The 69,683-nt window shown below is 49.2% G+C and overlaps 4 protein-coding genes across 4 annotated transcripts in view; 1 reads left to right on the forward strand and 3 right to left on the reverse strand.

Moving 5' to 3' along the window:
* Positions 1–12,637: 12,637 nt before the first annotated feature.
* LOC102120983 (keratin, type II cuticular Hb5-like) lies at positions 12,638–25,987 on the forward strand. The gene is given in 9 exon segments (XM_065523506.1): positions 12,638–13,060; positions 15,661–15,869; positions 17,601–17,661; positions 18,710–18,805; positions 19,449–19,613; positions 19,834–19,959; positions 21,564–21,780; positions 24,562–24,597; positions 25,331–25,987. Coding segments are annotated over 9 exon segments (1,485 nt in total). The 3' UTR covers positions 25,483–25,987.
* A 5,468-nt stretch (positions 25,988–31,455) lies between these two features.
* Positions 31,456–38,898, reverse strand: LOC102120872 (keratin, type II cuticular Hb5). Its single transcript, XM_005570926.3, has 9 exons — positions 38,403–38,898; positions 36,376–36,584; positions 35,724–35,784; positions 35,485–35,580; positions 34,668–34,832; positions 34,276–34,401; positions 33,670–33,890; positions 32,888–32,919; positions 31,456–32,467 (listed from the first exon to the last, which is right to left on the reverse strand). The coding sequence occupies exons 1-9, from the start codon at positions 38,820–38,822 to the stop codon at positions 32,274–32,276; spliced, it is 1,524 nt and encodes a 507-aa protein (XP_005570983.1). The 5' UTR covers positions 38,823–38,898; the 3' UTR covers positions 31,456–32,273.
* Positions 38,899–50,041: 11,143 nt separating this feature from the next.
* KRT84 (keratin 84) lies at positions 50,042–57,709 on the reverse strand. The gene is made up of 9 exons (XM_005570927.5): positions 57,164–57,709; positions 55,706–55,914; positions 55,120–55,180; positions 54,558–54,653; positions 53,488–53,652; positions 53,205–53,330; positions 52,485–52,705; positions 51,995–52,026; positions 50,042–50,523 (listed from the first exon to the last, which is right to left on the reverse strand). The coding sequence occupies exons 1-9, from the start codon at positions 57,707–57,709 to the stop codon at positions 50,177–50,179; spliced, it is 1,803 nt and encodes a 600-aa protein (XP_005570984.3). The 3' UTR covers positions 50,042–50,176.
* An 8,323-nt stretch (positions 57,710–66,032) lies between these two features.
* KRT82 (keratin 82) overlaps positions 66,033–69,683 on the reverse strand; it is a 12,187-nt gene continuing 8,536 nt past the window's right edge. The window contains exons 6-9 of the mRNA XM_005570928.5: positions 68,969–69,094; positions 68,098–68,318; positions 67,853–67,884; positions 66,033–67,290 (exon numbers count right to left, since the gene is read on the reverse strand). Of these exons, the coding sequence (XP_005570985.3) occupies positions 67,070–67,290; positions 67,853–67,884; positions 68,098–68,318; positions 68,969–69,094 (600 nt within the window). The 3' untranslated portion in view covers positions 66,033–67,069. The remainder of the gene's footprint in view (positions 67,291–67,852; positions 67,885–68,097; positions 68,319–68,968; positions 69,095–69,683) is intronic.

A 69,683-nucleotide genomic window follows, 5' to 3' on the forward strand; every position in this document is an offset into this window, starting at 1 on the left:
ATCATCTTATTCCAGAAATTAAGAAAATTGAAATTCATTGTAAGGTTTCAGTTTTAAGCTCTATTTAAACTTCTTCTATCTGCCCACCTCCCCAACTAGGCCACCTCCCCACATGCCCAAACTAGCATATTTATGGCTCTCATGGCCTGGTGGGATGGGGGTCTTTTCATCACACATTTCCACCTTCCTTCTCTTTTGAGATTTGCAGCATGTATTGAGTCAGGGGAGGGACGGTCAGGCAGGGCTCCCTGCCTAGGAGATAGCTTGTTAGGGCAGCAGTCTCCGTGGCTGCCTCTAAATTTAGGTGGTGGCCCACAAGCCTGTTGGAGGGTTGATTTCACAAGGTCCCCTACCCTGGTGCTGCCTTGCAACATATGGCCACATCTTGCCCTCCATGCTGCTGGATGGCCTTCCATCTAAGTTGTCCTCGGAGACCATCTTTTGGGCCTGTGGCTAAGAGGGGTGGTGACCAGGTGTGTGCAACTGTCTTAGAAGAGGAGGGATGCTGACAACCTCTTGTGCTCAGCTTTAGGCCTTGGCTGCAAATCGGGGAACACAGGAAAAATGCATCTGCTCTGCCCTTCCTCACAGAGTACCACAGCAAATATCCTAGCTTATTGTACATAGCCCTCCATAGGATTTTAGGGCTACTTATTCACCCTAGAAATCAGAAGAGCCTGCGTCTCCCTTCCCCATCAGATGCAGGAGACTCTAAGCTGCTCCCTCAGATACCCACTTTCTTCAGCCTGGTAATGTACACCCTCTTCTCAGAACTCTGCACCCCAGAAACACTGCTTCTGCCTCCATGCTGCCTCAGGTGTAGCTGCGCCCTCCCCCTTCTTGTCCTGGGTCAAAGCTCTTATTCTGTCCTGAGCTCTCTGTCCTCTCCCTCAGCTATCAGTCTCACTTAGTTTGGAAGCATCTTAGAAGCAGGGTTCTAATTCACAGACAGGGACCTTCTGCTGATCTAGAATTATGAGAGAAACAGGTGTTACTTTGTAAGGTACTAAATACATGAAGTTTCACTTAGAACTCTTCTGTGGGGACAAAAATATTTCTAAAGTGAATTACTGGCTTTCAGGCTGCATTAAGTACATTGGATATAATGTGAAGTTTACTTGGAGGCTCAGGGTTGCAGGGACCACGGTGTAGCCCCCATGGGCTCTCAGGGACCATCTTGTGCAAGCTTTTCCTTTTATGGACTGGGAATGGCATTCTCTCCTTGCTATGTTGCTGCCTCATCTTTGCATCAGCCAGCAGGATGGCGACTGTGGTGCAGCGCTTCACTGATTATGACGTTTTGCATCTGGCCTGCACAATGACCCTGAGTTTGTCCTGCAAACCAGAGATGGGTAGAATAATTTGTAACTATGCTAAATTAGGACCCCATGGCGTGTGATATTTTCAGGTTCACATTGGCTTGAGATGCCTGTGAGACCGTAAGGTGGAGATAACAGTAGAAGTTACCATTTATTGAGCATGTAGTACAGTATATGTTACTCACTGTGCTAAATACATTGCACAATTATCTCATTTAATCCTCTCAACCAGCTCAGGAGGAGCTTGGTCAATCTTGATGCTTTTAATTGACTTATACTGTATACAGGGAGGGTATTGCCCAGAGAAGGGCACTTGGCTTGTGTTTGCCATTCTGTTGTCTTATCTGCTTATTCCTGACACAAAACTGTGCCTTGGATGGTGATACGGTTTGTCTGTGTCCCCACCCAAATCTCATCTTGAATTGCAGTTCCCATAATCCCCATGTGTTGTGGGAGGAACCTGGTGGGAGGAAATTGAATCGTGGGGGCAGTTTCCCCCATGCTGTTTTTGTGATAATGAGTTCTCATGAGATGTGATGGTTTTATAAGAGTCTGGCATTTCCCCTGCTTGCACTCATTCACTTTCCTGCCGCCCTGTGAAGAGGTGCCTCCTGCCATGATTGTAAATTTCCTGCGGCCTCCCTAGCCTTGTGGAACTGTGAGTCAACTAAACTGCTTTTCTTTGTAAATTACCCCGTGTCAGGTATTTCTTCATAGCAGCATGAGAATGGACTAACACAGATGGCAAGATGGCTTTACGTTCAACCTCCAGGAAAGCAGAGTTCACTTAATACCAAGCTCTCAGTTGAAAAGCATTTTGCAGAGGGGTTCCAAATGCCAACAACCATCATCCTTGTTGCAGGGGGACCTGTTGAGTGCTTGTCATTAAATGGGGAATAGTGGCAACTGAGGACTCCCCTCTGCCCAGGTGCTGTGCTGTCACATCCAGCTTCCTCTGGACAGTCAGCCAGAGTGATGTGGGGTTTAGGAGACTGGCCTTGGGCAAGCTGGCTCTTGTACTCACCTGCTGGTGACCAACCCATTTAGCTGAGCCTTAGTGACCTCTGGAGTGAGAATACTACATCTTCCGGAGACTGTTGTTAGCCTGGCCACCAGATAGTTCTAGGTCTCCCCATTTCCAGACAAGTGGCAGGATTGCCTTTCCCTGCCCTTTGGTGTGACTGGCTCCAGTCAGTGAAGTGTGAGCAAAAGTGATAAATAGCCTAGCTCGTCCTAGGCTATTCCAGTCCTGATGCTGCATTGTCAGTGTGATCCCCAGACCTCTCTGTCCCTCTGCCACAGCAACTGGAAAAATTCCGGGGAGTAGTTGCTCCGTCATGGCTGTTCCAGGGACCTGGAGTAAGTTTATTAAGAAGCAAAGCCCTTAGGCAACAATGGTGGATGTGGAGGATGAGTTAGAAGCAAAGCACTGTTGTTTTAAGCCACTGAGATTTTGGGGCTGTTTCTTGCCACTAAATAGCCTAGCTGATCCCAGCTGACACCCTCCCACATTGGGTTAGGGGAAGATTAAATGAACTGATGCCTGGAAAGCATTGAGCACATTCTGCCCATCACACATACTTGATACAAGTTAGTGTTTTCTATGTTTCTTCGTTTAATGTCACCTAGGCATTTCAACCTCGACATACCCAAAACTGAGCTCGGATACTCATCCACAAATACCATGCCTGCACTTCCTCCTGCTCTCCATGCAGTGAGATTGCACCACTTCCCAGTCTCTCTCACAAGCTGCCAACCTGAGAACCATCATCTGGACTACTTCTTTTCTCTCCCCTGACATCCAATAAATTGATGTGCCTTCTAGATACTTTGTGGTTCTTTCCATTTCCTCCAACACTGTCTTAGCTCAGGCCTATGTAATTTTTCATTTCATTTCATGTATTGGCTTGTTAGCTGGATTTCCTGCTTAATTTATTATGCTCCACAATCTGTTCTTCATCCCACTACTTAGTTGATCTGACCATGCATCCAGTCTCTCCCTCTTCTCACCCATCCATCAATTCATTCATCCTGATCCACCCACTTCTGTGTGTCACTACCAGTTGAAAATTCTTCACTGTTGACAGGAGAAAGTCCAAACTCCTAGGGGTGGTACACAGGTCTCTGTGTCCTGGCCTGGCCTATTTCCGACCTCACTTCTCATCACGCTGCCGGGGAACAACACCCAGTTCCAACTATGCTCAGCAGCACTTCTCTGAGGGTCATTCTTGATCATGCCTCTCTACCTTTGTACACGTTATCCCCTGGGTCTGGAAACTCAAGACTTGGTTCAGGGGGCCTTTCCTTTCAACAGAGCCAGGCATCTTTGCACATCTCTATTAAGATGTTACAGTACTCATCACAATGTACTGCAGATGTTTGATTTTCCATCTTGTCCAGTAACTGTGAGCCACATGAGGGCAGGGACTCACTGTGGTCCATTTTGGTGTCACCAGTGTCTAGTGTGGTGACAAATAGGTACTGGATAAGTAATATGGATGGAATGGATGGATAAGTGGATGAGGTTGGGCCAAGGACTCATGGATGAGGAGGAAGATAGGCACTCAGTGACCACTATGTCACCCCTATAGGCCACAGAGCACCAGCTTGCATGGCCATGATACCATCAACAGGAACATTCAGGTAGGTACTAAGTAAAGGCTGGCTGCCAAAGATGAACGCCAGGCAGGGCAGCTTGGGTGGGCCATGAATGGGGCTGCCTTTGTAGTTTTGTTCTCTGTTGACAGGGACCTCCAGTCCTGGTGGTTTCCCATCTGGGGAGTATGGCCAAAAATTGTCAGCTTTCCTTCAGGAGCTGAGCATATCAGAAGATCCAAACTGAGATCTACCCATCTGTGTTTTTTGTTTTTGTTTTTTTGGACACCCTTATAATGTTGCTGACGTTAGTAAAAAATCCAGCTATCCTTAAGCTGGAGGCAAAAGAGAAAGGCCATGTAGTGCATTCATCTCTCAGTCCCTAGAATAGAAGATTCTTAGCTTTTCTTTGGCAGTTTATCCAGCATCTTACAGCTCAAAGGCTTGCTCTATCTTGCAAGGTGAGGCAAAGAATCGCAACATCAGAACTTTGTTCCTCAACGACTATTTGGAAGAGAGTTGCCCTACGGACAAGTGTACACTCTCAGTAGTGTTAAGTGAGCAAACAATAAACTTTTATTGTGTTTGAGCCATTCAGTGGTGTATAGGACTGTGTGCAGGGGCAGTGGGATTGTTCCACCCTAGGTATAGACCATAAGAAGTAAGTTTTTTTGTACAGAACTTAACAACAATAATAAAATAGACTAAAAATTAGTCTTCATTATCACCAATCATCAGCAATTCTAAACAATGTCAATGATAATAAATTCTTCTCCATCAGAGCATACTGCTTCCATCCTCCATTCTCCTTTGATGATTTGTCATCTGGGCTATTACATTTTTTTTTTTTAAACAGCAGCGAGCTTTGTTTATACTACGTGAATACAATAATGCATTTGGTAATCCAGGACATTCTTCCTGCCCTGCACTTAGGTCCTTCTGGGGAAAGTGCTCTCGGATGCTTATCTCTATATAAAGCTGCCATGCTTTGTGCTGTGTGACCCTGGATACAAGATTAGCAAGATTAGGCCAGAAATTGGGCCAGAGGTAACCATGACCAGCATGGATATCAGGGAGAAAGCCAGTCTTGATGGGAGACTCTGCTTAACAGGGGTGTTACATATGAGATGCAGATCTACTAGCCCAACCCAGTTTTCTATCTTTGAGAATATACAAGCACAGCCCCCTCAAAGAAAGCAGGGGCAGCTGCTCCTGAGTTGACACCTCACGTGGGCTAGTGGAGATGCCATTGATACTGAACAATGATAAGCCTTCTTCCATTAGTCTTTGCACACCGTGGAGAAGAAACTTGATGCTACTGCTGAGATAGATGTCCTTTCTCCCTAATGTCCTCCGTTAGCCTCACCATATTCTCCCATCATCTAAATTGCTGAAACATGGGTCTTCCTTGAATCCTGAAAAAGCATGGCGAATATAGGGAATTAGCAGGTTAACATGGAATGTCAACAAAAAGAGATAATTGTAAATTCATAGGCTGTTGGGGTGGAACTCATGACTTAAGGACAGACTATGAAGAAGGCATTTGAAAATGTTATGAAATCAAGGAAGGAAGTATTTAAGTGATGATAAAGGAAAGAGAAAAAGAAACAAAACTGCACAGAAAATTACCTCACCAGAGAGTGGAGATGATGCTTTGGAAACTGCAGACTGTAAGACTTTAATATTGTTGAATGAAGAATTTCCTGTATCAGAATACATGCCAGATACAGATACCTGAACACGGATGTCAGGGACAGAGCACCTGCAATTATTGAGGTCCATTCCCAGCAGTTTTATCTCCCAGAGGGCAGAGGAATCCACGGGACTAAGTCCTTTCCTGGTCCAAAAAGGTCTAATTGCTGACATGACAATAAATAAACCTAAGAGAAAGATAGCTTGTTCCCTGCTTTTCCATCACAGCAATGGAATAGTGTTTTTGGACATATGAATATTTACCGTAACTCTAGAAAAGTGTGTTTTACAATTGAATTTCAAGAAATTACTGGTAAGACACAGAGACCCTAGGAAGAAATAGAAAATAAAATTCTGCAGGTACTTTCATAAATAATTTTAATGAAAAAGAGCTAGGCATGTAAAGAAATCAATGTTGCTAAAGAGAGATATTTGAATCCAGATTTTTTTTTTTTTTGATGGAGTTTTCCTTTTGTTGCCCAGGCTGGAGTGCAATGGTGCAATCTCGGCTCACCGCAACTTTCACCTCCTGGGTTCAAGCGATTCTTCTGCCTCAGCTTCCAGTAGCTGGGATTATAGGCTTGCACCACCACGCCCAGCTAAGTTTTTGTATTTTTAGTAGAGATAGGGTTTCTCCATGTTGGTCAGGCTGGTCTCAAACTCTTGACCTCAGGTGATCCACCCACCTCGGTCTCCCAAAGTGCTGGGATTACAGGTGTGAGCCACTGCACCTGGCCTAAATCCAGATTTTAAAAGGCTACCTTTATAACAGCCTGAAGGCAGGCTATGTAATATCAATTCCAAAGACAACAAAGTAAGTTGACTTTTATTTTCTGCAAGTAATTCTTGAAACCAGAAGCAGCTCAGGGATGCACAGGTAAGGAATGGAGCACAAGGTGAGGAGGAGGTCTATTGGTTGAGGAAAAGAGTGTGACATTAGCAAATAGAAGAAGCAAAGGAAAGCACTCAGGGCCTGATTTGCTTCTTTTTTCCTCATAAGAGTGAAAATAGTCGCTCTTGAAAAGCAGGAGAATGTCATGTGGTGAGCTAGAGGTCAAAGGCATGACATTGAGGCTTCATCTTGATGCCTTAGAGGCCTAGGGCTCAGATAATATCACATTCAAGGGGACCGAAAAAACATGCAGAAGTGATGGAGAACAACTACCAGAAATCTTGGGAGAGCGATGTCAGCAGGATAGTTCCAGCCCTTGACCTCCCCAGAGAAATACCAATTTAACAACCTTCTATGGACAAAAATATCTTTATGAGAGCTCTAGAACCCAGGTGAGAGGTTATAGCACCTGTGTAGAGCAAAGAAATAAGAAAAGATGTAAGGTGTATTGAAAAAGCGTAAGAAGGATAGCTTCACCGATGTCACCCTTCCCCCAAGCTTATATAGCACAGTGCAGAAAGAGAGAGCGGAGAGAGAGAGAGAGAGAAAAGAGAAAGATCCTCTCAGCCTGGGAGTTCTGCTGTGAAAGGGAGAATGAAGTGAACTTCCAGCTTTTCTACAAACCCTGGCATTAGGCCCATATACCCATAGATTCTGGCCCCTGGCATTAGGCCCATCTGTAGACCCTGGCACCAGGCCCAACTGAGCATCCTAGATCCTGGCACCAGGCCCACTCAGCTGCAGACCCTGGCACTAGGCCTATCTGCCCACAAACCCTGGCACTGGGCCTACCTATGGGCCTTGACACCAAACCTGCCAGTTTGTGGACCTCAGCACTAGCCCCACCTGAGGACCCCATCACTATGTCTGTTTATGGATTCCAGACCATAGCACCAGGCCCACTTGTCTGAGGACCTTGGCACTGAGCACACCCTCCTGTAGACTCTGGCACCAGGCCCACCCAGATTGCTGACTGGGGTGACTGCTGAAGGGCTTTCCCTGCCAAATCCAGCCTAAAAAGAATGGAAGAGGTGACTGCTTCTTCAAATGCACAGACATCAATGTAAAGCTACAAAGATAATGAAAAATCAGAGAAGCATGATGCCATCAAAGGAACAAAATAAAGCCCCAGGAACTGAGCCTCATGAAATGAAGATCTATGATCTGCTTGACAAATAATTCAAAATAATAGTGTTTGTTTATTTATTTATATATTGATTTGAGATGGAGTCTTGCTCTATTACGCAGGTTGGAGTGCAATGGCGCAATCTCAGCTCACTGCAAGCTCCACCTCCTGGGTTCAAGTGATTCTCCTGCCTCAGCCTCCTGAGTAGCTGGGATTACAGGTGCCCACGACCACACCCAGCTTATTTTTGTATTTTTAGCAGAGACAGGATTTCATCATGTTGGTCAGGCTGGTCTTGCAATCCTGACCTCAGGTGACCCACCTGCCTCAGCCTCCCAAAGTGCTGGGATTACAGGTATGAGCCACCATGCCTGGCCCAAAATAATAGTTTTAAATAATTTCAGTGAATGACAAGAGAACACAGATAGACAACTAAGCAAAATTAGGAAAGCAACACATGAATAAAATGAGAAGTTCGACAAAGAGATAGAAACCACAAAAAAGAACTGAACAGAATTTCTGGAGTTGAAGAACACAGTCACTGAACTGAAAAGTCAGTAGAGAGCTTCACCAACCTACCCAATCAAGCAGAAGAATGAATCAACAAGCTCAAAGACAGGTCATTTGAAGTTAGTGAGTCAGAGGAATGAAAGAAAAAGAAAAAAAAAGAGTAACAAAAACTGTGGGATTTTTACAGGACACCATAAGCAAACCAATATACGCATCATAGGAGTTTTAGAAGGAAAAACTCCTATGATGAAATATTTATTGAAAGATGAAATATTTATTATATGTATGAAATATTTATTGAAAGAAATAATGGCTGAAAATTTTCCAAATGTGGGGAGGAAAATGGACATCCAGCTTCATAAAACCCAAAGACCCTAAATAGTTGAAACTAGAGAGGTCTTCGCTGAGATACATTGTAATTAAATTGTCAAAAGTCAAAGACAAAAAGATAATTTTGAAAGTAGTAAGAGAAAAATGACTCATTACTGTCAAGGGAACTTTCCTCTTCACTGACCAAGACTAGTAACAGATTTCTCAGCAGAAACTTTGCAAGCTAGAAAGAGTGGGATGATACACTCCAAGTGTGCAAAGTTTTTACTTTGCTCCAAGCAAAAGTTTTTACTTTGCCACCAACCAAAAAGGTCTGTATTTGGCAAAATTGTCTTTTAAAAATAAAGGAAAGATAAATACTTTCTCAGACAAACAAAAGCTGAGGGAGTTTGTTACCACTAGCCCTGCCTTATAAATGCTAAAAGGAGTTCTTCAAAGTGAAACAAGAGGATGCGAAACAGCAACATGAAAGCATAGAAAAATATAAATCTTACTGGTAAAGATAAATATATAGACAAACACAGAATAATATATTGTATTGGTAATATGTAAATCACTTTTAACTCTAGTATAAAAGTTAAGAGACAAAAGTATGAGGAATAACCTATGATCATAAAATTGGTTAATGGATACACAGTATAAAAAGAAGTGAATCCTGACAAAGTTTTGGGGAGAGGGAGTACAAGTAAAGAGTTTTTGCATGTGATTGAAGTTATCAGCTCAAAATAGAACAGTATAACTCTAAAAAGTGTTGGTTATACAAGGTGAATAAGTCCAAGAGATCTACTGTACAGCATAGTGCCCATAGTTAAAAACATAGTATTGTATACTTAAAAACTTGCTCAGCTAGTAGATCATATGTTAAGTGTTCTTATCACATAATAAATAAATAAATAAATAATAAATCAAGAGGGTAGAAGGAAACCTTTGGAGATGATGGATAGGTTTATTGCATAGATTATAGTGACTGTTTCACTGGTGTGTACATATCTCCAAATTCATTAAGTTGTATAGATTAAATGTGTATAGCTTTTTGTATGACAATTATTCCTCAATTAGACTGGGTTAAAAATGTAAGCACACACATAAAACAAACAAACAAAACAAAAAGGAAATGTTGGTACTTAGGGAACAAGAGGGGGACTCTGAGTTTGGATAGATAGTGATCTCTTGATTCTTAAGCCTGGAAAGAGGACAAATGCCAAGGTGACTCTCAAGGATTTCCAACAAAAAGGAGACCACATGGTTTCCTTAGGAAATGTTGAAAGTCAGCCGGTCCAACCCTTGCTTGTACAGTTGAGAACACTGGGGACCAGAGAGGGTAGGTGACTTGTGCCAGGCTGCATGAGTCAGCAAAGCCACGATGAGCATTTGGGGCACCTGCCTTGGAACTTGTCTCACTGTGCTACTGCTTATCTTTGTTGCAGAGACAACTTTAACCTACCAGAAAATGTGGAGGCGTTCTTGACTCTTCCCCTTGTCTTACATCTCAAATCCAGTAAGTCAAGAAATCTAGTTGACTCTTTCCTCAAATTCTATCCATAGCTGGCCACCTCTCACGCCCTCCAGGGATTCTCATGCCCTCTTCCCTGGCAGGAGCCTCTGCCATCTCCTAGGATTGACCCTTCTCCCTCCTTTCACTGTCATGTCGCCTACAGTCTGTTTCCCAGGCAGCTGTCAAAGTGATCATTTAAACAAGTCAGGTCATGTCAGTCCTGTGTGCAAAACCTTCCAAGGCTCTACACGGCACTCTGTGTGGGAGCAGATGTCCTTACAACAGCTCACTGGCCTTCCATGACCTGTGTGGAGACCCCTTATCGCTGTATCTCTCTGACCATGCCCATACTCACTCCCTCACTCTCACTGCAAAAACCACACCAGCCTCCTTGCTCTTGGTGGGAACACCAGGCCTGTTTGTTCCCACTGTGGCTCTTTGCGCAAGCTCCTTCCTTGGCACATGTGGCTTGCCCTTACCCCCTTAAAACCTTTGTCCAAACGTCCCCTTCTCAGTGGAGCTTACTCTAACCACAGTTGAAATTGTACCCCCTCTTTCTCCCAGCTCTCCTGACTCCCCTTAACCTGTTTCTTTCTTCTTTCTGTAACACTTATCACCATCTAACATATAATTTATTTATCTAAGTTTACTATTCACCTCTCCCACTGTAATATGAACCCACAGAAATATGTGTTTTTTGTCTATTTTATTTTCTGGTATATTCCCAGCTCATCTAAAGGTGGCTGGCATATAGTGCGTGCTCAGTAAATGCTGGTTGACTGAAAGAAACAAATAGAGACCAGCACGAGACAGGCCCTTCCAGAACATCAGCTTTGAATTCCAGTTTCTGTTTTGCTTCCCTTGTTTAGTGTGTCCACCATGGAGAAGCCCTCTCACCTTCAGACACACTCAACTCTTCCCCATGGGTTAGGGTTAGTGTGGGAATTGTCCTTCCGTGGCCAGCAAGCGGTGAGGTAGCCACATGGCCAAAAGAACAAATGGATGGAGGACGTTGTTTCTTGACAGAGTTCAATTTATAGGGCGCCTCCCCAGGCCTCCTCTGCTGTCTTGGTTCCCCTTGGAGCTCTGTGCTGCAGATGCAGAAACAAGACCCCCATCTCAGACTGATGCTTCCCGGGGCTGGGCCGGAAGCTGCTCCCTCTGTGTCCATCCTTACACTCTACTCCTAGCATGTGACTCTGTCCTCTGTGTCTTTCTCTTGTGAGGAATGTGTGCATGCATGCATGTGTGTGTATGTGGATGTGTATGCGTGTGCACGTGTGTGAGAGAAAGGGACCAGGAAGACTCCTACTCTCTCCTGAGCTGTTTGGCTCTTTTCTTGTGCCCCTTCCCGAAGCCTGTTTCTCTGAGAGAGAGTTCCGGAAGATTATTTTTTATTCTTGTCTTCACGCACAGAGAGCTCTACTCAGGGGCCTGGGGCTGAGGCGGTTTGCCATAATTACCTCCAGACTGCTGCTGTGCTGTATAAAAAGGTAGGCACTTTCCCCATTAAGTCCCATTTCCATCCTGTTCTTGGTGTGACACAGAAAGTGCCCTATAGGAAGGGGTGGGAGGCAGGGGTGGGCAGTCCCTGGCCGAGGGCCCTGCTTTGTGAAGGATCTCATGCACTGCTTAATTTCTCTAGGAATTAGGGTTATGCTGTGCCTGGAGACTCTGCACCCCCGCCTCTGTTCTCCCTAAAGATGTTGCCATCCTCTGGGACGTGGCTTCGGTCTTGCCTCCTCGGTGACCCTCTGGCCAGCTATAAGTGACCTTCCTAGGAAGGCTAAGAACATGCTATCTGTGCCCCTTACCTGGTCACCTTTCCTTCTCTGGCTTTGACTCTTCCCTGCCTGTCTCTCCAGTGAGGTCAGGTTCTTCACAGGCAAACTGTCCACCTAGCTTTATTTCCCCCAGCCTGTAGTTGAGGGCCTGTTCTGGTGGGACCTTGTCTGCCAAATGAAGGCACCTGCTCCAGGCCAGCTCCTGAGGCCAGTGACTGGGCCTGGCACATAGTGGAGGGTCAGTTAGTGTTTGTGGACTAGATAAAGATGCTCTGCAGATATTGGCCACTCCCTCCTGAACATACCTGGTATGTACTAGTTGCTAGAGGGGATATAAAGGTGTATAGACATGACTTCTGCCTTCAAGGGGAGGCAACACAAAGTCCAAAGGCTACCCTATAAGACGAATTGTAGCTAACAGCAATCATAGGGAAAGGCTTGAAGGGTTTGCCCCACAAGTGCCTAACCTGAAAGGATGGGCTGGGTGGGACTTTCGTGGGACATAGGACCCTTGGAGTTTCAAGAATGTGCTGGCCCAAGCCTTGACTTGCCTGGTGGGATGAAGATTCCTGGTCCTCTCACAGGTTGGAGGGGAATTAGGGGCTTGATAGACGTGTCTAGGCCTGTGAGTTTGGAATGGCAGGGGCAGGTTTGTTGGGATGCAGGGTCTCTTTGATATGCCTATTAAAAGAGGCAGGTTTCAGTTTCCCTCACGGTCTGCCTAGCGGGAGATTCCCATGCTCATAAATGGCATTAATAACGTTCTCTGCCTTTTATGTTGTCAGGAGGCCTGTCCCCTGCCCAATAAAAGGCGGGAGCGATAACAGGCCTCCAGTGTGAGACCGTGTCATCCTTCAATCCTCAGACCAGGGGACTGTCCCGCAGAGCAGAGGCATGGCGAGCCAATCCTACCGCATCAGCTCTGGCTGCAGGGTCAAGAACTTTAGCTCCCGCTCTGCCATTGTGTCCAAGCCTGGGGATCGCAGCTGTGTCAGTGCCACGGCCCATCATGGGGGCAGTCCTGGGGGGCTAGGCTACAGGCGCCTGGGAGGCTTTGGCAGTCAGATCCTGTGTACGGTGTGGTCTCCCCGGATCACGGTGAGTTGTGGATGGGCCCTACACAGCAGAGGCAGGTTTGGCTACCCGGCAGGGGGCCTTTGTAAGCTCAGCCCGCCCCACATCACATCTGTCACCATCAATGAGAGCCTCCTCATACCCCTCAACCTAGAGATCGACCCCAATGCCCAGTGTGTGAAGCACGAGGAGAAGGAGCAGATCAAGTGTCTCAACAACAAGTTTACTGCCTTCATTGACAAGGTGGGTCTGTGTGTTGTTTCCTGGGACTGTGGCTTAGGAAGGGGAAAGGGACTTGGAACCTGATGATGGGGTGGTTCAAACTCTCCTGTCACTGACTAGCATGTGGCCTTGAGAACATGGCTGAATCAGGGTCTTTCAAGTGTTGCCATGTGAGTCAAATGCAGTAATGAATCTGAAACTACCAGACAGAACAGGAGGGTTTGCTGCTGCCGCTCATAGGCAAGCAGCAAGCATGATGTGTGTGCGCCGTCCATCTTCCTGATATCACCGGCACACAGTAGGAAGGTGTGGGCAGAGCAGGCAGCTCTGCTTAGGCATGTCTCACCTCCCCCTTAGAGAAGATGCTGCCATCCCTAGCATGGAGCAGGAGCCAGGATGCAGAGGGGTGAGAGGATCCTTTCCTGCTCCTCCTTGGAGGGGACGTGATAGGAAGGCTGTGAACCCTTAAAACTTCTGTCCGAGGCACTTTATACCCTGAAGCACATGGATAGATTAAAGGCAGTGAGTGAGAAACTTAAAGCATGGTCCGGAGAGAGGCTGTTGAATTGCACTTTTCTGATGCTGCAGTTTCAGAGTCCTCCTGGTTGAGTGTATAGCTCTGGTTTCCTTTAACCTAATGATGCCCTCCCGAGGAGCTCACAGTCTTTGGGGGAGGGCAGCCACCAAAGTTTAAAGGAGGAGAAGCTCATCTTCCAGGGCTGAATGGTGTGCATATCTACATCCTGGGACTGCATAAGAAGGCACAAACCAGGGCGATGGTGGTTGGAAGTTCTGCTCTCAGATCAATGCTACATCAGAAAAGGGCATATCTGCACACAGAGGTGCTGGGCGTCCATTGTTAACATACCGCTGGCTGTCCAGATTACTCTTCCCTTCCATCAGCACAAAGAAGCTGACCATAGAGTTAGGCAGGTTATTCATTGCACAAGGACATCTAGCAAGAGCAGGGGAGGTTGGAATCCAGCCCAGGCTTTGCTGGCAGAACCGTGCGCCCTGGCAAGGGGCTGGAGGCATCTTTTCCTAATTTGCTCAAAAGCACAGGGAGTGCCCTGAGAATGCAGGCTCAAAGGGGTCTCTGCATGTGGCCTTTTGGGCATAACCCATGAATGCTGCTCTCTCTATTGAGAGGCGTCAGTTCTGGGTCTGGAGAGAGGAACTTATACCACTGCACCAGGCTGGCTTTCCCCTCCCTTGGTGTTGCTGATGGCCACCCTCTTCCCTTCAGCCTTCTTCCCGCAGGTTCCAAACTGCATTGTGCTCCAGACTACAAAGTGCATTGATATGGTGGGTTTAATCCTGCCAGAGGGCTGTCCCATGACCTGGGTCTGCATGTTAAAACCCAAGGCAGATGCCTTTTGGATAATCAGAATTTTGGTTCCTTGTCCCACAAGCATGGACAGTCAGACAGTTGAGGGTTTGTACCAGGCTTGTACTCCCAAAAGGTTGGTGTTGGAGAAGAAATCACCTGCTTTAGGTCTGGTAACTGCAAACTTCAATGGGGGCGGTCACATGAATGATGCTAAACTTGAGAGGTGTGCCCACCTAGAAGGGCAGTAGCTGCTGCTCACTCCAGCCACAGGCCTACCCAGCCTTGCCAGAACTTCTGGTATGTCAAGAGGGTCAGAGAGATCCAGATTCTTACTTGAAACCACTCAGTTATTAAATGTTGGCAACTAATCAGGTCTCTATAAAACAGTGTGCAAGCCAAGTAAAACATACCTGTGGGCCTGATAGGGCCTGCAGCTTCCAGTGTATCACTGCTAATGTATTTCTCCTGTCTTGTTTTACAATGAAATTCAGGGAGAATGAGGCGAAGTGGTCTGGTTGGTAGCAGAGTTAGAGTGAGAGGTCTCCTAATTCCTGGCCTGGGATCCCCCATCCTGGGCTTCAGTGCCCCAGCATCAGAGTAAGGAAGGGCCATGGTGTGTACATTTTAAAATTGCTGTTGTACAAATGCCCATAAACGTATCAGCTTAAAACAACACAAATTTACTACCTCAAAGGCTGATGTTAAGGTGTCAGCAGGGCTGCATTTCTTTTTGGAGGCCCCAGGGAAGCATCTTTTTCCAGGGACATTTAGGTTTTTGGCAGAATTGAGGTCCTTGTGGTTGCAGGATTGAGGTCCCTGTTCTCTTGCTGGCTGGCTGCTGGAGGTTGTTCTCAGTTTCCAGAGGCTGTCCACATTCTTTGGCTTGTGGCCCCCTCTTCCTCCATCTTCAAAGCCAGTAATAGCGAGTTGAGTCCTTCTCATATTTCAGATCCTTCAGTGCAGGCACCTTTTGGGGGGAACATTATTTGCCTACTATGCATAGTATGAAATATTTCTGCAGGATCAGATGTTAATTTCATTCTGTGTAGAATAAATGAATGTTTATAAATAGTGTGCTCTTTCTGGGAGGGGGGATGGGTGAAGGGAAGTAACTTGGGGACTACTTGTGACCTGCACTTTCAGACTTGACCAATAATTTGGCCTCCTGGGGAAGGTCACAGGCTGCTGCAGGGCAGGGGCCATCTTCAAGGGCAGAAAGGGCTCTGGGGGACCAGGCAAACCCTACCCTCAGGCTTCCCCCTTAGTCTCTTTCCTCCTTCCTGAATGGCAGGTGCGCTTCCTGGAGCAGCAGAACAAATTGCTGGAGACCAAGCTGCAGTTCTACTAGAACCGCGAGTGCTGTGAGAGCAACCTGGAGCCCCTGTTCCAGGGCTACATTGCGACTCTGCAGCGGGAGGCCGAGTGCGTGGAGGCTGACAGCGGCAGGCTGGCCTCAGAGCTCAACTGCACACAGGAGGCTCTGGAGGGCTGCAAGAAGAAGTGAGCATGACAGGGCTGGGATGGTTCTAGGCAGTGGAATCGGTCTTAGCTGAGACCACGTAACTCCTCCAAAAGCCAAGATTGCTGAAGGCCAGGGTTGTCCTGATGAGCTATCAGACACTTCTGCTTTACCCATCTGCTTTGTCTCATGTCAGCTGCTAGCTCTTGCAGCCCTGTGCTGGGGGCTGGGAAAATATTTATAGAGAAGAGTTCCCAGTCTGGGAGGGATGGGACACACATCAGGGCACAGACTGATGCAGATGAAGAGACAGGAACAAATGAAACAGGAGGAGCAAGGCCAGCAGGGCTGGAGAGGAGGAGCCCGGAGCAGTCAGAGCTAGGACGGGAGAAAAGTGAAAGGCTCTGGAGAGATATCTGAAAATGAACTGGCTGAAGCCATTCCAAGTATCTGATGAACTTGGACTCTTCCTTTATTTATTCTGCAGATAAACCATCAGGTTCTTGTTCTGCAAGGCTCCACAATTCAAATACCAATATAAATCTGGGTTTTCCTGAGTTGTTTGGCTTGTCCATTACCTAGTCTAAACTCACTGGATCACTGTACTTACCTTGTAGATACAGACAGAGTGAAGGGTGATTTTGACCTCAATCAATCCTGGTAATTCTAACCCTCCTTGGGATTCTTGGAAGTTCAGGTTTTACCATCTGGCTGGACCCAGCAGTGGGTCCTCACCTCCTTTGGAGTGAAGCAAATGTAGACACAGTCCTCAGTGTGCAGGCATCAAAGTCTGCCTCCCACTCTGGTGGAGTGCAGGCTGGTAATTATAGAGCTGAGTGCTTACTGTAGCCCCAAATGACCGTGTAATTCAAAAGTTATGAGAACAGGCCGGGTGCAGTGGCTCACGCCTGTAATCCCAGCACTTTGGAAGGCCGAGGTAGGTGGATCACCTGAGGTCAGGAGTTCAAGACCAGCCCGGCCAACGTGATGAAACCCTGTCTCTACTAATAATACAAAAAAAATTTAGCTGGGTGTGGTGGTGGACGCCTGTAATCCCAGCTACTTGGGAGGCTGAGGCAGGAGAATTGCTTGAACCCGGGAGTTAGTGGTTGCAGTGAGCTGAGATTGCGCCATTGCACTCCAGCCTGGGCAACAAGAGTGAAACTCCATTTCAAAAAAAAAAAAAAAAAAAGTTATGAAAACCATGCTCTGGGAACTCTGGTCTTCCTTGTGGGGGCAGGGCTGCTCCGGGGCTGTAGTCTCACAGGTAAGAGAAAGAGGGCTGGCTGGTGGAGGAGGGTGGGGGAATGGCTTGAACAAGAAGTTGCTTCTAGGAATTCAAGTCCTTGGATATTGGGGCAGAGGGAATAAAACCTCATGCGGGTGGCTTCATAGAGCTCTATGTTTTGTACAGTGTAGAATTTAAAGGCTCTGTGGAACATCGGTCTGTTTTAAATAATTCCACAAATGTTTACTGAGTGCCTCACTGCACCTCTGGTGATTTAGACCAAGATACAAAGAGATTAAATGACTTGCCTCGGGTTTTGCAGCAACTTCAGTTAAGCTGGGACCAGATACCAGGGACCTGGACTTCAAGTCCAGTGTCCTTCCAATGGGTTCTTTGTGGCTAGGAAATAGAAGTCCAGAGAGGCCAAGCCTCTTCTGCAAAGGCACAGAGAAAGGAGAAAACCAGGGAGTTTGGCACACCTGGGCTCTGGCCTGGCCAGGTCCTCAGTCCCAGGGGCCTTTCCACCTGGCTTGTCTCTCCTCAGGTATGAAGAAGAGCTGGTCCTCAGGGCCACAGCTGAGAACGAGTTCATGATGCTGAAGAAGGTGAGTGACTGTTCTCACATGGGAAGAATTAAATCCTGGACACTGGATGCTCTGATGCTGTGGGCCCTGTCAGGTTCCCATCAGCCCAATTGTTGGTGGTAAGGCACTGGAGCCCCTGGCACAAGAAGGTGGGTTAGTTTGGCCGCAGAAGCCATCGTGGAGCCCATGCAGGAACCCAGACGGTGCCAATGGCGGCTTCATAAAAAGAAAACTTCACCACGCTCCTGCTTGGCTTTTTTTAACTCCCGGATTGGCTGCAATGTTCAATTTTAATTCTGTGTTGCTCTCTTGCGGGCATTGCGTCCCCCTGTTATCCCAGACTAGGGGTTGGTTCTCAGCTTGTTAATGATTTAAAAGTGTGGCCGTCATTCAGCGCAATTGGTGATGATGGAAAAGCCCAGAGAAATAAAACTGTGAATGATTTCCCTTTTGTTTCATGTTGCTGAGTGAAAGTGCATGCGAATGTTCTTTAACAAGCAATTGCTTGCTTGCCAGCCTCCTTATTTGTAAATATCACAGAGTGGAGAGGGGGCTGGTGACAGATCTGCCAATAAAGGCTTGGCCTTGGTCCCAGGCAGGAGACTCAGCTATTTGAGTGCTGGGTGTTTCCTGACCTGGGCTCTGAGGACAATCTACAGAGAGGCTCTGTGATTGTCACAGGCTTGTGCTCTGTGGGTCAGTCTGGCTGGGAGGCAGCAGCCTGACGTTCTGGGCCGTGGCATCAGGCTTCCTTCTTTGGCAAGGTCCTCAGCTCTGGAAGGGGTCAGACCTCTTTCCACTTCGTTTCCACAGGTGGTCTCTTTTATGCAATGGGAGGTAATGTCATTGGCAGATAACAAAGGATCTGTCCCTTCTAGGGGGTCCTTGAAGGTGAAGATGAGAAGTCTAGGTTAGACTTGTAAGTGCAGGGTGGCTGGGCAGGGGCAGGCCAGAGGCAGAGAGGTGGGCCAGGAGGTGGTCTCAGGGCCCAATGAGGAGTGCCGAGGCTCAGGGGTACAGCAAGGGGGACAAAGGTCACTTCCTATCCTCTCGTGTCTGTCTCCACCAGGATGTAGACTGTGCCTGTCTGCGCAAGGTGGACCTGGAGGCCAACGTGGAGCCGCTGAGGGAGGAGCCAGTCTTCCTGCAGTCCCTCTACGAGGAGGTAAATCTCTCCCCATCTCTGGAAGAGCAAGTGAGAGAGGTGGCAGGGGAGGATTTCCTTTGAGTGTGGCCTGTCCAGGTTCCTAGGTTCTAGGGAAAACTGTACATTCTTGACTTTCCTAGGCTCGGATATTTTTCCTTCTGTGACCAGAGGGGATTTTTATCTTGTTTGGGTGGAAGTGGGTGATGCTCTTCCTTTAAGATGATTTGAAAGAATGTGGTTAATTCCCACGTCGTGAAGTGGAGCTCTGACACTTAATTTGTTAATTCAGGTAGTGTAAAAACCCAAGCAGATAATCCAGGCCTCTACCTCTGGCCACGATCTGGCTGATTAGATTTGCGCACAGAGCTACAGCTGATCTGGATTATTCAGGCCCCAAGGCGGGGTGGCCCAGGGTGGCGGCATGCACATAAATCCAGCCCTGTTGATCCCTGTATTAGTAGAATTCCACGTTACATTGCTTCGAGGCCACGGTCCCAATTCCAGCTTCTACTCTTAGAACTACAATTTTAAAATTTTCCTGACTTGCTGGTAGTTTTCTAATTTCAGAGTTGGGACTTTTTTTTTTTTTTTTTAAATTTCCTGAGGAGATAGGATCAGAAGGGGATTTGGAGTTGAGGGCACTGGTTGCTGTCTCCTACAGGAAATCCACCTCCTTCAATCACAAATCTCTGACATGTCTGTGGTGGTGAAGATGGACAACAGCCGGGAGCTCAGCATGGACTTGGTTGTGGCTGAGATCAAGGCTCAGTATGATGATATTGCCAGTCGCAGCCGGGCGGAGGCCGAGACCTGGTACCAAACCAAGGTAGTCTGGAGGGCAGGACTGCCCCACTGAGACAGGAGGATAGCTGTGAGCCTCGAGTTTCTCTGGGAAACACACTCCTGCACTCTAGAGGGGCTGCCACTGAGGTCCCGGGTAGAGCAGGGCCAGAAGGCAGGAGAGCTGCGGAACAGCAGCCTGGCTGATTGGGTCGGGAACTGCAGCCTCTAGCCATTGTTTCTGCTGTTTGCCTCTCAACCCACAGTGTGAGGAGGTGAAGGCCACAGTCACCCAGCAGGGTGAGAACCTCCGCAGAACCAAGGATAAGCTCAACGAGCTGAACCGCGTGATCCAGAGGCTGACGGCAGAGGTGGAGAACGCCAAGCAGCAGGTTGGGGGACGCCGAGACCCCACTCCATACACCTACCGCTTCTTGTCTGGTTCCTGCTTCCCTCCTATCTTCAAGGACTGCTGTCATCTTTGGAGAGGCGTGTATTTGAACTGTGCCAGAGTACACTACTATCATCAGCATGCAAGGGCTCCTGTTCTAACACCTGCCATTACCAAACTTCCAAATTCTTGTGGATCTGATAGGTGTAAACTGGCACCTAATTATTATTCTAATTTTCATTTCTTTGGTTAACCAGTGATAGGAAATCTTTCTATCACTTACTAGTTATTTGTATTCCCCTTCTAAGAACTGTCTACTCATATATCTGCCCATTTTTCTATTGTGGCTCCCTTCTTTTTTCTTGGTGATTTGCAGTATTCCTTTGTCCATTCTATCTGGATTGTAAGCCTTTGTCAGTACACATGTTGCAATTAACTTTCCCTCAGTCTATCACTTGTCTGTTTGTCCTTTGTTGAACCCAAATCTTTAACCCGGATGTGCCCAAATCCATTTTAAGTTCTTCCTTTAATGGTTTAGACTTAGAAGGTTTTGAGATAATAGAGGTAGTCTCTTAAATTTCTCCCCCATATTAGTTTTATAGTTTTACCTCTGGCATTTAGGTCTGTGATCCATCTGAACTTTATTTTATTTTATTTTTTGTATACACAGTGAGTAGGGTTCTAAATTAACTTTTCTACATATTGTAAGAAAATAGGTTATGTAATCCATCCTTTCACCAGTGATTTGTAATACTACCTCCAGCATGACACTGAGCTCCCACACATGGCTGGCTCCGTCTCTGTCTTCTCCCTTCTAAGCTGCTGTTCTTCATCACTGTGCAGGATGTATCACTAGTAATTTGTTGTGGTTAAGAGCTGAGTAGTGAAATATGCAAATGGTTTACTTTTTAGATGTGAAATTAGAGAAGATTCGAAGTTGTCCCTGTAATAATAATGCTTTTGTTCATTTGATTCTGATATGCTTTCTTAAGTGGGGTGAAGGGAGGGGCTGCAGTTAGCGTGTTGGTAGTTGTTGCACGTGGGAGCTTCTTTCAGCAAGATGATCTCAGCAGGCCAAAGAGTGAGACCCTGCACAGTGGCCTTTGAATACCTGAGCTTGGCGCTAATTAATTGCATAGCTTAGGGCAAGTCACAGCCTTTTGGAGTCTTAATTTCTTCATTTGTATAATGGGAATAATAATGCCTGTTGTGGCAATCTTGCAGATTAACTTTGAAGGTCAAATAAGATAACATCTATGAAAGTACCTTGTAAATGAACGATGGTATATACAAATATAAGGTAATATCACTAATAATGATCATTCCTATTTCAGTGCTAACATTTCCTCCCTCTAATGGCTCACCTGCCAAACTCAAGTCAGTTTTATGATACAGTGTACAAAAATGAAGGAAAAAACATCCAAATGGGCCATGTCCCTGCCTAGTTAATTTTCCATTGATGTATTTCTTTTAAATAGTATTAAGTTCAAAAGTTAACCATTTTGAATGGAGATAAAATAGGATGACCAAGGCCACTTAAGACCCACCAGAGTCCCCACAACCTGCACCCTTTTCAAACTCCTTCCCTTCTGTCCATCTCCACAGCGCTGCAAGCTGGAGGCCACGGTGGCCCACTCTGAGCAGCAGGGTGAGGCAGCCCTCAGCAATGCCCACTGCAAGCTGGCCGAGCTGGAGGGCACCCTGCAGAAGGCCAAGCGGGACATGGCCTGCCTGCTCAAGGAGTACCAGGAGGTGATGAACTCCAAGCTGGGCCTGGACGTGGAGATCACCACTTATTGCAAACTGCTGGAGGGCGAGGGGATCCAATGAGGACGGGGGCTCCAGGGTCCCTTCACGTCCCTACTCAGAGCTGGACTGAAATCCTCCAGGAAGAGAATGTTCAAACTGAGAAAGACTCTAGAAATCATGGACTCCAACCATGTCCCCACTTTGCAGATAGGGAAACTGACACCAGAGAGGGGAAGGGGCTTGCCTAAGAGCAGAGCCAGTTAATGGCTCAGCTAAAATGTACCGGTCTCCGGGCTGGCCACCGATGCTCTTCTCCCTCCTGCACGGCCCCTCGGGCTGGAACCTGAAGCTCATTCCAAGGCCACTACTTTACCCTCTTGGCTGAAAGGACGTTTCTGTAATCGGCTTCCGTGGGTTCTTAAAGCTGGAATCATTTAGAAAATTAGTTGAAGGCCATTTGATTTGGGATGTGAAAAGAATCCTATCAGCCTAGATAGCCTGGTGTTCAGGACCAGAGAATAGAAATGAGCAGCACAAGTTCTGTCCTTGCAAAGGAAGACAAGACAGACATACATCAGTCCTCCAGGGCCTGGGGTTAGTGGCCCAGGGAAGCTGTTGGAGAAGGAGGCTGCCTTCTCAACAGCTGAGGAGAAGCTGTGCTAATTTGAGCCAAGAATTGAGGGCAGATGAAGCCAGTGTAGGGCAGAGTGATGTGTATTTACACCTGGGATGGTTGCATGGGCCTCTGGACTTGGGACGGCCACATCATTAGAGCTTCTAACTGGGTCCCTTCAGGGTGGGGAGGATAGACTGGGTAGTAGAGTATAGAGGTGGAGAGTACAGGCCATGAGCTCACTCTGGGTTCAAATCCCAGTTCCACCACTTATTAGTATGTGACCTCTTTATACCTCAGTGTCTTCAGCTGTAAAACAGAGATAATCACAAAATCCACCTCATAAGGCTGTTGCAGGATTAAGTGAGTGTTAATGGAACATAGCAAGCCCCAGTGGGAGGAGGTGATTGTCAAGAGATGATGGTCAGGCCAGGCTGCCCCCATGGAGAGGGAACTCATAGGCCTGGTCGGCTTTAGAAACCTTCCGTGAAGCGGCACTGAGGGCAGCCTGGCCACGCTGCTGGACTCGCTCCATGCTTGACTCAAGCACACACACTTTTCTGTCAGCTTCCTCGGGGCTCTGGGTGAAGTCACAGGAGATCTCTCTGCATTCGGACGCTTAAGGCCCCAACCCACTCACTAGCATTCAGTGAGCAGCTGGCACTTGCACTGATTTTCATTATGATACTAATAATGAACGGATTAATATATCAGAATTATTAGCACACATCCCCAATGCATGTGATTTTAAAGTTGATTTAGCATATTGTGCTATGTGTACTGTGGCCATGGACCTTTTAAGAGACTGCCTCCTCTTGGCATTTAAAACACTTAATTTAATTACATGAGGTAATGCTCATTGCTGCTAAGACAGAAAATAAGAAAACAAAAGCATCCAGAGCCACTCAACTCAGAGATAGCTGTCGCCAGCATTGTGGTTCGACAGGCACCACCACGGGCACTGTGGGTTCCTTGAAAGGGCACAGTCCTAAGGCTGTGGCAATGCCAGACTGAGTGGCAGGAAACTGAGCCAGATGCATACATCCTCACTCAAAAGATGAGTGAAGAAGTGTTTTGAGCTGGGCAGAATGAGGCAGGGTAGAGCTTTCCTGGGGAAAAAGGTTTGAAGTGGGAAGCTACAAAAAGGGAGACAGAACAGAAAGTGCAGAGGTGTGAGGGAGGAGGGAGTGTTTATAAAAAGCTCACTGCAGTGGCATAAATGTCTCATCATAAATGATACAGACATATTTCTTGAGACAGAGTCTCACTCTGTCGCCCAGGCTGGAGTGCAGTGGTGCAATCTTGGCTCACTGCAGCCTCCTCCTCCCGGATTCGAGTGATTCTCCTGCCTCAGCCTCCCAAGTAGCTGAGACTACAAGTACCTGCCACCATGCCCGGCTAATTTTTGTATTTTTAGTAGAAGCAGTGTTTCTCCATGTTGGCCAGGCTAGTCTCGAATTCCTGGGCTCAAGTGATCCACCTGCCTCCGTCTCCCAAGGTACTGGGATTACAGAAATGAGATGTTTATAATGTTGGTAGGAAACATATTGGATTTCCTTACTATGTGCCAGTCTGCATTTTAGGCACTTTCCATGTGGAACTCAATCAGACTTTACAATAATCCTTTCAGACGAGTATTATCATCCCCATTTTATGCCGGGGAAATTGAGGCACAGAAAGGTTAAGCGACCTGCCCAAGGTCACCCAGTTAGTAAGCGGCACAGCCAGATCTAAGTCCAGGTAGCCTGGCTGGAGAGTCCAGGCTCTTAACCACACCATACTCTTCTTCAGCCTCCCTCTGCATTGAATGAAATCAGGTAGATATCTGGGGTATCATTTAATATCCTGGGATAAAAATGAATCTGTTTGTGTAATAGGCAAGCTTTTTCCTGCTCAGAGACATCTAACTAGGTAGCAGCAGCTTCCATCACCACTTTGGCTTTGCTGGCATTTCCAGCCAAGGGACCAGGAGGATGCCCCCCTCATCTCTACTTCTCAGTTCACCAAATTCCATGGCCAAAAGCCAAACATGGCATAAACTGGCCTTTTGGATCCTGAAACCTAATATACCCCTGTCCTTTGGGGATCCCAGCAAGCAGGACCAACACTGATGCTGTCTGCAGCAGGTGGGTAGCCTACCCCTGCCTCTTAGGGCCCCTCCCCTCCTTCAGCATGGAGGAGAATAGGTTTGGTGCAAAAGCAGAGGAACTCAGCACTAACTGTACACTCTCTCCTCTCCCTGCAGGCTGTGTGAAGGCGTGGGCTCAGTCAATATCTGTAAGTTGGGTGTGTGTGGGCATGGCTCTCTGAGGTGTCAGTAATCTTAGTATTAGATTGCATCTAACTGATGACCAAGCCTCTGTCTATGGAGTGATAGACAAGGGACTCCTGAGCTGATGTCTCTGGGATCCAGACAAACTGATGACCTCAAATATTTGACCATACATGGATCCATCTGGAATATCCATGAAGTCTGAGTTAATGAATGGGGCAAATTCTGAACCCCTATTTGGTTCTGCAAAAGTAGCTTAAGCCTTTTTGTTACACACAGAATACTACTCAAGTGGTATCATGTTCTAGTAAGAAAAAAATGTTAGGTTTATATTCTGATCATGTGGGTCTCTGCAGGCAACTTGTAAATCTCTATCTAGTAATCCAATGTACACACAGCCCCTGGGCCAGGTGTCTGATTCCCATCCTTCCGTTCCCCTCACCTCTCTAGCAATCATATTTGTAGATGACTCCTCTACTGTGATCTATCAGTTTTTGCTCAAAGATTGTGTGAACACCTCTCAACATCAGCCTGGTCCAAGTAGAGTTTGGAGTGCAATTTGCTAACCACACTCCTGAAGAAGCAGATGGCAATGGGTTCAGGTTTGCCCATAGTTTAAAAAGACTCATGTTGCTGGTCCCTCAGAGAAGGAAGAGAATTAATCATTGGTTCTAAAGGATTCTGGGTCATAACGTGTCTGAGATGGAAGAGAATTCTGACCTGTGTCTCTGTCCGCAGGTGTAAGCCGTTCCCAGGGTGGTGTGGTCTGCGGGGACCTGGACTCTGCTGCCTCCCTTCGCTCAGAGGGTGTGGCCATCAGCAGTGGTGCACTGTGTTCCCCCTCTGTGGTGGGGGCCTGCTCCAGTGCCCGATCTGTGTGGTTTGCGTAGAGGGGGTGGGACTGTGGACTGACATGTTCTGATGGGGGCAGTGTGGGTTGGGGAGTGGAAATCTTTTCTCCTGCATGCCCAAATGTCAGTTCAGTAATTTCTCCTTACAGAGAACCCACAACTAACTCTCCTGTTTCCTTCTTATTGGAGTTAGCGATTTACTCTTTGGGTGTAAACCCTGGGTTTGACGTTATTTTCACTTCCATTTCTTCTCCCCCTCCCTGTGGTCCAGGAAAGAAATAGAAAGGTTTTTTTTGATATAAATTGTTCAGTCGTTGTCTTCCCCAATTAACTTCGGCTAACAGATGTTTGTTAAGTCCTGAGTGTGCCAGATCCTCTTGGAAAGGAGCCAGTTAGAGTGTGTGGAAACACCTCTGTGCTTTGCCCTCGGATGAGAGGGGCTCCAGATGCTGCCTCAGCATGGAGGGGCGGTGGGGGTGTGGAGCTGGGCTTCTCACTGGCTCTGAGAGATTGTATATTCCCAGAGTTCCCCAACTATTCATATGTCCAGATTGAAAGACTGACGGAGGCTAATCAGCTGGCTTTATACTGTTGGTTGCCTGGAAGTTCACTGTATTTGCATGATTCCTGTATGGCTCCTTCTTTCTTTTGGTGTGCTCGATTAAATATCAATGACAAAAGACTTTTTCTTAGGTGCCAAATTAATGCCTGCCTCCTTCATTGTCTTTCCAACCCACTCAAAGCCCTGACTGTCTTGGTGCATCTCACAATGTGGTCCACGGACCACCACCTGCATCAGAATCCCCGTGGGGTAGTTGCTAAACGTGCAGATCGTGGGCTCCATCTGGAACTCTCAATCAAAAGTTCTAGAGATGAACCCAGGAATCTGTATTTTAATAAACTTCCAGGTGATTCCTAGAAGAACTAAAGCTTGAGAACCACAGGTTTATGTTGGTAGAGGGAAGAGGAGGGTCAAATAATTCTGGCCATGGAAGTAACTGTCCCTCCGATTCTCACTGGATCGGTCTAGCCCCTTTGCATTTCTCCTTTGTCTATGCTAAAAGGTCAGAGCCACAGTCTGGGCCACACACACACCAGGGCAGGTTGTGGGCAAAGGTACAAAAGGGGTGAGGAAGGGAGCCTGTATTTGTTAAACACCTGCTAAGTGTCTGACACATTATATATGTATTTCATTAATTTCTCACAGCAACGAGAATATTATCCTCATTTTACATATAAATAAATTAAGGCTCAAAGAAGTAGCTTTACTAAGTTACCCAGCTAGTCCAGAATTCCAACTCAGGTCTGGGGAATGCCGCTGCTCATAAATGTTTCCACAGCATTTCCCTAATTGCTCCTCAGGCTAAAAATTCTGGCTCATCAGATGCTCCTGGAGGAGTTCTGCCTGATGCTCCTTCACCAGCTGTCTGACACTTTGGAGACGAGATGGAAGGTGACACATAGGACCTCCTAGAAGCATCTGTAGAAACATCTCCCCATACCCTCTGCTCTCCAAGGATCTCGGACAGATCGTGTTGTGGGGCGGTTAATACAAGCTTCTTGTATAGGAACCCAGGATCAAAGCTCAGACCCGTGGTTGGAAGGCATTTGCCCTTCCAACCTGGTCAGAGGCAATTGATTGGTGAACTCTGTGTCTGGCCTACTCTTGAACTGACAGTTCCCTAGAAGTCCTACCTAGGGCTGTCTCACCTGTATGTGATAAATGGAGACAGGGGTTTCTGAGGGTCAATTTTCTTTCACTTGTACAGGAAGAACTATTGCTCCCACCTTATTTTATTTGGAACTTTTATTTTTTAAAGTTTTTTTTTTTTTTTTTTTTTTTTTTTTTTGTTTAAAGCCTGACTGGGTAGGAAAAATTTTTGCCACAAGAATGCATATCTGATCTCATGACATGGAAAAGTCTTTAAATTTTTATTTTATTTTATTCCTTTTCTTCTCCAAGGTGCGCACGCACACTGCCAGACCTTCCGATACCAGCTCCAGACCCGCTAAGGCAATGGTGTGGCACCCTGGCCTAGGGGCGGAGTCTGGGGGAGCAGGGTCTGGCCTTTTGACTACCCGTGGGTTCACTCCCCACATCCCACTCACTGCCGACGGGCAACCCCCTAGGGTCTTTAAGAAACCTCTGCGCCAGGATGCACTAGGCACCTAGACTTCGGAGAGGAGGGCGCCGACCCTGGCCAAAGGGCTATGGGCGTGTCACGGGGCAGCCCTGAGCAGCCAACAACCCCCAAACACCCTGCCCACTACCCCAAAACGGCGGGCGGGTCGCGTCCAGCTCGCCCTCCTGTCCCTCCAGGCCCCTCACCACTGGGTGGGATTGGAGGTTACGGGCGGGACGCGGGGAGCTCTCGGGCAGGGGCGAAGCGGGGCCGCCAGGGCCCAGGTGTGGAGGGCGGGCGCATTTGAGGGAGGCGCGGGCGGCGGGATCCTGGCGGACCGCAGATGACTCGGGAACCGGTCCGGGGCCAGAGGCGCCAAGGCGGGAACCCCGCATGAGCCAAGGACGCAAGGCCCTTGAGGATCTGATCCCGGGGTTCCAGCAGAGGGTCGCCGCGCCGTGCATCTGGAGATGCGCCCAGGGTACCTGGTGGCCGGACGTGAGGTGGGCAGGCGGGCAGGGCAGGGCACGGGGCGACCGCGAGGAAAGCGAGGGTGGGGGTAGGAGGGTGGGGGTAGGGCGGCCCCTGATTCTCGTGGGTGGGGAGGTGGGGGACAATGGTGGCCTCAACGGGAGACAGGACCAAAGTGGGGACCGGCAGGGAGGACCTGCAGGTCCCTTGTTAGGCTGTAAACTGTTCCCACCCCAGTGACCTGCGAACCACCGAGGCTAGGGAAGTCCTGCTGGCCTGGACTGTGACTTGCCTTCCAATCCCGAGTCTGTCGCACCCAGAGGGCCAGCACTGCACGGGCGCCTTAACAGAGAAGAGCCTTAGAACGGTTCTCCTCGGCCACGCAGTTCTGATGCCTTCAGACTCTGTTTCAGGGACCACAATGGCCAGGCAGGGACTTGACCTGGGCTGACCGAGGTCTATCTTAGTAGGGTGGTGCTCCCCTTGTCTCTGTCTCCCGGACCAAAGGGTCTTGCAGCAGCCTGCCCATCACAGTGGGGATCCCACCGAGCAGCGGTAAAGCCAGGTTAAAAGGGTCGCCAGAGTGACTCTGACGACACTTTGGGGGTCTCAGGGGGACATTCACTGCCCTGGGGCATGGGACTGTCGAATGGGGAAGGGTCTGTGTTTCCTTTTTGTTGGTGGTGGAGGGTGGCTATTTATCTGAGTGTCTTGGGTATTTTCTTCATTTTTAATGCATAAGCTTATCCTATGAGTGCTGTGCTTCCCCGCCTCACTCCACTCCCTGGCTGCTCTCCTGCCAATATGAGGGAGCCCCCGGTTTTTGAACAAATCGGAAATGAGCAGGGATTTCCAGGCATACACAGGTTGGGGATTGGGGAAAGCAGGAAGGAGGCCTGAGGCTGTGTGAACTAAGCCTATCCCATTGCTTGTTCTGCCTGGCCCATCCCTACACCCAAGGAGAGTGGCGCTTAGTGCCCATGTCGTTGCTCTAATCTTCAATGAGCAAAGCACTTAGTACAGTCACCTCCTAATGCTTATGTTCCCAGAGAGAGGCAGGGGTGTGAATAACCCAGACAAGGGGACATGAATTCCCACATGGTCATGTCCGTGTCTACACAGAACACACTTGGTAATTTTCTTGATAATGTGGTTAATTTGTGTTCCTAACTATGCTTGTCTAAGGTGAGTAGTAACACAAAATTCTATTTTTCTGAGATCCCAAAGATTGAAGCAGGGAACAGTTAGAAACACGGGCTGGGGGAAGGAACTCTCTTGGGCATAGGTGTTTGTGAGGATGGGTTGAAGCAGAGTGGGTTGAGAATTGGTGGAGGAGTATTAGTGGTTTCAGGAGAAAGGAAAAGATGACAAATCCCAAGTGTATCTGTTTCTTTGAAAGGATTATTTTCCATTCTTCGAATCCTCTGGAAGTTTTGTGTGTTTGTGGGCAAGGATATCATTAATATTTACATAAGAACTGAATACAGACTGCAGGTCTAATTTTCTCTGATGCTGGTGTTAGCTTGGTTCGTGATGTTTCTAAGGAGGAGGGAGTCCAGGACAGAGATCTGGGATCACTCCCATGGCCCACTTTATTGTTTGGGCCTCTTGAACTTCTGGCTTTTCCTCGATCTCTCGATTTCAGGTCACTTGACGTCTTCAGAATTTTTTCTTTCTGTTAATCCCTAGTCACCTTTGGACTATACCCTTTGCATTCTGTGGGGAATAGTTCTTTGATCAGGAGAGAGCCACAGGAGCCCTAGCATCCTTTGAGCCAGAAGAGCTTGCTATGGGTTTTTGCTGTTGGCTGCAAGGAGGGCTGGGGCAGAGGCTTACCTCCCCATAAGCAAAAGGCACCTCTGGCCAGCTGAATCTGTTGAATGGTATTTGCGCACAAAGCACGGAAATGTATCAAAAAAAGTTATTCCTATCTCCCAGGTTCTGGCTGTTAGACTTTTCAATCCATGGTGCCATTATTTTTTGGGTATCAGATTTGGCATTTTAGTTTGCTCAGCCCAGATCCATGGGAGCATTAAGCTGTTTTCCCCAAGCATAGACTCACTGTGGCATCTCAGAACCACAGGAGACAGCAGACCTGGTAAGGACTCTACCCACTCATCTCACAGACCCCAGACTGACATGCAAAGCACAGAAGCCACTTTCTGTCCAAGGACTCGCCGAGACCTGGCAGTCTTGGCAGAATTGGGGCTCAAATTTCCATTTCCTGATGTTTCAGCCCCTGGGATTTGACATTTCCTGTGGGTGAATGATGTCCCTTAAGTTGAAAGTTGGCCTATTGTGATTGTCACCATGCTGTCAGGGCCCAAAGAGCTGGGAGAAAGGAGGCAGCAGGCAAGAGACTTGGAGGAGGCCCGCCAGGTGTCTGCTAGCAAACCTCAAACAGAGTAGCAGCCTGAGCACTCAGAAGCAGCCAGCAGCCTCCTGTGGGGCTACAGCCCTTTGGGCCTGAAGTGAGGATGCACAGGGCCTTAGCTTCTCCTTGCAGGGAAAGAGGCTGTGGGATGCAGCAGCAGGGAGGGGCTGGCAGACACCGGCCTGATGACTGACAGCTAATGGGACTGGATGTCTCTACCTCCGGCTGCACCAGCTGCCTGCATTCATCCAGCACATCCCAGGCCTGGCATATCTTGGAGCTCCATCCTGGGACTCAGTGGAAGGTCAGAGCCAGGAGGAGATACTTCCTGTCCTCATGGAACTTCCAGCTTGATCCAGGTCCAGACACACCCATTGACATCCTTGGCCCAGATCCGCAGAGACAGAACCAGAGATTCTCAGGGTTCCAAACACTATGTGATGGGGTAGGGGGGTGGGGTGGAGGGCGTGGGCATGAGGGTGGTAGCTATGGGGAGCAGAGGAGGGCCCTGAGCAAAGGCAAATGGGAGGAGGGATGTGGGATGAGCTATGTGTCCACAAGGGGTATGTAGGAGAGAGTGGCTCTGGGCTGCCTCAGAGGGTAGACTTGTCTTCTTGGGGTGGAGTCCATGATTGGGAGGATGAGCGCTGCGTGGAGGGGTTAGACAGGGCTGAGGAGTACCTGGGGAAGGAGATGATGGAGGGAGCCTGCATTTGGCATAAGAAGCACACACATGTGCGGGGAAGTGACTTGAGCCAGGCAGGAGCAGGTGAGAGCAGTGAGTTTGGGATGGAGTTCTGGCTGCTGGGAGTACGCAGGGTGGGTCGGGGAGAAAGAGGCCATCCGCGGGGAGCTGGGCTATGGTCCAGGCCTGAGGGGTCTGAGGGCGAACAAGTGGAATCAGACTGTGGAAGTGGACAGGAAGCTGCAGAGTTTCTGGGGGGTGACTGGGGAAACACTGCATGGGGAGGGGGCTGGGATTGGTCAGCTGCAGAAGAGGCAAGAAGGGAGTGGAGAAGTTGTTGTTCACAAGACCACACATCCTTGCATTGCAGTGGCGTTTATTGAAACACAGATTGAGACAACCCAGAAGGCAATGCACCCATAGACAGTCATAAGAGGGAGACCTAGGAAGTGGCTGGACTCTGTCCCACCAGCGCTGCATTGGACAGTCCCCACCCGCACCCAGCAAGGGGGCATCTGGAGCAGCCATGGGGTCTTCTTTGAAATGTACAAAGGTGCACTGAACAGCAAGACCCGTCCAAAGTTCCCTAACCAGGGGCTGTAGGCAAAAGAATGCCCCACAATAATGGGCCTCTTGACTGCGAGGTCACATGAGGAGCCTGGCTGGAACACGTTAGCCCAGAAGCAGGAAGGCAGTCCGAGAGAGAAGCAAAACATGAACGGGAATGAACAGGCAAGTGCTTGCTGGGGGACCGTTCTACCCAGCCAGGGGGAGGGGCTGCTGAAGAGGGACTTTCTCCCTGATTCTCGGGTTGTGGCTGGATGGTTAGGATGGTGCCTCCACCCAGGAGGTGGAGTTTCCCTGCTGACCACTACGCTGGGGCACTGGTCTTGTCCCTGAGAACTTGGGGAATAATGCAAATTGGCCACAGGTGTTTTGGAGCTAAGTAGGAGTTGAGTGAAGGGCTGGGAACGCCTCTGTAAATGCTGCTAGGAGGACAACTAGGACACATGTCCCTAGCATGAGAAGGTGCAGGGGAGCGGCCTGAGGGTCTTTCCCTCTGTAGGAACATCCGGAAGATTCTGGAAGCAAGCACACATTTTACATTCACATGCCATTCAGTGCAGTGATGCAGGAAGGTAGGCGGTTGGCAGGAAGCCCTGGCTCCATGACTCTACTAGGCAAAGCGGACAGACCGGCTACTCCCGCAGCTGAAGCTGGAGGAGCGAGGCTGGCAGGGGGCACAGGAGTCAGGGGCCATCACTGTGAAGCTGCCCCCTATGGCTGAGGGGCCAGAAGTGATCTGGCGCCCTGGGGTGGTGCTATAGGAGAGGCCCCCAGAGGAGACTCCGCCACGGGAGCTGCTGACACCTGTGGAGAGAGGAGACATGGAGGGGTGAGCAGCTCCCTGCGATCTCACCTACCCTACAACAAGCCCCAGGGCACTGCAGGAGCTGCCTCCCTCTGCAAGGAATTGGTGGTCAACAACGCAGGTCCTGTTCCTGAGACGCACAGTCCATCTAGGGGACTGTGGCAGGAAGGAAGTGAGGACCCCTGGACCCCGGGGAGCAAAGCTTCCAGGTCGCAGGTCCATGGCCTATAGCTCACTGTCAACACTAGTGAAGAGCACTCAGCTCTGCTTTCTCTAACACCCGTCATGGCCCCCACTGAGGAGCCAGGGGAGGGTGAAACAGTTGGGGGAACACTTGAGGCTCCATGGGTTAGGCCAATGAGTTCAGCTTTTCCATCAAAAAAGCCATTTTTCTAGGAGAATTTCAGGCAGATACTCACAGACATTCACGGAGCCCACACCTTCACACAGCCTAGGGAGAAGGAAAACTCTGTTAGTTGCAGACACTGAGTTGGATTCCTTGAGACTGATGGTTGCTTGGGGACAGAAAGGGTTATCCTGTGTACAGAGTCTACCCCTGAGAGGGAAGAAGGGCTCCCCCAAATCTGCATTACATGCTTGCTTTCTTTGCTGGTTTTAATCATGAGGACAAGGCTGTCTGATTTTCAGCAGCAGCAGGTAAGATTATGAACAGTGCCCCTAGTTTGAGTGATGGTGACCAGCCTGGATGGTGCCAATCAAGCTCACAGGAAGGAGAGTTGAATCAGATACAGCAGGGTATGAAAGGACTTTGTGGTTAATGAAGAGCTAAATGCATATAGAAGTGCATCATCATCATAACACACAGGCCTATGTGGCAGGCCACGCAGCAGCTTCAGTAGGAAGCTATTCAACAAGGACGGATTTGGGAGGCATGAGACTTGGATGCAGGTCCCAGCTCTTCTGCTTATTAACTGCGCAGCCATGATAAAGGCATTGAATTCTGAGCCTACTTCTTTATCTTTACATGGGAAAAATCATACCTATCTTATTGGATTGTGAAGATTATAAAATAAACACTTAGCACAGGTCGAGCACAGAAGCATTCAGTTAGCATTATTATTATTGGAGCTATTGTACTAGCCATGGCCAGAGTTGTAGCTCACACTCAGCTCAAGGAAATTCACTCCTGGAGGACCACAGCCTCCACCTCTGAAACCCCACAAAGTCCTCTTAGCCCCACCTGTGTTCCTCGCCCTCCAGCAGGCGCCTGTAGGTGGCGATCTCGATGTCCAGGCCCAGCTTGGAGTTCATCACCTCCTGGTACTCCTTGAGCAGGCAGGCCATGTCCTGCTTGGCCTTCTGCAGGGCACCCTCCAGCTCAGCCAGCTTGCAGCGGGCATCACTGAGGGCCGCCTCACCCTGCTGCTCTGCCTCGGCCACAGCAGCCTCCAGCTTGGCACGCTATCAGGGTGGAGATATGAGGGCCAGGATGAGAGAGAGAAGGCACAGCTTGGCTCGCCCAAGCTGATGGAGCTAGGGCAGGGAGAGGAGGGTCCTGGAGAGAAGGTTGGCCTATGGCCAGGTAGTTAATGGGCCTGTGAACACAAGGGAGGAGATGGGTGGGCTTTTCACCATCTCTCCTTGATGGCAGTCACAGGGTGGCCAAGGAAGGGGCTGGATCCTCCTTTTGGAAGTTAGTGACATGGCCTGAGTGCTGTGAAATATGATAGAGCCCTTGCCCTCCTTCTGGGTCCCTGCTTCCTCATGGGCACAATGTGAGGCCTGATTAAGGGCCAGGTGCTGCAGCCTGCCCGTGCTGGATATTTGAATCCTCCACAGACCCCACCTGGCACTTCGCATTCTCAATCTCGGCCGTCAGCCTCTGGATCATGCGGTTCAGCTCGTTGATCTCCTCCTTGGTGCGGCGCAGGGTCTCCCCATGCCTGATCACCGTGGCCTTCATCTCCTCACACTGGGGGAAGTAGAGATGCTCATGAGGCTCAGGGTGGGACCTCCCATCCATTCAGGGCGCCATGGATGATTGTGCAGGTTGTACAGTGCTCAGCCTGTGCAACCACACATGGCAGTCCTGCCCGGCCACCCTAACCTGAGAACTATTGGACTTTTTCGTACTGTCCTCATGGATCAGAATTCCCAGGCAAGAGAAGCCTTTTCTAATAGATGCCTCACATCCCTCCCACTGCCATGCTTAGCAGACAGGTGTCCTGTGCCACTCACCTTGCTACGGTACCAGGACTCAGCCTCGGCCCGGCTGCGGCTGGCAACATCGTCATACTGAGCCTTGATCTCAGCGACGATGCAGTCCATGTTCAGGTCTCGGCTGTTGTCCATCTTGACTATGACCGAGGTGTCTGAGATGTGGGCTTGGAGAACACGGATCTCCTGTGGGGCCAACAGCCAGTGCATTTGCTTCTGGTGCCTGATCTGGGCCATATGATCCACCCCAGGGGGCAATGTCCACTCCCTAGACCAGGCACTGGTCATGAAGGTTACATGACTTCTGTTCCTACCACCCTCGCTCATGCACAGGCTCCTTACAAACAACAAAGCTGAAAGGGGCTGTAGAGGCCATCTGGGAACAGTGTCTGCCTTAAAAGTGGGAAAACTGAGGCCCAGAGGGTGAAAAAGGTCTGATCCAAAGTCACCCAGCAGGGGAGTTGGGGTTTGGATGCCAGGATGAGTTATTAGTCCATTAATGAGGACCATGCCCTATGTGCAAAGTCATCCTGACCCCCACCACACATGCACACTCTGGTGCCCATCTCTAGACTGGCACTCACACAGGCAGCACACCAACACGCAGAGGTCACAGACACAGAGCAGCCCAAGAACATGTATACCCCATGCTCCTCACACACATGAACTTGGACATGGCCTCTGTATTGTGGGCCCGTGGCACGTATGTGCAAGCTCTTTTCACACTTACATTGCACATTGGCAAACATAGGCACACACATGCACCCTTGCCTCACTGCTCCTCTGTCTCCAAAACACCTCTCCACCTTCCCTGGCTGGGTGGCAGGTGCCCCCTTACCTCTTCATAGAGGCGCCTCAGGAAGCTAGACTCTTCCACCAGGGCCTCCACATTGGCCTCCAGGTCTGATTTCCGCAGGTAGGCGCAGTCCACGTCCTGGCAGTGGGACAAAGAGGAGGGGACATGCATGTGAGAGGAGACCAAAGGAAGGTGCCTTTGGTCAGTGTGGTGACACTGCCCCTCGCTGGAGTTTGCACTGATGGGCCCCCCTCCTCCTTGCCCCATGACCAGCCCCTCACCTTCTTTAGAACCACAAACTCATTCTCTGCCGTGGCTCTCAGGGCCACCTCCTCTTCATACCTGGGTGTGGGAAAAAGAGGGCTGGAGCTGAGAAATTGGACCTTGAATACCATCCCAACTCCTGGGCAAGTTCTTCAGGGGATTGAAAAGGGGTTAATCCCCTCCAGATGTTGTCTTGGCCCCTCCAGGATCGATTCTCTGTATTATTCATGGGCTAGCCCTTGTCCCAGCCTGGCTTCATTCCACCGCAGTGCCTCTGCCTCTGAGATGGGGTTAGGAATGCACATTCCTTCCCCCAAGTCTAAAATCATCTGTGCATCCTAGGTCCCAAGAGAGCTGGTTCCATTGGCAGGGAGATCACAGAGCCCATGTCATAAAGGTAAGCTGAGAAGGGTAGGGACATACAGTGTCAGAATTCCACTGGATTTCCTCTCTTCATTCCCCGGAAGTAGCTCTAAGGCTCACAGGGGTGGAGTCTTAGAGGTGAATCCCAGGAATCTGAAGACATCTAGGCCCCACTGAATATCTGCTCTGGGTTCTAGGCAGCCTGCTATTGGAATCTGAAAGAATCTGTGGCAAGAGGGCTATGGGCAGAGCCTCCCAGCATTCTCTCTGAGTTTCCCCTGAGTCTCCCCAGCTTGCTGCACTCACTTCTTCTTGTAGCCCTCCAGCACCTCCTGCACGTGGTTGAGTTCTGAGGCCAGCCTCCCGCTGTCGGCCTCCACACACTCGGCCTCCCGCCGCAGAGTCTCAATGTAGCCACTGAACAGTGGCTCCAGGTTGCTCTCGCAGCAGCGCTGGTTCTGGTAGAACTGCCATTTGGTCTCCAGCAGCTTGTTCTGCTGCTCCAGGAAGCGCACCTGCCATTCAGGTGGAGAGAAGAGGGTCAGAGGGAGCCTAGCGCAAGGCGCCTGGTTTCCCACAGCTCTCTCTGCCCTCAGGTGCTGGCTGAATGGGCTGAGCCATAAAGCTGAGTGTCTGCGGCTCCAGGGGCCCATTCCCAGGCCCCCAGGGAGGCAGTTGTGGGTGCGAGGGAAAGCAACCTGACTCAAAGCCAAAGATCTGTTTCAAGTCCCAGTTTTGATACTTTAAAGGGCAAGTTGTTTAACCTCCTGGGGCTCAGTTTTCTCCTTTCTAAAATGGAGCGAATAGTGCCTGTCTTAGCACTCTTGTGAAGATTGAACAAGTTAATGCGTATCAAGTGCTTAGAACAGTCCCTGACACGTAGTAAATGCTCAGTGTATTTAACTATTATTATAATTACCAGTTGTCCTTCACTTGTTCATATACGCAACAAACACTTATTAAATATTTACTACTTAGTGCCAAGGCCTGTGCTAAGATATACATATCCATGTCTAATATCTGTGTCTATGTCTATATCATCTAACAATTCCATCCAATTATCACAGCCCTGTGGGATGTAGATATTACTTAACCCATGTTGCACATGGGGAAATTGAGACTCCAAGGTATGAAATGCCCAGCTCATGGTAAGTGATAGTCTTACCATGAGATAGGCATGCTCTGCCTGCCCCTACAGCATGTCTGAGCTGCTCATATACACCCACTCAGCTCCAAGTTGCTGTCTGATAACTGGAGATGCTGATACCCACCCCAGACCATCACTGTGAGGATAGACTCAGATTACTAAAGAAAGAGTGAAAACGGGAAGGTCACTGCATCTACCCCCAAACCCTGATCCTAGACCCTCAAAGCTGGTCCTTCTGCTCTGCTAGAGGCCTGTGGACACAGGAGGAGCCTGTGAAGGAGGCTCCCAGCTTCCCCCTACAAACCTTTCTTGAGCAGCAGACTCACAGCTATGCAGAGTTCTCCACACTCTGGCTGCATTAGGGGGCCTCCTCCTGCCAGCCTGGCCACCTCCCCATCTGCATTTCGGCTCTCTCTCATGAAGGGGCTGCCAGGCCTGGGTTGGCTGTTACACCTCCTCACCTACCACTGTCCTTGGAAAATAATGATAATAGCAGCTAACATGTATTGAGTGCTATTTGCCATTATGTTTCATGCATGGACTCATTAATCCTCACAGGTGGATGAGGCAGGTCCTGTTATCCAGCAGAGTAACCTGCCTGGGGTCTCACATGCTGAGTGATGCAGGAAGGACTTGGGGGAGGCAGTGTGGCTCTGGGCATTACCTCAGCCCCTTCACGGGCTGCCTGGCTAGGAGCCACAAGGCCTTTTGGTCTCCCCGTTATCTCCCACTCTTCCAGCATCTGCTGCCCAGTCTGGTTTTTCAGACACAGTTCTGATAGTCCTATGTCATCTTGGCTCAAGAAACACACTCAAACACATATACACACTCACATGCATACACACACACATATGCTCACACGTGTACCCACACTCACACATATACACACACCACACACACACACATACACGCACACACACCGCTACACACACACACGCACACACACACATGCACACACACATACACACACTTTGGATCACAGGCTCAATTTCTAGACCACACCTGAACCTCATTAAATACTGCGGGAGTTAAGTGATGAAAACTGACCCTTCCACCTGTATGGGTCTGCACGTCATTCCCTCTGCTGCCTCAAACCGGCAGCCATCCTGTCTCCTCAGCAGACTGGGACCTCGCCAAGGGAGGGCAGGGCTGGAGGCTTCTCTGGACCATCTTAGGCCTCACCCACCTTGTCGATGAAGGCTGCGAATCTGCTGTTGAGGGACTTGATCTGCTCCTTCTCCTCCTGCTTCACACACTGCGCGTTGGGGTCAATCTCCAGGTTGAGGGGCGTGAGGAGGCTCTCATTGACAGACACGGTAGTGATGCATGGGGGGCTGGGCCCGCACACGCCCCCGGAGCGGTAGCCAAAGCTGCGTCCGCAGGAGCCGGCGCGGAAGCCACCCACAGCTATCCGGGGCCCGCAGGAGCCCAGGTTGCAGAGGCTGCGGCTGCCGAAGCCCGTCAGCCCCCGGTAGCAGGACACCCCTCGGTAGGGGGCGGCGCTGATGCAGCAGCGGTTGCCAGTTTTAGGGGCCACAGCTGAGCAGGAGCTGAAGTTCCTGGTGACCCCGCATCCTGAGCTGATCCTGTAGGAGCGGCACGACATCGTGTGAGGTTGAGCAGAGTCTGAGAGGCAGCGGAAGGCGGTGCGGGCGGCAGAGTGAGAGGCTCAGGATCCTTCTGGTCTCTCTGATCCTCCCTGGTCCTTTTATTGGTGGGGAGAGCTGGGGTTGGCTGCATAAAAGGAGTGAAAAGCCATTTTATGTTGTTTATGGGCTTGGGAAGTTTGCCAGCAACTCCCCACGGACTCATCTTAAAGGTGAGCTCAGCAGCGACTCTGGGGCTCCGTGAAGTCTTGAAGATGTTATTAAGGAGACTGCGTTTGCACTTTTCATCTTCAAAGCTCGTTTACATATATTAAGTAATTAATTTTCTCACAGTCTGTCTGTGAGATGGCCTCAACCCACACTTGGAGACGGATTTGAACTCCACAACAGCCTGGGGGTGGCTGGGTTTGGGATACAGGCCGGGGCCATTGTCTCAAGGGAGAGGTTGGAGGGTCCCGGGTTAGGTGAGACTTGGCGGATCATTGCATCCAACTATCTGGTTCCACAGAGGACACATTCTCAAGTAAATCATTGCATTTCAGGGGCCAATAGGTCAGGTGAACCCCCCCCCCCCCCCCCCCCCGCTCTAGGCAACATTGCTTGGAATGTGGTTCAGGACCAGAGCAGTCAGTTTGACTATGCCGGCGCCGGGATAGAGGGCTGGGGCAGATGATCTCTTGGAACCTTCTGGATTCCAGCCCAGAAGGCGCTGGTCGAGAGCTTTCATTTCTCACCCAGCAAAAGTGCAAACCACACAACTCTCAGTGGCCACAATAATGGCCACTTGCGGATTATGGGGAGACTCCCTCTTGCCACTTTCTTCCATTTGGTCGAAAGGATTGGAGAACTCAACCTTGGGATAACCTGGGGGCTATAAGTTTGCTGTGGGCACCTTTCCTTTGCTCTTTAAGAAAAAATGGGTCGTGTGAGTCTCGCTTCCCAGACCACCAGTTACAGGAGGTATTCCTTCTGTTGGCCAGCCCTTGAATTGTCATCCCTAGAGGAATGTTTAGAGACTGCATTGCACAAAGCTGGAAGTGGGATCGTGGTTTACTCTTGTCTAAGGTTGCTATGATTTCTGGCTCCTGGGGGTTCTGGGAGCCCCATCCTTCTAGTCTCTGCTTCCCTGCGTGTCCTTGGGCCACTTATTAGGATAATTAGTGTATTCTTTTAATGTTTATGGAGTACAAACCTTGGGGATGTGGGTCTGCCCCCGGGGAGGTTAGCCAGACACCCAAGTGTTAGGAACTTAAGGAAGAAGAGCCGTTGAGCTTCCTCAGAGGGTAATTCCTCCTCCAGGAAGCCTTCCATAACCAGACACTGCCATTGTGTTCCCGTAAGTCCTTCACGAAATGCCCTGCACTCTGTCCTGCATCTGCTCTAATCTCCACAGCCAGCTGACCTCACCCAGGACCTTCGTCCAGGATCAGGCTGATCGATTCCCACTTCACCTCCACACTGCACATTGTTCTTCAGGGCAGGGTAGAGAGACCTTGGCAGCTGGTGGGGGAAGAGCAGGTGGTCGCACCAGCTGACCCTAGAACATATGCAGATCATAATCATCCACGGAAAAGCAACTGGGTTTGGCAACCCGGGCAATGGAATCAAAACTGGAAGACCTGGTTCAAGGGCCAGTTTGGATCCTTCCTAGCTGTACAGCTTTGGGGGAAGTTCTTAACCTCTCTGAGCCTTTGTTTCCTTAACTGTAATGTGGATTCATCCTTATCTTCCCGGGCTGTTGGGAGGGTGAAGAGGATGATACGTGAGAAGGTGCTGTTGGGACGGGAAAGCTCTGTGTAAAGGAAAAGGCCTGTTCCTTCCCATGAGGAACACTCCCACCTGCCTCGCCCAGCAGAGAGGGCCTGCTCCTTGCCCTGCCATGGCCTTCACCTCCTCTGCACATTTATGACTCCTTCACCCTTTCGAGGCTGCTTTTAATGTTTTTTTAGTCTGATTTCACTTGTATAGCAATTTTGAGTGGAGTCTGGGGACAGAGAGAGGAGGCTGTATGGGGAGCTCAGTGTGGGGCCTGTTGCTGGGGTCCAGGGATGTTTGGACAGTGAGTTCACTGACTGAGTACTGTGTAGACCTGGAGCTGGTGTGCTATGGGCCAAGAGGGATTCCTGGAGGAGGGTGGGGACCGAGCATGGCAGGTGGAGGGGCCTGAAAGCCCATAAGCACCTCCCCCTCTCCACAACTCCCGTAAGCCTCTGCCCTCCTCCAGGTTCTTAAAGATGATGGGACCAGAGACATTTCTGTTCCTTCTTGTGGGCAGGAGGTTTTGTGCTGGAGGAAGGCTCCTATTTCAGCTGCTTTCCCTTGCACCCAACACACACCCCATCCAACCCTCCACCCTAAATCGGGAAGGGGAGGTGGGGCCAGGGGATTCAGGAGTCTGGGGGTAGTCCACTGTTTCCAGAGCTAAGATACCTCTCCAGGACCAGCAGGTCTGTCCAGCCCAAGGGTGTGAGCCCCTTCAAGGGTGTGCGGGAGTGAGACAGGCCCACCCTGCCCACAGGAAGGTGCTCGTGCATGCTGGGTGAAGCTTGCATCACTGCTGATGGCAGTGCTGAGCCCAGGGCTGGGGCTGGGGGCCGCCCAGGACGCTGTCCAGGTGGAGCTTCGGATTGGAGAAGCTGGGCTGAGGGCAAAGACTTGAGGGGAGCAGATTCCTTACAGGGCTGGTCCCAGGTGGTCCAGGGCCAGGGAGCAAGTCAGGTCAGGTGGATCTGGCACAGCTGCCCTGGAAGGGCCTGGGCCTTTGCTTATGGTTCTACCCAGGGAGGACACAGATAACACATAGCCTCGTGCCTGCCTCTAGCCATCACCCAACCACCCTGCTCAGTGGAACCCAAGTTGCTGCCCTGAGAGTCAGGATCTTTTGAGGGCTGGGAGCCCCATCTCCTTTCAGTGTCTCATCCTCATTTACTGTACCCTCATTCACCTGTGCCCTATTGCACCCCTCTCCCTTCCACCAACCTTCTCCCTGTCACACCTTGGCCTGGAATGTCTCAGAACAGCTGCCTCTCCCAGGAAAGTTTTGTGAGATCATCAGGGGGAGGCTGTGATTTCTCCTCCCTGCTGTCTCATAAATGCCCTCTCTGGGACTCCCCAGGTAACTCCATACTTCTACACCCTCTTGTCCTAAGGACTGTCACTCATCACCTCCTTTGGCCCTGTCCCCTCTTGCTCCCTGCACCTTTTGAAGGCCCCGTCTAGTTTCGGGAATCTGAAGAGTCCATAACCCTCCCATAATGTAAAGAGCTCCCAAGAGGCTGCTTCTTCCAGAAAGTCTTCAGGAACTACTTGGGCAGAGAAGTTCTTTACCCTGGAGGTCCAGGCAACCTCTGAGACCTCCTGTGAATCTGCTCTGCTCCAGAGTACATATTCTGGGGTTTTCTCAGAGGTCTCACTGCTCCCACCTCAGCCCCACCCTTAGGCGGTGCTTTTTACCTGAGCTGGGATGCTCCCTGGGGCAGCCGACTCTCCCCGACCCCAGAGGCCCACTACCTTCCTTCCCTTCTGCTTTTTCTACTGTGCTAAAATCCCCTCCTTCTAAGAAGAATTCCTGGATTTGTCCAAAGACAGTAGGGTGCTGACATCTTCCCCATCCTGCACTGTCTGTCCTTAGGACTGCCTGTCCATCCTCCCAGTTTTGTGTTTGTGTCTGCCTGGGCTCTTGTGGGCTGTCTTCCCATCCCTCCTAGTGGGCTGGTCCTCCTCAGTCAATCCTGATGGGCTCCCCATGGACAAGGCCTGCACAGCTGATTCAAGTTGGGTACTGCCCTTTGCCTCTGCTGGCCACAGTTTTATTATGCATCCAAGGCTGCGCCACTGCAGCTGCTGAGATGCAGCTCTTGGAGGGTCTTCTTAGCCCTCTTTCCCTCTCTTTGGCTTTCACAAGACTTGGGCATGATTCAGGGACTCTAAGTGAGAGAAGGGAGGGTCAGAGCAACTCTGCGCTCTCCAGTGTGTGGTGATAGGGTTCCGTGCCCAATTGACACGGCTACTCCCTGGCCTGCTCCACGGGAACTCCAAGAAACTCCCTTCTCCTCCTGAACTCTGTGCATGTGCCTTCCTATTGGCAGCATTCCCTGGTGCTTTGCTGTTTTCCATGGTTACTCAGCGTCAGAGCAGAGGCTCAGTCATTACAGAGCCTCTGATTTCAGGAATGGACTGCATGAATAGTTTTGAAATTTTTTTTATTTCTTTTCTTTCTTTTAGGCAGTTGAGCCATCTTCCAAATCCTAGGAGGAAAACAGCTATGTAAAGCCGTGTATCTACTTATGTAGTTGTAGAATAGATAAGATTGACATGCTGGTCTCCCTGTTTGCCCCTGGCCCTCCAACTCCATTCTCAACACAGGAGAGTCAGCCCCGTAAAACATAAGTTGGATCATGTCACTCCCCTGCTCAAACACCTAACTCCCCATTTTGCTTGGAGTCCTAATGATGGCCAACAAGGCCCTGCACTGCCTGTCTGTGTTGTGGCCTTTGTCACCGGTCTCCCTGTGCTCAGCAACCACAGTGATCTCCCACTGCTCCTGGAGCACCAGGACAGGGTGCACTCCTGACTCAGGGCCTGTGCCCTGCTGTCCCTTCCACCCAAATGCTCCCCTCTCATGCACGTGGCTTGCCCATCACCTCCTGCGGGGCTTTGCCCCAGCACTATCTCTCTGACCCTTAAAAAAATGGCAACCTGCCCTCCACCCTGGGGCACTCTCCGTCCGGCGTATCTTGCTCTGATCTATTTATTTTTCCATCACACCTAACACATTCCAGAATTTACTTATTTATTCTATTTATGGATTTTGTCTGTTTTTCCCATCATCCCAAAGTAAACTCCATAGAAGCAGAGATTTTGTCTGTTTTGTTCATTTTGTTCACCTAGAACAGTGCTGGGAATACAGTAAGTGCTCAGTAACTATTGCTGCCTGATGAATGTGTAAATGAATGGATATCTCGGATACTTTAGACATTTGAGATTTGGCAGAAAATGACAGCTTGTGGGAAGCCTTGGCCCTTGAGCCCCGAGGAACACATGCAGTTTGAAAGCCATGGGACTAAGACCGCTCCCCGGTTCTTTCCTGCTTCAAGGTTGTGGTTTTCTGAACACCCATGGAGACAAAGAACACAGAACAGTGAAAACGGTTGTGTTGGGCTGGTGAGAAAGGAGATAGATTTCTTTTTAAAAGCTGTTACTTACTGTTTTTATGTTTGTGTCCTAATTACAAATTTGGAAAACAACAAAATGGTTTCACAAGACTCTAAGCTCCCTCCTCCCCTTGCTATATTGCACAAGCCAATCCTGCTGGTATCCTGCTTTGAAATTCTCCTATGCCTTCTTGTCCGAAGCTGGTGGCCATAAGAGGGCAGCAAATTCCCACAACTGGCCTGGCAGCAGTTCAGTTGTGGCAGAAGCAGAGAAGGCCAGGGATCTGCCTGCAGCTGGCTCTGGTTTCCAGAGCTTTGGAAGCTGGAGACAGTCCCTGATGCTTCTGCATCCACCTGTGGTTGGTACTGGAGTGGCTGAGCTGCTGACAAAGCTATTGTTCATTGATAAAAGAGAAAAGCCACCACCACCACCACCACTGCTGAAGCAATTGCGTACCCGCTGTGTGCCAGGTTGAGTGCCAAGCACCTTGGATTATCATTGTGTGTCATCCCCACATCTCTTTGAGGTAGGACGTATTTTTTCCATTTTACAAATGAGGCAAGAGGCATATTGAGATTACATGATAGGCAGAACAGCACAGTGGTGGTGAGCCTGGGCTCAGGAGCCAGAGCTCCTGTGCTTCACCACGTATTTAACCTCTCTGGGCCTCAGTTTTGTCATCTGTCAAATGGCAAATAATCAAAGCACCTACCACCTAAGGATATTGAAAGAATAAAATGAGCTAACCTGTGAGAATTATTTGGAACACTACTCAGTTCAACATATGTTAGATATTATTGTTACCTCTCGTTACCTTTTGTCATGCAGCCAGTAAATGGAAGACCTGGGATTGAACTCAGGTCTGCCTGTGCCCTTGTCCATGGGTTTGACCCCTATGTCATCTTTGGGAGATAACTGACATATTAATAATATTGAGTCTTCCAGTTCATGAACACAGTATACCTCTCCATTTATTTAAGTTTTCTTTGATTTCTTTCATTAATGTTTTGTAGTTTTCAGCATACAGATCCTCACATACTTTTTAAAGGTTTATGCCTAAGTATTCATCCTTTGGAATTAAGTGGTACTATTGGAAATGATACTTCAACAATTTTTTAAATTTCCATTGCTGGGGTATAGAAATACAATTGATTTCTGTATATTGACCTTGCATCCTGCAACCTTCCTAAAGTCACTTATTAGCTCTAGTAGATTTTTAAGAAAAGATTTCTTAGAATTTTCTGTACAGAAACTGATGACTTCTGAGCTGTATTTCTTGCTTTCCAACCTCTCTCTATATATTTTTTCCTCTGAGGAAAATAATAAAACTTTATTGAAAAATTTAGCCAAAAGGAGTACTAGTCTATGTCCTCAGATTGGAAGAGTCAATTTATTTTTTTAAATTATACTTTATGTTCTAGGGTACATGGGCACAACCTGCAGGTTTGTTACATATGTATACATGTGCCATGTTGGTGTGCTGCACCCATTAACTCGTCATTTACATTAGGTATATCTCCTAATAACTAGGTATATCTCCCTTCCCCCTACCTCACAACAGGCCCCAGTGTGTGATGTTCCCCTTCCTGTGTCCAAGTGTTCTCATTGTTTAGTTCCCACCTATAAGTGAGAACATGTGGTGTTTGGTTTTCTGTTCTTGTGATAGTTTTCTCAGAATGATGGTTTCCAGCTGCATCCATGTCCCTACAAAGGACATGAACTCATCCTTTTTTATGGCTGCATAGTATTCCATGGTGTATATGTACCACATTTTCTTAATCCAGTCTATCATTGATGGACATTTGGGTTGGTTCCAAGTTTTTGCTATTGTGAATAGTGCCACAATAAACATACATGTGCATGTGTCTTTATAGCAGCATGATTTATAATCCTTTGGGTATGTACCCAGTAATGGAATGGCTGGGTCAAATGGTATTTCTAGTTTTAGATTCTTGAGAAATCGCCACACTGTCTTCCACAATGTCCAACCTGTATATTTTTGCCTTAGTTCAATGGCCGGGACAGCTTTTACAATACTAAGAGTGGTGTAAGCAGACTTCTTTATCTTGTATCTAATCTTAGAGAGAAAGCATTCAGTCTTTTACCATTAAGTATGCTGTCAGCTGTAGGTTTTTTTTTTTTTTTTTTTTCAGATTCCATTTGCCAAGCTAAGGAAGTCCCCTTCAATTTCTAGTTTGCTGAGAGTTCTCTCTCTTTTAAGCCAAGAATGGATGTTAAATTTTGTCAAATGCTTTTTCTGCATCTATCAAGATAATTATATTGTTTCTTCTATTTAGTCTGTTGATATCATGAATTACATTAATAGACTTCTGAAAGTTGAAACAGCCTTGCATTCCCAGGCTAAACTCTCATTGGTTATGATATACTATCCTTTCATTTGTTACTGTGCTTACTTTACTAATGCCTTGCTGAAGATTTTTTCATTTCTGTTCATTAAAGATACTAGTTTATAACTTTCTTTTCTTATAATGTTACTTGGTTTTGGTATCAGGGTAATGCTAGTCTCAAGAGGAATTGAGATGTTTTCCCTCCTCTTACATTTTCTGGAAGAGTCTGGGTTGAATTCTTCCTTAAATGTTGGTAGAATTCACAAGTGAAAATGCTTAGGTCTGAACTCTTCTTTGTGGGAAGGTTTAAAACTGTACATTCACTGCACACATACTAGATGTAGAGTTATTCAGGCAGGACTGGCTACATAATTTACAATGTCTATCTTGGTGAATGTTCCCTGTTGTCACTTGAAAAGAATGTGTATTTTTCTGTTTGAGGTGGTGTGCTCTATAAATGTCAATTAAATGAGGTTGATTGATAGTGACACAAATTACCAAAGACAGTGACAGTAGCCATTAAACTTTCCTTCTGTTAATCTGTCTTTTGTCATTTTAATTCACAGACTCCAAGCACTAAAACTAAGTGGGTAAAGGAAAGCTTTTTCTCCCTGACAGTGTGTTTCGACCATTTATGCTATATGTAATTATTAATATTGTTTTATTTGAGTTCTGTGATCTTATTATTTGTTTTCTTTTTGGCCCTTCTGATGTATGTTTCTCTATTTCTTCTTTTTTATCTTCTTTGGATTATTTAGATATTAAGTTTTTTTCTTTTGATCTATGACTTTAAAAACTCATTTATTATTATTATTATTATTATTATTATTATTGCAGAGATAGGGTCTTCTGATATTACCCAGGCTGGTCTCGAACTTCTGTGCTCAAGTGATGCTCCTGCCTCAGTCTCCTACGGTGTTGAGATTGCAGGCGTGAGCCACCACGCCTGACCTCTATTGATTTTTGAGTATATCTCTATGTATTATTTTTTAGTGGCTACTCTAGAGATACAATGTATGTAATCTACTTTTTCACAATCTACTTAGAGGTAATATGTTATCACTTACATTTACCTTCCCCCATTTATGTGATAGTCATCATAGATATTGCATCTACATAAATTAAAACCCCACCAATAGTTATCATTTTTATTTTCAATAGTCATATATTTTAAAGAACATAAAAGAAGCAAAAATAAATTTTATATTTACCCAGATATTTACCGTTTCTGTTGTTCTTCCTTCATTCCTGAAATTATGTTTTCCTCTGACATTGTTTCCTTTTAGAGCAAGTCTGCAGAAGGCAAATTCTCTTAGTTTTCCTTCATCTGAGAATGTCTTTTTGTTTCATTGTTGGTTTTGTTTTCTTTTTGCCTTGGCTTCTGAAGGAGGCTTTTGCTGGCTGTAGAATTCTGTGTTTACAGTCCTTCCCTGCCTCCACCGCCCTCGGCACTTTAAATGTGATGTGCCACCGTCGTCTATCTTTCATGGTTTCTAATGAGAAATCTATGATAATTTGAACTGTTATTCTCCTATATGTAATGTGTTATTTTTCTCTAGCTTAAAAAAAAACTTTTTAAAGATCTTATTTTCTCTTTATTCTTCAGATTGGATAATTTCTATTGATCTATCTTCAAGTTATTGACTCTCCTTTGTTTACTTCTTTTTGTTATGGGCCCATCAATGACTTTTAAAATGACAAATACTAAAATTGCCCCCAAGGGGTGTGTGTGACTTTGCACATAGAAGATGAAGTGGGAAGTCATGAGCTCCTGGAAGCAGGAGGGCTAGTGGCTGGTGACCCCACCATCAGGCAGGGCCTGAGGCTGTGAGCAAGGCAACCTCTACATCCTCAGAGTGCTGGCTGGGGTCTTGGCAATGCAGAACACACAAAAATGCGAGACGTGCTTCCTGCTCCCTCAGAAGAACTGTCTTGGAGTGAGGCTGACCAGAAAACCATTCCTACTATGAGACATGCACCCCAATGGAGCTGTGCTGTTCATGACTGTGCCTTGGCTGACTCCTGTCACCACCTGATGCTATGTCTTGCACTCTATGCTATAGTCATGGTCAATTTCAACTCCAGGCAAATTGTCAAGCTTCTGCTGTCTCCAGCGTCTGGGTTTTTGCACATGCTGTTGTTGCCTCTGCTTGGGACACTTCTTCCTTCTTAGTATGGCTAATTCATCATCCTTCACATCTCTGCTGGGACATTATATCCTTCAGGAAGTGTTTAATGATGCCCCAAGTCTGGGCTGGGCCTCTTGTTTGGGTAGTACAGCATGAGTTCTACTCATAATATAGTACTTAACATATTGAGTCAAGTGCTTGTGCACTTGTCCATCTATCAGACAGGACTGTAAGCTCTTCGAGGGTTGGGATTGAATCTTGTCCATTACCATTTTCCCAGCATCATGCCTGGTACGTGGTAGACACTTCTCAAATGTTTATTGGATGAACAGACAAAAGATGAGAGGTGGGCAGTGGGTTGTGTGGAGGGGATGGCTGGGGGTGGAAGTCTATGGGCAGATCACATAGGGCTTGTATGCCATGTTAAGGAGCTTGGGCTATTTCTGGGAGGCAGTGGGGAGCTACTGAGGGATATGAGCTGGAGGGAACCACAGTCAGTTTTTTATGTGAGAAAGGCCTTTCGAGCAGCATTGTGATGAATGAGTTGGATGGAGACACGAGTGGAAACAGAAAGACCAGGAAGGACCTATAATGAACTGGGGGAACTGAGGGTGGGTGAGACCTAGGAAACTACAGATGGAAGGGTTCACTTTGGTCATGGGAGGGTCCCTCTGGGCACAAGGCTATTCCCGGTGGTGGGGGTAAGTGGGCAGTGGGCTGGCTGGCACTTGTTTTTGGAGCCTTTGCTACCTCTCCTATGCCCTGCAGAACTGTGAGTCCCTCCAGGGAAGGGCCTGGGCCCTCTTTCCTCAGTGTCTTCCCTGTGCCCAGGACACCAGTCTTTGCCCCACCTCAGCTTGGCGGGCTGTGATCTGGTGGGGTCTAGGAGGCAACTCCCCCAACCCCAGTGTGATCCAGAAGGAGAGGCCAGAGTCCCTATGAGATGAGCTTGGCAAGTTTATTGAAAACCCAGGAACACAAAGAGCAGCGCACACAGGCAGCCCACCCCACCCAGCCCTCAGGCCTCCTTGGAGCTTGCAGACACAACCCTGCAGTGGACAGGGCTGGGCCTCACACCATGTGCAGGGGCAGGAGTACAGGGAGCATTGCAGAGCCCGCCTGTCCACCTGCACCCCACCTCGTGGACTTGCATGCTGGAGTTACACCAACAACACAGGAAGAGAAACAGCAGGACAGAAGCCACTGGGAGAAGAGCCATCTCGGGGCTTAGGGAGCCTGGGGCCACCAAAGACTGGGATCCCCTGGATCAGGGAGAGAAGGAAAGAACCTTTTCCTACCAGGGAAAGGAAGAGGAAGGAAGTGAAGGATGTGGACTTAAGGATGCCTGCAGTGTGAACAGTCAACTCCAAATTAACCCTAAGCCACGGGTGGTGAGGGCACTGGGTGGATTGTTGTTATGGCACTGAATGTGCCTTTCTCCAGGCTGTCGCTGACAGGGAGAGAAGTGATCCAAAGGAAAGAAACTGGGAAGCAGAGAGAAGCCAGCTTGGCTGGAACTGCTAATGGAGCATCTACATGGCAGAAAAATCCTCCAAGAGGACATGGGGCCAGGCAGAACAGCCGGGGGAGAGCTAAGGGGTGGCTTCCTGGCAGGAAAGAGAGCTGGAGACCCTCAAGCCCAGAGCCCATGAACCCTGGGGGCAGAAGCGGGAGCCGTGGAGCTGCTGCTTCTCTGGGCAGCAGCTGTCTGGGGCTGGGCTCTCAGTACTTGGTCCGGCGGGAGGTGGTGGTGGATATGAAGTGGACGCTGGAGCTGCGGCCGCCACTGCAGCTGCTGAAGCCCCCCTGGGTGGGCAGGGGGCAGGGGACGCTGGGGACGCAGGCCTCGCTGATGAGCACGGAGCCACTCCTGGTACCAGTGCTCAGCAGGTCCCCAGTGGCCGGGGCGACCTGGGCTCCACCCAGGTTCGGGCCGCAGGAAGCCAGGACACCACTGGTGGCACAGACGCTGCTGCTGCCTGAGAAGGTGACCCCGCTGCGGGAGAGGGTGGAGCTGGCAACCAAAGGCTCAGGCCCGCACACCAGGCCTCCCCGGGAGCTGCTGACGGCTGTGGAGAAAGAAAGCATCAGGCAAGCTGCCAACACCAGGGCCCTCCACCTCCATGCTACCCCTGGGCTGCACCTCCAGGTCTGGTGGGGAGGGAGTTGGGGCAGGGTTGTGGCATCTGGAGAAGTGGTCCCTATTGTCTACACAGTCCGTATACACTTTTTCCCTCTCTTGTCTGGATGGCTCAAAGACTGTGACTACATTAAAATCAAACATCCAGATTAAAATGATGAATTCGTCCAATTCCCCAGATGTTTGCATACATCCTTAAGTTGACTCATTTATATATGGCTAACGTCAAATTGGGTTGTGAGATGTAGGTAGTGAGCTGGATTATCCAGACAGCTGGAGCAATAGCTTCCATAAAGCCATGGGCCTTTTATCTTCCGGTTGTATTATGCCGCTTGGTGGTCTCCACATTTCCCCTAGCCCAGCACACAGGAAACTCCTCCAACACTAGTCCCTTGTCACTTCTCTCCTGACCCGCTGGTGTCTGTGCTCTGTAGCCCTCTGCTCTCCTCTGGACACACCTCCATACCTCAGGACTCAAATCCAACGAAACCTTGCTAGACCAGCCCCATCCAGGGAGGGGCACACTCTTTCCTGTCCTTTCTTCTTTCCCAGAATCCTTCCTGCCATCCACGAAGTTCACTCAGGCTTGACCTCCTGCAGAAAGCCATTGCCTGCAGCTTCCCCTGCTCACTCCCCGCCTCTGTGGGAGTGGGAAGGGACACTCTCTTCCAAGTACATGTAGCTCTGACTGTCTGACCCACCCAGTTTAGCACTTGGTTCCACTACACGTCAGTGTTCATTTGTGTTTTTGGAGTCAGAAATCTGGGTTTGAAATCTGGTTCGCCTTATGAGTTCTGGCAAATCATGTACTTTCTCTGAGTGGGCAAAACAGGGATGCCAATATCTGCTCTTCTCCCCAGGGATCCTTCCAGGGTTAGGTTGACCACCATCAACCTAGGTGATGAGCTAGGACTCATCTTCTCAAGAAGATTCTATTTCTAGAGAGCAGGGGCTGGGTCTTGCCTTGCCAGTGTCCCCAGCCTGCCGTGCCCAAAGCATGCAGGGCATCGATGGTGGGGAGATTTCCATTCGGCCTTGTTGCATTCCTTGCCATCAGGGGATGAGAGTCTCCTTTGGCAGAGGCCTTCCCATTCCTTCTAAGTCCCCTAGATATTTCCCTTGAAGGACAAGGCCACTCAAGCAAAAATGCTGGCTGTCCTCCACTTTGGAGGCCTTGCAAACCTTTGTGAATGTTTCGCTCTGGAGAAGGCAGGCTCTGGGGAGATCTCAGACCTCACCTAAGAAGGTGCTCCCTGTCCAGGGCTGGATGGTCCCAGCTCCCCTGACTGTCGTGGTTAGACCGGCCATCTAGGATGCCTCCTGACCCCAGTGTGGGCCTGAGTTTAAAGGAAGTTTGTAGAGGAGAGAAATGTGTGAAGAGGAAAAAACAAGTTTCTTACATATGTTTACCGGTCCAACACCTTCACAGAGCCTGGAAAGGGAAAGAAACAAATCATTTAACATGCACTATTGTTTACTGAAAACCCCTTTGCCATAAAAAGGGCTTTCTTGTCTGAGCAGATCTGTGGAGCAGTGGTTCTCACCCCTGGTTATACACACATCTGGGGAGTGCTGAAAAACTGCACGTTCTTAGACCCTATCCCAAAACCATTAAATTAAAATATTTAAGGAAATTTATCATTAGTAGTAATTTTAGCAAAATTTCTAATGATTCTAGTGAAGCTTGTCTAGACTTGCATTTGAGAGTCACAGATCTAGAGCCTTCTTCTAACTCCCTGACAAGGGCAATGCAACTAATGTTTGCAGAGAAGGTATTGTTATCTTTAAAGACTAAGTATGTCTGCAGTTCTTCACTGTCCCCTTCTCTTCCTTAATCTTTCTAGATGCCTAAGTCTGACTTCACTCTCCTGCTGGACTGAGAGCACTCACCGGCTCTCCTCGCCCTCCAGCAGGCGCCTGTAGGTGGCGATCTCGATGTCCAGGCCCAGCTTGGCATTCATCAGCTCCTGGTACTCGCGCAGCTGCCGCGCCATGTCCTGCTTGGCCTGCTGCAGGGCACACTCCAGGTCTGCCAGCTTGCATTTGGCGTCATTGAGGGTCGCCTCACCCTGCCGCTCGGCCTCGGCCACTGCAGCCTCCAACTTGGCACGCTGCAGGAAAGGCAGTTTGCAGGTAGGCTTCGGCAGTGCCAGGGCATCCCCAGGTTGGGTTAGAAACACTGCCCCTCTTAGTAGGAACATAGCCTGGGGCCAAGGCAGGGAGGGACCCCGTGGTGGCTGCTTTCCAGGGCACTGGAGATCCTGTAGTTTGATGTCACTATGGGGTAGGGCATTGCTCTTTTGTTTCCATCCCCACTGACTTTGTCCCTCCTGATTTCAGCTGCTCCAGAGCCATGGCATCTAGAGGGTAATCTTATTCTTTCTGTACCACCTTCCCTGCTGGGGTCTGCCCTAGGCCTTTACTTCTGTGTGGGAAGCTCTCCTTCCCTTCCATATTTTTATCCTCCAGAAAGCCTTCCTGAACTGGTCCCTCCATTCCTTGGTTTCTGGATCTTGATGGTCTCCCTTACCTCATTAGACTTGGGGGTTCCCAAAACCTGAGGCCCTGGTTCTCCCTCATCTGAGGCTTTCCCTCCTTTCCTTTGCCCACCTGAGCCTTGGTGTGCTCAATCTCTGCCTTCAGCCTCTGGATCAGGCGGGTCAGTTCGTTGATCTCGTTCCGTGTGTTGCGCAGGTTGTCACAGTGTTGGCCAGCTGTCACCTGCATCTCTTCATACTGGGGAGAGGGGAAGGTATTTTGAGGGTTCAAAGGTCAGGTCAAGATCACAGCCCCCACTGAGTTGGGGGCCTCAAACCTCCCTGGGCCCGCTCTATTATATATGAGTCTTATCCCCAGAGCTGCCTCCATCCCTTCCCCAGCCTCCACTGCCCACCTTGGTCTGGTACCAGGCCTCAGCATCAGCCCGGCTGCGCCTGGCCACCTCCTCATACTGGGCCTTGACCTCAGCGATGATCCCGTCAAGGTCCAGGTCACGGCTGTTGTCCATCTTCACAATGACCGATGTCTCTGAGATGTGTGACTGCAGCAACTGGATTTCCTGTGTTGGAGGATTGGGGAGATAGATGTGCTTAGAGTCTCATTTAGTAGCTGGGACTTTGCCACAGGGTGCCCAGGAAGTGGTGTCATGGGCAGAGAGCATCACTTATTGGTTCGTAAAAAGGCAAGACCATCTAAATTGATGATAAAGAAAAAGACATGCCTGAGAACCATCTCAGGCTGACTTTAGAACTCTTGTGATCTACTCAGAGATATCCCTTTAACACACTACTTTGCTCAGTGAGTATTAAAGCCATGGGGACCTAAAAACATGGTGGAAGAAAGTGGGAGCTTTTCTAGGGCTTAGATTTTCTTAGATTATCTGCAAAGTGCCTGGGCTGGTCACAGACCATTGAGACCTGACAATATTTTAGCACATGGTGGTCTAGGAATTCCTATATCCCAAGCCCTTAATAGAAGAACCAAGGGGCTTGGGACTGGCCTGCAAATAGAATTCCAGAGGAGGCTTTCCTCTTCACTTAGAGCTAGCAATTCAGCTCTGGCTGGGCCTATACCAGACTGGACAGATTGCTTATGAAGCAAAAGACAGCTGGTTTTGCTAATTAGGTCAAACACATTTTTTTCTCACTTCTCCTGGCAAATCAATTTTTCAGTCTTCTGGTCAGTACACAGGAAGTGACATTTCTAGATCTCAGTCTTTAAATTGGCAAATAAGGAGTTGGATCATAGATCCAAGGAGTTTGACCTGCATCCGACTGCTGAAAAGCCTGCTCACCTTCCCTTCCCCATTTGAGGATATATTGGCATATACAGCATACAGATTTGAGTGAGAGGAAAGCTATATTATGGTAAATGTTTGAAAATATGCTAGCCCAGACTAAGCCCTCAGGGAGTCTGGGCCAAGCATTGATCTCCTTGGGTGCCCTAGAGAAGATGAGCCCTCACCTCCATGTAAAGGGTTTTTAGAAAGTCAATTTCCTGAGTTAGGGTATCCACGTTGGCCTCGAGATCAGACTTATTCATGAAAGCTGCATCCACATCCTGTATAAAACAGAGAAGGATAAATACTCATCGCCTGGCCACTGTTTCACCTTCCCACCCGGGTCTGGAGATGGGGGCAAAGAGGCAGCCACTTCCCACAGATGGTAAGGTCGCTGCATAGAAGTGAAGCTCAGTGACTTTTACTCTTTTCCCTATTATAATGCCAACATTTCCCCAAGGGCTGCTGGACATTTTCTGATGTTCAGTTAGAGGCAAAGAAAATCTAGACAATCCAAGATACTTAGGTCATCTTTTCATACCTCTGCTCGCACGTGACCCAATCCTAAAGAATCTGAGGCTGAACCTGAACTTTGTAGGAAATCTCTTGTTATCTCTGAGGTTCCACTGTCTTGGTGGTGTGAGTAGTCCCAGACTCCACAGGGCTGCCTTGGCAGTTTCCTGGGGAGTCTTGAGAACATTTGCTAGTCCAGAGGAGAAGTTGGGCAGGGCTGTGGTTACCCCTTACCTTCTTCAGAGCCACAAACTCATTCTCAGCATTGGCCCGACATACCACTTCCTCTTCATACCTGATGACAAAAGTTAAGAGGGCGAGTTCTTGCTCTGAACTGAGAGGCAGTTACTCCCAACTCCCCAGTGAACCTCTCAAGACCTCTCAGTTCATGCAGGAGCATGGTTCCCTACTGCTATCTGAATGCTATAACATCGTCTCCTCTGTCTCATCTTCATGACCTTTCATAAGCCAGTGCCTCTCAGTTTCTCCAAAGCCATTCCACGTTCTTAACGTGGGTTTGGGATCTGAAAACTTGGTGTATTGCTTTGTTTCTCTGATAGAAATGATGTAGGATCATTGCACTTGACTATAGAGCAAGTAGGGCCCAACTGAAAAAGATGCTAAACATGGGCACCGTTTTCCTCAGCAGGGCCTCCTCCTCTCTGTTCACATATCACTACCCCCTACCCCTGTCCCCAGGCTTGATGTGGTAACCAGCATTCAACCCTGATCCTTCCAGCTGCTCTCATCTGAGCTTGGCAGCTGATTCTGGGGCCAGCCCAGGCCTGTCATTGGTCTGTGCAGCTCAGATGTCACTCACTTCTTCTTGAAGCCCTCAAGGACATCCTGCAGGTGGTTCCTCTCAGCCTGGAGCCGGGCCTGGTCGCTGACCAGCGCCTCCAACTGCCTCCGCAGGTTGGTGATGTAGCTCTCAAAGAGTGGCTCCAGGTTGCTCCTGACACATTTCTGCTCTTGGAGGAAGCTCCACTTGGTCTCCAGGAGCTTATTCTGCTGCTCTAGGAACTGCACCTAAATCCACAGGGCACAGAAGTGGCATTTGAAGTGCTTGGTAGGGTTCATGCCTTGACCAAGCTCTTGAGATGGCCAGCGATGACTTGACCACGTGTCGACAGGGTTCTCTCCTCTGCTGACTTTCATTCCTCCACTAACTCAGCACAAGCTGGAAGGGCAGGTTGTGACTCCCTCCTTGTGCTCAGTTAGGCCTAGTTACCAATATGGGGTTTTGAACCGTAGCACTTCAGTACCATTCCCCTATCTAGCCTCTAAGAAAGGGATACACCTGTACATCAGGAAGTTGGAAGAGTTGGTTCTATTTAAGCTGGGGTTTTCCTATATCTGAAAACTGATGCCAGGCATCCCTGGCAGAGAATGAGGAGCAGAGTAAACTACATTTGGGGTGGGATATGGTACTAGAAGGTGGGAATTCTCAGATTGTAAGTCCTATCCAACATCTCAGATACTCCACTGGCTGAGATGTGTAAAGCTGGAAGATAACTTATAGATCCTTTACCCCAGCCTCTCATTTTAGAGAGGAAGAACCCAAAACTCACAGAGGTTCTCCTCCATTCTCAGACATAACCATTCCATCTCCACATAGACACGGTGTGTGGGCTGTCAGTTCCTCTGGGTTATCCTCATCACTGTTCCCACTTATCTCCCTGGAGACCAGGGACTACCAGTGGTCATTCCCTACAATTTCCCTGAATCTAGGCAACTTGGCCAAATTTTGATACCCCATGAGGGGGTATGAATTCTTCTTCTTTTTTTTTAGTTAATCAACTCCATTCTCTGCTTTTCTAAGCCTGAACAGATGAGGCCACTCAGCCTCAGAAACTATGAAAACTTCATAAGGAACAAAAGAATCTCAAAGAATAAAACCTCTTAAACATATACCAGCCAACACCTGGCTAAAGTCCCAGTGTTTCCAGTCCGTTTCAGAGACATTTCTAAGTGACCAGATGGAACATCTTAGTTTGTCGAGATGCCCTCGAGTTTGGCTGGATGCTCCTCTGTCCTCCAGAAGATGTCACCACTGTCTGAGTCTATCCCACCATGCAGCACGTCCTCTGGCTTGGCCTTGCTCTGCAGCAGAGCAACCCAGAAAGCGCACCACAATGCCTGAGGTAGGCACTTGAAAGATCTGAGGTCAAGGTCAAGTCCCCAGAACTGGGCCAGTAGTTCTTTTTAAAGGAAAGGGCACTCTAGTGCATTTTGCCTGTCATATTCCTAGACCCAGAGATTCAGCTATCATAGGTACCTTGTCAATGAAGGAGGCAAACTTGTTGTTAAGGGTCTTGATTTGCTCCTTCTCATCCTTCTTCACCCTCTGGGCATTGGGGTCAATCTCCAGGTTGAGGGGGGTCAGCAGGCTCTTGTTCACAGTCACAGCTGTGATAGATGGGGCTGCTGGGACTCCAACTCCTCCAACTCTGTAGCCAAAGCCAGGGCCACCAAAGCCATAGCCAATGCCACTGCCAGCTCCAAAGCCCAGACCAACACAGCTGCCAGCCCCAGGCCCCAGACCAATACCTCTCCCATCACCAAAACCCATCCCACAGCCAGCACCAAAGCCGACTCCACAGCGGCCAGGCCGAGGGCCAACAGCTGCTCTCCGGGGTGAGTACGATCCAAAGGTGATGACGCTCCGACTACCAAAGCTGCCAAGGCCCCGGAAGCCGGGCCCACTCCAGCAGGAGACAGAGTTGGCCCGGAAGCGGTTCAGGTTCTGCGGTGTCATTGCTGAGCAAGAGCTGAAGTTGCCCACCCGGTGACCAGAGCTGACTCGGTAGGAGCGGCAAGACATGGTGGCTTCCTGGTTGGGAGCGAAAGAGCGAGTGTAGAATGGGCAAGCTGGAGCTGGGAGTCCCTCTGAGGCCAGTGGATCCCTTGCACCGCTTTTATGCGTATGGTGATCTGAGGCTTGGCCCCATAAAAACGAAAAAATCCATTTGCAGGCATTTATGAGCTTGGGTAGTTAGCAGAAACTCTTCATGCCTATAACCTCCTTGACAATGAGTTAACTCAGACACACCTAGTCTCATCGGGATGAGGACTGTAACAGCAAACCAATAAACATTAAAAACACATAAACACATAAACATTAAAGTCCTATTTTTCCCTATAAGTCCACCACAATTGCCATTATGGGGACATTAATTTGCTTTGGTCATAAATGCAATAAGTTTTTTCACTGTAAGTGTGGCTAACCACCAGAAAGTTAGGATGGCAACAGCTCCAGCAAGAGGCTCACAAAGGATGCATCCATGAAGATATAACCCCCTAAAGAGGTGGGGGTGTGTGCACATCTCCAAGTAAGAAGTGATATGGAGAAAATACAGTTTGTTGCATTTCTGTAAATCAATTAAATCATCAAAAAACCTTCTGCCATGTTTTATCTGATATGGCTGTTTATACAAGAGTTGAATCTACAGTAAAGTTCATTTGGGCTAGTGTAGACACATCTGTGATTTGAGACACTCAGAGATATTCATTCATTCAACAGTTTTAGAGTGCCTACTATGTACCCAGCAGTGTGCTTGGTGCTGAGGGTACAGAGATTACAAAGACAGTCTCTATCTTCATGGTAGTGGGGGAAGATTTATCTAAAAAATACATTTTTTTTAGAGACAGGGTCTATGTTGCCCAGGCTGGTCTTGAACTCCTGGGCTCAAGTGATCCTCCCGTCTCCGCCTCCCAGGTAGCTGGGACTACAGGCATGCACCACCGTGCCCAGTAGAACGTTCATCTTGAGGACTTTCAGCAGCCAATACTTTGTGGCATGATTTGAGGCCAGAGCGTCGGAAATTTTCTGTATAGAAAGTTAACTACATGATTTTTAGCCCCAAAATACACCATAGGGGTGATTTATAGGCCTGTCCATTCAGGTTCCTTGAATTATTGATGAATCTTTGGTTAGGGTAGAGAGACACAAAGCAATATACATCTGGATAGAAAAGGAAAAGTTCTCAGCAACTGAATATTATCATTGTTATCAACATTGCAGCTCTTTTAGGACCCTGAGCCAGGCTGGTGTTTACCTCTTCTATTCTACTGTGTCCTCTGCCCAGGGGAACTCATGTTTGACTGGATGCTTGAGATTCTTTGGGATGCTTGGAATTCTACTTGGAAGGGGATGTATGCATGCTTTTGACCAGAAGCATCCAGCTCATTTGTGCAGTTTTTTTTTTTTCCCAGCTATCAGGAAATGAATGTATGTTTAAGGGGGAAATGAAGCAGAAAAACAATAAGAAGTGCATACTTCTCGTCAAAATCACCAGTGGCCTCCATGTTAAATTCAGTGGTCTGTCCCCAGCCCTCACTTTCTTCACATAGCTGACCATGCCCTTTCTCTTGAAACACATTCTTTCGATTTTCAGACACTACACTCTCTCGATTTCTTGCCACTCTCTCTAGCCTTCTTAGCCAGTTCCTCCTCATATCCCCAACCTCTAGACACTGAAGAGTCCCTGGCTCAATCTTTGGGTATCTATTCTCTTCTTTAGACTCATTGCCTTGGTGACGTTATACAGACTCACAACTTTAAATACCATCTATCCATTCATGACTGCCAAGGCACATCTCCATCCCAGACCCTCTTACCCCTAAATGCCACGCATATGTTTTAACTGGCCTCTATTTGGATATCAGATAAGCCTCTCAAACTTTATACAGTCGTCCCTTGATATCTCCAGGGAGCTGGTTCCAGGACCCCCAGGGATACCAAAATCCATGGATGCTCATTGAGCCTCTGATATAAAATTTTGTGGTATTTGCATGTAACCCACACACATCCTCCTGTATACTTGAAATCATCACTGGATTATAATATCTAATACAATGTAAATGCTATGTAAATAGTTGTTATACTCTATTGACAAGAAAAAAGTCTGTATTTGTTCAGCACAGATGCAATTTTGTTTGAATAGTTTCAATCTGCAGTTGGTTGAATCCACAAAGCTGGGAGCCACAGATACAGGGCTGACTTTGTAATCAAAACTGTTCTCCTAATTGTTCCTACTAAGTATGTTCCACTTGTCAACATCACTATCTCTGCAATAGTTCACGCCAGAAATCTTGAAGTCATCCTTTTGTCCTCTGTTTTTCATTTCCCTTTTCCCACATTCAATTTATTGGCAAATTCTCCCTTCAAACTATATCCAGACTCCTACTCCTTCTCACCATCCTGCCGCTCCCATGCTGGCCCAGGCCCATCTCTTCCCACAGCATCTTCTGAACTATGCTCCCAGCTGGTCTCCCAGCTTCCTCCCTTGCCCCTTCAGACTTTTCTTAGCAGCACAGAGCAATCCTTTAAAAATGTGTCAGATCATGCCATTTCCATGCCCAAACTCCTCCCATGGTTTCCCACCCACTCAGAGTCAATGCCCTGTAAGACGCTAGGCAGTGTGCCTCCCTCTTCCCTGACTTCATGTCCTCCACCTGTCCTGCTGCCCACTGTGTTCCAGCCACTCGGGCATCCTGGCTGTCCATCAAACAGGCAGAACGACTCCTGCCTCGGATGCTTACCCTCTTGCTGTTTTCTCTGCTGGGAACCTTTTTCCTCAAATAGCTGCATGGTTGGGTCCCTTGACTCTTCCAGGGCTTTGTTCATATGTCATCCTCTCAGCTTCTATTGGAAACTCCCTGTCCTCCCTGTACGCCTGCCCCTCTTCCTTGTCTCCTTAGCATTTACAGCCATCTGAGGTCCTCTCCCTGAGTGGATTTGCCTGTTGTCGTTGACTTGCCCTGGCTGAAGCAAAGCTTTTGGAGGCAGACACCACTGTGCATTTTGCTCTGTTGGGGTCCCCAGGGCTCAGAGTGGGGCACATGGTGGGCATTCTGTATAGTTTCATTGAGTGAATGGAAGAGGCTGCAAAGATTAAAAGCAGGAGGAGAAAGGAACAGGGAGTGTGAAGAACAGGAATTTGGACATTTGGTTTTGCAGATATTTCAGGAAAAAGAGACTCCAGGTTCCCAAATGGGCAGGAATGGCCCAGGAGGGGACGGTGGTGCAGAAACTCAAGAGCTCACAGAACCAATCCGGTTTGTCCCCCAGCTCCAGCCTCTTGGGGTTTGAGCCAGGCTACTTGAATGAAAGGGCATCCCACTCTTCTGAGGCCAGGCAAGGGGTTCCAGGACATTGGGGCAGGGGGACCAGAGGCTGCCTGGTGGAGGTGGAAGGGGAAGGGAGTGGGAGGGATGGCCTGCCTAGAGAACCCTGTTGGGGACCCAGAAGATGATATCGATTTTAGAGTCAGATGGACCTGGGTGAAACTCAGATTTGTCACCAAGTAGCAGTATGATCTTGAATAGTGCTATACCAAGGGCAGGGTGGTGGCCAGGTTCTGCTGCAGGTGCAGGCACTAGAGGAACTTATCTGCAGAGAACTTTAAAACCAAATACAACCAGCTTATTAACATTTTTTGGCACACATTGGCCATTCTAAATAATGTTAGTAGTCCATTCCACTCCTATGGTATACCAAAGACCTTGGGGAAATTGTTTAACCTCTAAACCTCAGTTTCTTCACAAATATGGAATATTCCCTATTTCATAGTATGATGAGGATTGAATAGGAAGTGCCTGGGATGTGCACTGTGCAGTGCCTGGCAGCTGCTACTGTACTCCATTCCTTTCCCTTGCTCTTTCCTCCCTCCCTTCCTCCCTTTTCTTCTCTGTTTTGCACAATCCTCCCTTCACTTCTACACTGTCATCCCTGTTCCATCCACACCCGCCTCCTTCCCGTTCCAGTGGCAGACACATTCATACCCCATTAGCCATTCCAGTCCCATGTCCCAGCTTCCCTCAACCCTGATCAGGCTGGGTGGGGTGGGGTTAACTGTAATTGGGACCAGTCAAGCATAGCCCTTGCTCTGCCATCAGCAGTTTGTAGTTTGGAAGCATTATTTCGCCAGACGATGCATAACACAACCCTCAGTCATTTTTTAGGGGGTGGCAGGTGGGGAGAGGGGGTGGAGTTGCCCTGGCAACTCTGGGCGGGAGGTTTTGCTGCTGCAACAGTTTCTTCTTGCTGTTGTCAGTCAGCCTGAGTGTAACTCCAGAGACCTGCGGGCTGAGCCCAGGCTCCGTGGCTGCATTACTATGCCTGGTTGCTGGGTCATCAGGATGCTATCTGTGGAGCAGGGAGGAGGCAGAAACGCTGAGTAGAGGAAAGGGAGGGGAAGCGCTGCGTGAGGGAGGGGGACATCCTGGTTGGCCATGCAGGTTCTGGCAACCCTGTTTGCACTGTGGCTGGGTGTGTATGTGGGAAAGGGGATGACAGGGGAAGAAGCCCAGATGCTGAGAAGTCTTCAGAGGGCTTCTGTTTTGCCTGAGGACGAGTTGTGCTGGAGAGAGGCACTGGCTGGGGAGGTTTTCATGCTGAGACCTGCTCCTGCTGGGAAAGGAAGCTTCGGAGTCCCCCAGCAAGGGTGGGTTGGGGGGCAGGGGGGTGTGTGTGAGAGGCTAGGTCTACCCTTGCCAGTACCTCCTCCTCTCTCCCCTCTCAGATGAATGAACACACCTCCCCAGGGGAGATAAAGCACCCCCTTCTTGTTTTCTACCCACCCCTAATACTTCTTCCAGGAAGGATGATTTCTTCAGGTTTAATGCAACGTCTCACATTGCCCACAAGGCTGTCACCTGTCCAGAGTGAAAACGTGGCTCCTGGTAGACATCTAGTTCAGTTTGCTTCAACACGCTAATGTGTGCCTGGCATTGCACTTAGGTGCTAGGATGGCTAGGACAGCCTCTTCCAGGTTCAGTGACCCCAAGCGCCCCCTCTTCTGCTCATGGTGCCATTTCTAGAGCCATTTTCCCAATTCAAGCCCCTGCCAGGATTCTTTCTAGGTACTTGGTGAACCTGGCTGGAGCGTGGCAGTCGTGGGTGGACCTGGGACCACAGATGTGACTGGTGTGAGGAAGGGCCATTAAGGGCAGAGTCACCCAAGGGAGGGGCCAGGGAAGCAAGGAGGGGCCGTGTGGGAGGGAGAGAAACTCTGGTGAGCACTTGAGAGCTTCGGGAGGAAGAAGGCCAGGAAATGGGCGACTTTCTGTGGAGACAGGCACAGAAACACAGAGCTCCACTCCAGGTCCCCGCAGCCTCACGAGGCCTCTCTGGGCTGTTCCCCATCCTGTCCTCACTGGCACACTCTGGAGGGGCTGGGATTAGGAGACTCCAGGCCAAGCCGAGTGCAGTGAAGCTCTGGCTTCATACAGACAGTTCTCTTTCTCACCAGCGCAGGAGGCCGGGGCCTGTTCCTTCTGTATCCCAGCACCCAGTGCAGGGCTGACCCCAGAAGACACTCAAGGAGGTGTTTGCTGTGTTGAATGGAATGCAGATGTCCCAGCCACCACCAGGAGGCACTTTTGTCCCGCCTGTTTTGAATGTTTCCTCTCCTGGGGAGGAAGGGGGAATGGGGACTCAGCTGCACGATGCTGGGGAGTCCCTGGTGGGCGTCCTGGAGGGGATGCCCTGGTGTCTGTGCTCACATCCAGGGCTGAGCGGGGGAGCACACTCCTGGGATGAGCAGTGCTTACAGGGTGGCTCCAGGCAGCCTCCCTGCCCAGCAGACACTTATCAGGGGCCGGGCATTCTGGAACCAAAGTCTCAAGGGGATGGTCCCCAGGCCCTGAGCCTGCCTCACTGCAGTGGACGGAGTCTTCCTTCCCTCTCCTCCTTCATTCTTCTCTCAGTCCCGACACAAAGGTGGGCTGTGTCCTGGGCCTCGGGCAGCCATCTGTGAGATGAGGTGGCCAGTCTCCTTGGAATCTGTTTGCTGACTATAGGGCAGAGCGTCCCTGTGGCTCTAGGGTGCTCTGAGTTAGTCCTCAGCAGGGAGTGGAGCTGGCTCCAGGGCCAGGTCCAGAGTGACGAGGCTTCAAGTGGGAACGAGGCTCTCAGATCCATCATTTCCTTCTCTCCTTCCCGGCATGTGGATGTGCGGCCCTGGAATCACATTCACAGGCCCCAGCCATGTGCTGCGTGCCCAGCTGGCAGTTGTGATGCCCCAGCCTGGAGCCTGCTGCCAGCATCCTGCCCAGACAGTCCTGTGGGCCTCCAGGGCTCAAGCTTGCTATCCCCTCCTCCTGGGAGCTTCTGGAGCCTCAGGACTAAGGCAGGACCCTCAGTTCTCTCCCCATGGCCTTCTGCTCTGCCACCATCACAACACAAAATCACAGCTGTAATTTTGCGTCTCCGGTCTGTATTTCCTGGTAGGCTGTAAGCCCATGGGGTGTGCGACCATGGCCCCATTTAAAAAAATAACCTTATTGAGATATAATTCCTATACTGTATAATTCATTCATTAAAAATGTAGGAGTCAATGGCTTTTAGAATGTTCAACCATCAGTACAGCCAATTTTAGAACATTTTCATCACCTCAGAAGAAACCTTTATTTTTTATTAAAAAAAATGTTTTTTAAGAGACAAGGTCTTGCTCTGTCACCCAGGCTGGAGTGCAGTGGTGTGATTATAGCTCACTGTGGCCTTGAACTCCTGAGCTCAAGTGATCCTCCTGCTTCAGCCTTCCAAGTAGCTGGGACTGCAGGTGCAGCCACCACACCGGGCTAAAGAAACCTTTAGCTGTGGCTCCTATGACTCCCCTAAGCTCTGTCTTCTCCTCCTTCCAGCCCTAAGCAGCCACAGCTCTGCTTTCTCTGTGGATTCCCATATTCTGGACATTCATAGGAATGGAATTGTAAAATAGATGGCCTTTTGTGACTGGCTTCTTGCCCTTTGCATAATGTTTCCAAGGTTCATCCATGCTGTAGCATGTATCAGCACAGGACTCCTTTATATGGCAGAGAAGATTCCATTGTGTAGGTGTGCCATATTTTGGATAGACACTGTGGCATGTCTACACAGTGTTGTTTCCACCTTTTAGTTATTAGGAAGAATGTTGTGATAAGTTTTCACGGGCATGTTTTTGCATGGACATAGGTTTCTGTCTTTCTTGGGTGTATGCCTATGAGTGATAGTGCTGACTCACCTGGTACCTCCGTGGCGACCATGCTCAGGAACTGCCAGGCTGTCTTCCACAGTGGCTGCCCCATCTTACATTCTCTACCATCAGCCCCACATACGGTGTCTACTGCGCTTATGGGGTAAACTGGACGTGACCAGGGCTGTCTCATTCCCCACTGTGTCTCCAGGCCCGGGGTAGCCAGCCCTATAGCAGGTGCTTGAGAGATGCAGACTGAGCCAATGAGAATGTGAAGGAATGGGTTCTGTTGACTGTGCTTGCCCACAGATCTGACTCTGGACTTCCCTTCAGTCCCTGTCCATACAGTATTCCTTGTGATCCTGTGTCTGACCCTTGTCAGGCAGTCGTGAGCTGCTTCTTGGGGCTCCCATGCTGTTTGGCACTCATTATTTATGAATCCTCCTTCCCGGAGGCTGAGCGTCCTTCCAGGGTTAAGAGGGCGTCTTAGTCATTTCTGCATCATCAGTCTCTAATGCAGGGCTTGGCGCAGCATGGGTGCTCTTTGGGGAGAGTGGAGAGTCACTCCAACTCTCAGGAGAGGGGAGCCATCAGGGGGAAAGCGCCCCCCAGGAGTGGCTGTTTCAGGAAGTCAGTGAGGCAAAGAAAAGGGGACTGAGGCCTCGCAGAGGGTGGAAACACTGCCGCCAAATCTCCAGGTCTTGGGCTGTCTACATGGGGAGAGGAGACTAGAGTGTCCTGGTCCTCCTCAAACCATGGGTGGCCACCATCTTCACTGCTTTTCTGGAGCTGGGGGTGTCCAGGCACTGAGAATGGTTCTGGATAGGGACAGAACCCAGGGCCTGGGAGCTGCTAAGTCTAGACATGATAGAGGACTCCATGGATTTTCTCTAGGGTGTGTATAGGGCACCATGGAGTGAGGAGGCCTGTGTGCAACGGGCTCGTGGTTTTTAACATGGCAAGTGACTTGCGAACCATTGGGGTGTGATGTGCCGGTTTTGTGTATGATTTGTATGGAGCCCTATTTCTTCCACAGGCCATTTGTAAATTATTTACATGTAATTTTTCTGTTTGTGTAATATTCTTCATTTCTGTTCCCAAACCTCCAGTCCCCAAAAGCTGCTCACCAGTTCCCCCTCAGCCTTATCACACTTTCCACAGAGCAGAGTAAATAATCCCGATTTCTGTAATCCATGAACAGAGTAGGTTTATTTTGAACAGAAGCCCAGACGCTCAGGGCAGAGGCCCTGGAGCCCCAGTGGGACAGGGCTTGGCAAGAGGGACTTCTGGGAGGTGGAGTCAGCCCACAACTCCTCTGTCTATGAGCTCCTGAGCCCAGGGCCTCCAAGTCAGCTGGGGCAGCCCCACATCACTGTCATATCAGACCTAAAGCAAGAGGAGCTAAAGGGAGGGGGAACAGGAAGGGGCGGCTATGTACAGAAGGGGTTGGGTGGCGGCGGGACTGATTCCATTGAGCAAATGATATCTGTTTTTGGTTTTCCATCTGTCCAGTAAACATTCCATATCCTTTTGCCCTTTGTTCTAGGCATTTGCCTGACATCACCTGCCAATGTGAGCTCAGGAGAAAGATTTACTCTCATAGTTTGAGTTCAACATACCTGAGACAGTAAATCTACTGCCCAAAGGCCACCGCTTGATTCTCTGTGCTGAGAGGACATTGGCAGGTCCTGACAGATCCTGAAATCGTGGCTCTTGACTTTGGAATTCAGAGTGGGATTTGGGGGTGTCTCCTTTTGGTATTCGCAGTGGTGCATGTTTCAGGTGGTGTTAAAGGAAATTCACTCTTCTTAGGGGCATGAAAGCCTGAAGTAAGGGCAGTGTGGAGCCTGTGGTGGGAGAGGAGCTGGCTTTGTGAGGAAACTTCCATGGGATGATCCACAGAGCAGAACTGTGGTGTGTCCATTTGACCTTCTGGGGGTTATTGTCATTCTGGGGTTAGGAGCAACGCATTCTCTTTCTCTGCTGTCCCTCCCCACCATCCCGGCCTAGCTGAGGGTCTGCACTCAGCTGAGTGGAAGGTGACTTATGAGGCAAAGGAGGGGTCCGAGGGGCAGCTCAGTTCCCAAGGAGGGAACACTGGAGGGGAATGTGGAGTCAATACAGGGAGGTGGGGTTTTGGAACATCCTTGTCTTTAGCTCTGATGGGAGTGTGACATCCAGGGCCATGGGGCTGAGGCCCTGTCTCCTGGATGTCTGGGACTGTGCTAACACTTGTGACTGGAGGAGCTACCCCCAGCCCCTAGTTTCGTGCTGGAGTTACGCCCGCTCCCACAGCTCAGTAGCCCCTGGGGCTCGCAGGGGACATACAGTTCACCAGTGCCCACGATGCTGCAGCCCCCACTACTCCTGAGGACACCAGTGCTGAGGACAGGTGTGCTGACCCCACATGGCTCGTACAGGATGGCGCCTTTGGAGCTGCTCACCGCTGTGGGAACAGGAAGGGATGCTCAGGGCCCCACACGGTGTGGCTCTCAGTGTACTGCCCTGAAACCCCTCAGCCAGGCCGTTCTTCCCACCTGCTGCCACTCACCTCTATGGACACCCATTCCAGCCTCCAGCTTCTGTGTCTCCCACCCTAGTCACACAAAGTACTTGCAAGGTCCCCATGCACCTCTCTCCTTTCCCTAGAGCCTGGGCCAGGCCAGGCCAGATTCAGCTTCACCCTTTCTCAGTTTCTACTGGTCCCTCCTTCCTGAGCTTGCTTCAAATCCTCTTCTTCTAGAAGAGCATCCTCTTGTCAGGGTGGTTCTTTGTGGCTTCTGGGCCCCGAAGCACTTGGACCATGCTGTTGCAAATCTGCTCCTAGTCTGACTCCCAAAATATTTGGATAGCCCTTTCCATCAGCCTGGGAGCTCACGGCAGACAGAGCTCTTCCTTTGGGGTAGGGGAGGCATCAGAGGTCTGGGAAGGGGTGGTGTGGACTGCCTGTATTGGAGTGATCAATCCCCAAGACCCCAGAGCCAGTGGGGCACGGCTCATCTACTTACAGATATTCACGGGCCCGATGCCTTCGCACAGCCTGGGGATGTGAAAAAAGACAGGTAACTACATCAAACAGATGCAGGTAAATGCAGCATCTCCCCGCTCTTGCCCTTACTGTGGGCCATGTGCTGCTGTGGGTTTTCAATGACCGGGGTGGGGGACGGGGTGAGAGATACTAGCAGCCGCCACCAGAGGGCTGGGTGATGGTCACACCTGGTGCCCATCTTTGACCCCTCCCAGAGGAGCTCACCTGTGCTCCTCGCCCTCCAGCAGGCGCCTGTAGGTGGCGATCTCAATGTCCAGGCCCAGCTTGGAGTTCATCACCTCCTGGTACTCCTTGAGCAGGCAGGCCATGTCCTGCTTGGCCTTCTGCAGAGCCTCCTCCAGCCCTGCCAGCTTGCACTTGGCATCGTTGAGAGCCGCCTCGCCCTGCTGCTCTGCCTCGGTTATGGCACCCTCAAGTTTGCAGCGCTGTGGGAGGGGCACAGAAAACATCACTGGGGGCCCTGGAGCCCCAAGCCAGACTTGCAGAAGAGCAGAGAGAACATGGGGGTGGCTACGTGCCAGGCTCACATTTGCTGCAAGCTTCCTCCTAGGATTGCGACATCTGGTTCCTCCAGGGAACTGGGATGGGTTTTCTGTCTAAAATACCTCCAAGAGAGCTGGGATTTTCCTCTTAAGTATGCTGAGAATTTCTGTGGGGCTAATAGGTTTTAAATGCCTAGCTGGTCTTCCCTACCCCAGGAGAATGGAGTGGGTCTGATTTTATGAACAATTCAGAGTCATCTTGAATTTCAGGATCACAGAATCACAGTCTTTGGGTCTGAAGGGACCATGGAGAACATCTTTTCTATCCTTGCACCTAGTGAACCATCCTTGCTTTTCATCTTTGACGTTGGTCACCTCGTTTCTGTTGGGGACCTGACTATTTCCTGTGGCTGCTCATCCTGCTGTGGGTCAGCCCTTTTGTGGAAAGGGCTTGCTTCTGCTTGAGCAAGGCAGCATAAGTTTATTCCCTCTTCAACAGCACTCACAGCAGGGACTGAACCCGCCCTGCACGGCACAGACTGGCAGTCAGCCTAGGATGCCTCTCGCAGCGAGGAGGTCCTCCCTGGCCTCACCTGGGCTTTGACATTCTCGATTTCTTGCTGCAGCCGCTGGATCAGCTTGTTCATTTCCAGGATCTCGTTCTTACGGTTGCGGAGGTTGTCACAGTGGTTCCCAGCTGTGACTCTTAGCTCCTCATACTGCCAGGACAGAGAAGTCAGAGCCGCAGGCACGGCAAGGTGGCATCTCCTAGCCTCCTTTCTCACTGTTCCCAGTCTTTTCTCCCATGACTTCCTAGTTCAGGTGCTCTCTGGTTCTCATACTGGTTCTGCTCCTTTACCTTCTTCCACTTCTTGGCAATTTTGGGGTCCTTTATGTGGGCTGCTCCTGATTCCCATTTCACCCCATCCCCAGTTCCAGGCTTGTTAGATTATTCTGCAGCCTCTGAGATCCCCTCCTCTGTTTAGCTGTTCTGTGTCTGGTCCTTTTCTCTGTCCCAGAGCCCAAGTTCGCCCGAGGGCTCTCTCCCTTTTAGATATGCCTCTGGATCTTGGAAGGGGTTTCTGTGCTCAGCCTGGGTTGCCTAACAGACCAAGGACTGCCCAGCGAGATGGGTCTGCCCATCAGGATGAAAACATTTGTATGTTTTCTCTAAAAACAATTTAAAAAAATGCAATTTATGTCCTACCTTGAGGTAACACTTTTTTATAAAAACCTTTGCACTCTGAATCCAATTTCTGAATAGTGTGCACAGATTACATTTGTAAATTTTAAAAAATTAGCTGATTT

This window comes from Macaca fascicularis, chromosome 11 (assembly GCF_037993035.2).
Source record: "Macaca fascicularis isolate 582-1 chromosome 11, T2T-MFA8v1.1".
In the NCBI taxonomy this organism is placed as follows: Eukaryota; Metazoa; Chordata; class Mammalia; order Primates; family Cercopithecidae; genus Macaca; species Macaca fascicularis.

What these genes read in the sequence shown, in the direction of transcription:
- LOC102120872 (XM_005570926.3), bottom strand. Translation starts at nt 38,822, where the DNA reads ATGTCGTGCCGCTCCTACAGGATCAGCTCAGGATGCGGGGTCACCAGG. An exon ending in CTGGAGGGCTACAAGAAGAA is followed by an intron (nt 35,785 to 36,375) that starts GTGAGTGCAGCA and finishes TCCCACACCCAG; the next exon opens with GTATGAAGAGGAGGTGGCCC. An exon ending in TTGAGAATGCGAAGTGCCAG is followed by an intron (nt 33,891 to 34,275) that starts GTGGGGTCTGTG and finishes CCACCCTGATAG; the next exon opens with CGTGCCAAGCTGGAGGCTGC.
- KRT84 (XM_005570927.5), bottom strand. Translation starts at nt 57,709, where the DNA reads ATGTCTTGCCGCTCCTACCGAGTCAGCTCTGGTCACCGGGTGGGCAAC. An exon ending in CTTGAGGGCTTCAAGAAGAA is followed by an intron (nt 55,181 to 55,705) that starts GTGAGTGACATC and finishes TTTTGTCATCAG; the next exon opens with GTATGAAGAGGAAGTGGTAT. An exon ending in TGTTGGACCGGTAAACATAT is followed by an intron (nt 50,524 to 51,994) that starts GTAAGAAACTTG and finishes CTTTCTCCACAG; the next exon opens with CCGTCAGCAGCTCCCGGGGA.